The 55,579-nt window shown below is 41.7% G+C and overlaps 2 protein-coding genes across 4 annotated transcripts; both read right to left on the minus strand.

Annotated features, from left to right (window-relative positions):
* Positions 1 to 15,585: 15,585 nt before the first annotated feature.
* Positions 15,586 to 18,299, minus strand: LOC146525366 (SUN domain-containing protein 2-like). 3 transcript variants are annotated; one of them, XM_085162350.1, is made up of 9 exons: positions 18,198 to 18,299; positions 17,693 to 17,783; positions 17,411 to 17,565; positions 17,253 to 17,308; positions 17,003 to 17,138; positions 16,790 to 16,917; positions 16,515 to 16,688; positions 16,330 to 16,419; positions 15,586 to 16,137 (listed from the first exon to the last, which is right to left on the minus strand). In XM_085162350.1, exons 2-9 carry the CDS (start codon positions 17,779 to 17,781, stop codon positions 16,015 to 16,017), a joined length of 951 nt encoding a protein of 316 aa, XP_085018476.1. In that variant the 5' UTR covers positions 17,782 to 17,783; positions 18,198 to 18,299; the 3' UTR covers positions 15,586 to 16,014. The 3 variants fall into 3 exon arrangements, with proteins under 3 accessions (XP_085018476.1, XP_085018468.1, XP_085018459.1); XM_085162342.1 differs by lacking the exon at positions 18,198 to 18,299 and adding an exon at positions 17,910 to 18,037; XM_085162333.1 differs by lacking the exon at positions 18,198 to 18,299 and adding an exon at positions 17,910 to 17,943 and having other exon boundaries at positions 17,411 to 17,783.
* Positions 18,300 to 33,179: 14,880 nt separating this feature from the next.
* Positions 33,180 to 52,557, minus strand: LOC146525367 (SMAD family member 6-like). Its single transcript, XM_085160005.1, has 4 exons — positions 49,218 to 52,557; positions 47,524 to 47,577; positions 47,038 to 47,115; positions 33,180 to 34,141 (listed from the first exon to the last, which is right to left on the minus strand). The coding sequence occupies exons 1-4, from the start codon at positions 49,957 to 49,959 to the stop codon at positions 33,510 to 33,512; spliced, it is 1,506 nt and encodes a 501-aa protein (XP_085016131.1). The 5' UTR covers positions 49,960 to 52,557; the 3' UTR covers positions 33,180 to 33,509.
* Positions 52,558 to 55,579: the final 3,022 nt, after the last annotated feature.

Below are 55,579 nucleotides of genomic sequence, written 5' to 3' on the forward strand. Positions count from 1 at the left end.
CTAAAGCAGCAAGGGTGGAGTGTTAGGTGCTACAAGCAGTGTTTAAGGTCGGCTGTACCTAACATTGTAGCCACTAACCCAGCAGAGGTTATCACTGTGCCTGACCTCTCTGCGGTTCACACTGAATACCATGTTCTCGCCCAAGTGTTTAGTAAGGATCAGGCCTTGCCGCTCCTGCCTCACCGTCCCTATGACTTTCGTATAGGTCTTCTCCCTAGCGCTTCCTTTCCAAACAGTTGCTTGTACAGTTTCTCAAAGCCTGAGCACGGGGCTATGGAGCACTATATAACGGACTCACTTGCAGCAGGTATTATTCGGCAATCCACATCTCCCCTGGGGGCGGGATTCTTCTTTGTTGATAAGAAGGATAAGACAGTGCACTCCTGCATTGATTTTCGGGGGTTAAATTAAAAACTGTTAAGAATAAGTGCTAGCTGATAGCATACGCCTTTGAGCTACAGCAGGTGCCACAATCTTTTCTAAACTTGACCTCCACAATGCCTATCATCTGGTCTGCATTCGAGAAGGGGATGAGTTGGAAAACTGCTTTCAACACTCACCTGAGGTACTTTAAGTACCTCGTTATGACTTTTGGCCTCACCAACACCCCCAGCTGTGTTTCAGGCCATTGTAGATGACGCTCCTTGGGATTTCATTGCCTACTTAGATGACATCCTCATCTTCTCTAAGACCCGAGCTAAACATGTGAAATAAGTGCGTTTGATTATGCAGCGGCTACTGGAGAATCGACTGTAAAGGGAGAGAAGTGTGAGTTTCATGTTCAAATAGTCTAATTTTTGGGCTTTATTGTGGAGCAGGGACAACTGAGGGCCGTCACTGCTAAAATTAATGCAATCGTAGAGTGGCTGTTACCCAAGACCTGGAAAGAGGTCCAGAGGTTCCTGGAATATCCCAACTTTTACCAACGGTTTATCCGCAACTTCAGTAAAGTTGTGTCACCTCTAACTCAACCTAGTTCTCCCAAAGAGCAGTTCCTTTGGTCGTCTGCAGCGCAGCAAGCCATTCTCACCAGTGGAGGATGCAGAGGAAAAGGACAAAACCATCCTTCCCGCCTCTGGTGTAGTAGGTGCAGTGACCTGGATGACTGAGAAATTAATCAGAGAAGCCCAGCAGCAGGAACCTTACCCTGGTTTGGGCCCAGGGGGCTGGCAATATGTACCTACTGCGGTACATGGTAAGGGTAAGGTCATCCACTGGGCACACACTGCACAGTTTTCCTGCCATCTGGGTAAGAATCGCACTATAAAATTCCTACAACATCTGTTTTGGTGGCCTCCCTTGCCAAGGATGTCCAGGAGTATGTGGCTGACTGCCCTGTTTGTGCTCGAAACAAGGGTCTGAGCTCTCCACCTTCATGCCGTGGATTTCGTTAATGAACCTCCGTCATCCTCAGGTAATACCACCATCCTCACCATCATTGACCGCTTCTCCAAGGCAGCTCATTTTGTGGCGTTGGCTAAACTCCCATCTGCCTTCGAGACTGCTCAACTCCTCACACATCATGTCTCCCACTTGCATGACATACCGCAAAATATTGGCTTGGATCAGGGCCCCCAGTTCACCTCCCAGTTATGGAGGGAGTTTTGTTCTGAGCTGGGGGTCTGAGTCAGTTTGTCGTCTGGTTTTCACCCTCAGACTAATGGCCAAGCAGAGAGAGCTAACCATGACCTGGAAAGCCATGCTGCGATGCGTTGCCTCCTCCAACCAGTCCTCTTGGAGTGAGCAGTTAGCCTGGGTGGAGGATGCCCACAACGCTAGCACATAAACAGCAGGAGTGACCCCCTTTGAGGCATTGGTGGGAAACCAATCCCTGCTTCTTTCCATCATAGAGTGTGAGTTGGTGGTCACGTAAGTGCAACATCACATTCGTCACTGCCGGCGAGCATGGCAGGCTACTAGGGCAGCCTTGCCCAGGATGCAAAATAAAAGACTGGCTGACTGTCATCGTGCTCCGGGCCCCTGTCTACCAAGTCGGCCAACAGGTATGGCTCTCGTCTAAACACATTTCACTGAGGACAGAATCTAAAAAGCTCGCTCCAAGTTCATCTGTCGTTTTCCCATTCAAGCTGTTCTCAACCCTGTCACTGTTTGTTTGACCCTCTCTTGCAATATTCAAATTCTCAATGTTTTTTATGTCTCTCAGGCGAAAAAGTTTTGGAGCAGCCTGTTGTACGTGCATCATTTTTCAATTCAATTTATTTATACAGCGCCTAATCACAACAACAGTCATCTCAAGGCACTTTATATTGTAAGGTAGACCCTACAATAATACATACAGAAAAAAAACAATAATCATATGACCCCCTAGAGCAAACACTTTGGCGACAGTGAGAAGGAAAAACTCCCTTTTAACAGGAAGAAAGCTCTGGCAGAACCAGGCTCAGAGATTGGTAGCCATCTGCAGCAACCAGTTAGGCTGAGAGAATCATCGTACATCGTAGGAAATCAAAATTACCAAATAACTCAAAATGCTGTGTCACAGACAAAAAAAGTGATCTGGTCTTATTAATTCTTAAAAAACTGTAATATATTTAATGTTGACCCTATTTACATGGTAGAACATGAAATCACCCACTTCTAACTGATACCCTTTAGAGGCAGTTCTATCCCATGTTTCACAGTAATTACATTTTTTTGTAGCCGTTTAGGCTCGGAGCCTCTTTTGGATCCTGTATCATTGTTCTATCGAGATCTGGTTTTCTTGCTCAGGTCCATCAACAGGCACTGATGTAGGATCTCACATCCCAGCTGGGGGTTAATGTCTATCTGGGAAATTCAACTCTTAAAATATGTTTAATAATTGTTTGTTTATACCACACAGGTCTGCTGTTGAAGCTGAAACATTACATGCCTTATTTCACTTCAGCCACATGATGACAGCAAAAAAGCCCATACATAAATGTAAAGAGCTCAGCCAAAGCTGTTCTGATCAGTTTTTAGTTTAATGTTAGTATCTTGGTCACATTTTTAATTTGTTTCTCATAAAATAAAATTATACTGGCACAAATTACGTTTTTCTATGTCTTGTCTGTTATGGTAACTCTGTCCATCACAAGCTGTTTAATCTTGTCATGTGACCTGGCGTAAATGGTAAATGGCCTGTATTTGTATAGCGCTGTACTTAGTCCCTATGGACCCCAAAGCGCTTTACACTACATTTAGTCATCCACCTATTCACACATACACTGGTGATGGCAAGCTACATTGTAGCCACAGCTGCCCTGGGGCGCACTGACAGAGGCATAGAAAGAGATTGAAGTCCCCGCCCATCCACATCGCAGCTAAGAGACAGTAAAAGGTCTCAATATTCAGTCTTATTTGAGTAAAAATGATCAGAGTGCTAAAACAGAGCTTTTCTCTATTTCCAAATAGTGAAAAATTTTTATTCATAAGGATATAAATCAAAATATGTTTGATCAGTATATAAATGAGAAATGCAGTTTGAATAGTAGACATAACTGTTGTAATGTCTGAGTGTTTGAGAGTGTGTGTGTGTGTATGAGTACATGTGCCAGCTTCAACCTTGGCAGTTTTGTGTGTTTCTGGAGAAATGCAGGAAGATAAGAACTGTGTCGCCAACTCATCATACAAATAATCCTAAATCAGAAGAATAGCATAAGCCTTGCAATTCTTAAACACAGAGCGGTTTATATGTGGTTTTGTTGATGGTTAATGTTGCAGCTTTAAGGCAGGGATGACTCCGGGAGTTGCTTTCTCACTGCATATGCTTTATTTCACAATCAGATCGATGACAAAAACATACAGCAGCTCCTCTTCAACTCCTAGCCCTTGGCTGCGGTGGAAAAAGAGAACGACTCCAATCCCCCTTGAAGGAACATACGTACAAAAGAGTTTTCCTGACACACCAATGGGGCGTTCAATGCTGTCTTGTAAATATGAGTACTATGGCAAAATAACAGTTCAAATGAAAAATACACCAGAACAAACAAGCAAGAAAAAAAAGAAGTGTGGGGTACTTTTCAACCAATGAACAAAGTATAACAATTTATACTTTTAACATAACCCGACCCCGTCAACATGTGTATCTCTCACATTAACACCATTGCACAATCAGGGGGAACCGCAGCCCAAATTGTGAACCTGTGAATACATTTGGGAATTTCTGGCATTTCATCTGCTCATTTTTGCCGTGTTAGATGGTTAATTCAGAAGGATTTGATTAAAATCATATTTCTGAATGCCCAGTTGCTTTCCTGTTGGGTGATTTTCATCAACTTGGAACACTGGGATAAGTGCTTTTTTAGATCCAGTTGTGCTTAAATGCTTATATTGTCATTATTTTTATGAACATATATATATTTTATTAGAAGGTGGGTCTGTTTGCCATACCTTTGTTATAGTGGTGGTGGAGATGCACACACACATGCACAGTGACATTTTATGTATTCTCCAGAACATAGTCAATACTATGACTACAAGTTTGCATCATGGTGCTGATCCAGAATACTTATCTTATTGTTTATTCCCTGTGCTATAATAATAAAGTAATAAAAACAAAAAAATAAAGTAATAAATTGTTAAGAAGCACTAACGCAGCAAAGCGTTCGCAGGTTGCCTCTGTGATGGCCATCTTCTTTTTCCTGCCTCGGTTGCAGCTCTTTTATAGGCCAGTCTGAATTGAGAAGGCGTGGCCTCAGATTATTTAAAGCTGGCAGCTTTGTAACATAAATATTAGTGATGGGTCGTTCGCGAACGAAATGGCTCTTAGAGCCGACTCTTTGACGTGAACGACGCGAGCCGGCTCCTCATCGCGAGCCATCACGTGGGTTTTTTTCTTTTTCTTTCTCTCAGCCTCTCTCTCGCACTTTTTTTCTGCTTCACTCTGCACGCGAGCCTTGTTCTTTACGCTGGGCAGAGGGGGGAGGGGCGGTAGTTACACTCAGTAGCACAGGAACAGAGCCAGAGGGAGAGAAAGAAAGCCAGGGACAACAACGTCACATTAGAAAGGTATAGTAATCATCCACAACTATTTTCAGTTGCAGATGATAATAAAGAATTCAGAAAGTTTATTCATGCGGGCCCATATGACAGAGAATATGCATGTTATTTTTGTTTTCATATTTTAATTTATATTTAATTGTGTTGTGGTTTGCAGTGTTTTGTGTTGTTTCATTTTAAATTTGTAAAAGGAAAAAGCTGAAAATTTAAATAGTTAAAAGTTGAAATGTGAATAGTTGATTTTTGTATTATATGATTTATTTATTACATTTTATGTGGAGTGAATAAATAAAAGTATATTTACGGTGGCCCCTACAGACAAAGCACATACAAACTTCAAATCACGTATGTTGTAAAGACCCACCTTTTAGCACATCCCAGCACACCCACTCACTTCACCAGATGCACCTTGTTTAGTTCTCTCACCTTTGATTGGGTGTGGTGCTTGTCCTTAATTGCACTCACCTGTCACACATTATATAAGGACTGCATTTACTTTTGGCTCACTCTTTCTTCACTCCCACACGGGGCGGCAGCAGAGGTGAGGTTCTGTTTAGGTTTTGTATTTTATGTATTGTTTAAGGTAATGAGTAACTTAAATCTCTGTTTTCTTTCAGCATTGACAGTCCATGTGTGTCTTTCCTTCCTTCCTTCTTTGCTTCATTGATTTGAGAATTATTGATTGGAGAATAAAATGAGAACCCCGTGAATGATTAGATGACTGCTTATTCTTATTCTGATCGGATGAGCCCATGATGCCGATTACTCAACCCTGAGCCTTCCGTCCTTCATAATATGGTCCTCCGAGCCGGAGTAGTGTTAGTGTCATGGATTCAAAGCAGCCATTGACTGAAGGTTTGAGACGTTCCAGTCGTGATAGTCGACCTCCTGCCCACCTGCAGCAGTATGACGTTCAGTATCCTGGAAGTAGAAGAGCTACATGTGATACAGAGAGTCAAACCGAATGCCAGCACAGTGACAAAGACACACATGGGCTGCAGGATCCTCTCAGAGAGTCAGAAAGTCAACCAGAGACATCCCCTGCTCCTTTACCCACCAAACAAGATGAGGTCATGAGGGAACTCCTGACGACGATGAAGGAGATTAAGCAATTTATGATTCAATCATCTCCTTCCCATTCTCGTAGCTCCAGATGTTCGATTCGCAGTGTCTCATCTGATGGAATCAAATCTTCTGTATGCAGTTTACGAGCCAGTCTTCAAACATATTCAATTCAATTCAATTCAATTCAATTTTATTTATATAGCGCCAAATCACAACAAATGTCGCCTCAAGGCGCTTCATAGATACAGAGAAAAGCCCAACAATCATATGACCCCCTATGAGCAAGCACTTTGGCGACAGTGGGAAGGAAGAAACCTCCGGCAGAACCAGGCTCAGGGAGGGGCGGCCATCTGCTGCGACCGGTTGGGGTGAGAGAAGGAAGACAGGATAAAGACATGCTGTGGAAGAGAGACAGAGATTAATAACAGATACGATTCAATACAGAGAGGTCTGTTAATACATAGTGAGTGAGAAAGGTGACTGGAAAGGAAAAACTCAATGCATCATGGGAATCCCCCGGCAGCCTACATCTATTGCAGCATAACTAAGGGAGGATTCAGGGTCACCTGGTCCAGCCCTAACTATATGCTTTAGCAAAAAGGAAGGTTTTAAGCCTAATCTTAAAAGTAGAGATAGTGTCTGTCTCCTGAATCCAAACTGGAAGCTGGTTCCACAGAAGAGGGGCCTGAAAACTGAAGGCTCTCCCTCCCATTCTACTTTTAAATACTCTAGGAACAACAAGTAGGCCTGCAGAGCGAGAGCGAAGAGCTCTAATAGGGTGATATGGTACTACAAGGTCATTAAGATAAGATGGGGCCTGATTATTTAAGACCTTGTATGTGAGGAGCAGGATTTTGAATTCAATTCTGGATTTAACAGGAAGCCAATGAAGGGAAGCCAAAACAGGAGAAATATGCTCTCTCTTTCTAGTCCCTGTCAGTACTCTTGCTGCAGCATTTTGGATTAACTGAAGGCTTTTCAGTGAGTTTTTTGGACATCCTGATAATAATGAATTGCAGTAGTCTAGCCTGGAAGTAATAAATGCATGAACTAGTTTTTCAGCGTCACTCTGAGACAGGATATTTCTAATTTTAGAGATGTTGCGCAAATGGAAGAACGCAGTCTTACATATTTGTTTAATATGTGCGTTGAAGGACATATCCTGGTCAAAAATGACTCCAAGGTTCCTCACAGTGTTACTGGAGGCCAAGGTAATGCCATCCAGAGTAAGAATCTGGTTAGATACCATATTTCTAAGCTTTTCAGCGCCGAGTACAATGACCTCAGTTTTATCTGAGTTAAGAAGCAGAAAGTTAGTGGCCATCCAAGTCTTTATGTCTTTAAGACATTCCTGCAGTTTAACTAATTGGTGTGTGTTATCTGGCTTCATGGACAGATAGAGCTGGGTGTCATCTGCATAGCAGTGAAAATGTATGCTATGTCTTCTAATGATGCTGCCTAGGGGAAGCATGTATAATGTAAACAGAATTGGTCCTAGCACTGAACCCTGTGGAACTCCATAATTAACCTCAGTGTGTGAAGAGGACTCTCCATTTACATGCACAAATTGGAGTCTATTAGATAGATATGATACAAACCACTGCAGTGCAATACCTGTAATACCTACAGCATGTTCTAATCGCTCTAATAGAATATTATGGTCAACAGTATCGAATGCTGCACTAAGGTCAAGAAGGACAAGCACAGAGATGAGTCCACTGTCAGAGGCCATAAGAAGATCATTTGTAACCTTCAATAAAGCTGTTTCTGTGCTGTGATGAACTCTGAAACCTGACTGAAACTCTTCAAATAAACCATTCCTCTGCAGATGATCTGTTAGCTGTTTGACAACTACTCTTTCAAGGATTTTTGATATGAAAGGAAGGTTGGAGATTGGCCTATAATTAGCTAAGACTGCTGGGTCTAGAGATGGCTTTTTGAGTAAAGGTTTAACTGCAGCCACCTTGAAGGCCTGTGGTACATAGCCGATTATTAGAGATAGGTTGATCATATATAAGATCGAAGAATTAATCAATGGCAGGACTTCTTTGAGCAGTTTTGTAGGAATGGGGTCTAAAAGACACGTTGATGGTTTGGAGGAAGTAATTATTGAAGTTAACTCAGAAAGATCGATTGGAAAAAAAGAGTCTAACTTAACATCAATGGAACTAAGAGTAGCTGTAGATAATATTAGATCTGTGGGATGATTATTGGTAATTTTTTCTCTAATGATAAAAATTTTATTTGTGAAGAGGTTCATGAAGTCATCACTAGTTAACGTTAAAGGGATGGTTGGCTCAACAGAGCTCTGACTTAGAGCTCTGTTGTTGACATATCAACAACATGAGCAGCTCCCAGTGATTGATACAGCAACCTGTCAATCACCCTTCCAGCCCCCACAGATTAGCCATCAGTCTGTCTTAGTTCCGGCTGCCAGCCCTCCTTTACCTAATTCAACCATATTAGATGCTGCAGTCCCTTCAACTGGTTTGCCTAGACCAGTCCTTGCTACAGAAGGTGAGACTCCCTTTGATTTTCTGGCCTTATCACGGCAGGATCCCCACCAGATCTCATGTGTTCAACCTGCTGTTCCTTTAGCTGAAGACTCTGTCCAACCTCTCATTTGCATATCTGACCACAAGCATTGCCCTCATCTAGAGCAGCAACCAGCTATATCCAATGCCTCACATGAACAGAAACCTTTGATATCTGTTACTGCTAGCTCGGGTAACTCCTCTAGCACGAGAACACATGTATATAAGCTTGAAGGTCCTTCATTTCCAGACCTTAGTAGAGAAGATGAAATGCAATACAGGATGTTACGAATGGCCCTTACAAACCTTCTTGATCCTCATGAGACAGAGCACTTCAAATATCATGTCCTTCTTGATCACCTCAAAGTAGACCAAGCTAAACGATTAGCTCTTGCCTTTTCCTACGCTCCTGACCCATACACTCAAGCCATCAAAGCCCTTGATGAGCGTTATGGGCAACCAAGACAGTTGGCATTGAAAGAGCTAAAGAATATACTGGAACTGCCTCCTATCAGAGCAGGTGATGGTCAGAGTCTTGATAATTTTGCTCTTCGTGTACAGGCTTTAGTTGGGTTTCTTAGCACTATGGGAGAACAAGGACGTGCAGAACTAGACTGTGGCTCCCATGTTGATCGCTTGTTAGCGAAGTTGCCTGCAGAGCATTTCAGTCGCTTCAAACGGCACGTTTACAGGGAACAGGGAGAAATGACATATACCTTGCCTTTATTCTCATCCTGGTTGCAAATGGAATGCAAGTGTCAACCCAGAAAGGCCAGTCCTGTTTCATCCTTCAACCAGCAACGACCTGCCCGTAAGTACACCTCTCCACTTACAACAATATTACATGGGGCAAATACATCTGATGATCTTCTACAGGCAGCACAACCGATCATAACAACTAAGGCAACATGTGCATATTGCTGCTCACCTGAACACTACATTAGTAAGTGTCCCGAGTTCATTCAGAAGACAAAGGGTGAGAAAATAAACTGGATAAAAGCAAACAAACGGTGTTGGCGTTGTGCTAGGACTCATCAGGCCGCAAAGTGTGACCTGAGGAAAGCATGTGCCACCTGCATGGGACGACATCTACAGATCCTATGTGATGTAAATAAGAGATCGACAACTGAAACTAATCCTGTAGTGAGGACACTGTACTTTGATAGACCTAGTGATTGTCCTAGTGTCCTTTTAAAGGTTGTGAAAGTGCTCCTGCGAAATGGAAAAAGAACTCTTGAAACATATGCAGTACTTGACGATGGCTCCCAGCGTACCATTCTTCTAACATCAGCTGCGCAGCATTTCAACCTGACTGGGGAAGCAGAGAGATTATCACTTAGAACTGTCCGTCAAGAAGTTGAAACTATTCAAGGTTCTTCCGTAAGTTTCAAAATCTCACCCATCGCACACCCAGAGAAAACCTACACAATTAATAATGCCTTCACTGCAAGTCACCTAGCACTTTCAGAACACACCTACCCTGTATCATCTCTCCAACGGAGATACAAGCATCTTCAAGGTATCCCATTACCCATTATTAATAAAGCAGCGCCACTCCTGCTCATAGGCTCAGATCATACTCACCTCATCACGCCTACTGCTCCATTGAGACAGGGACCATATGGGTCTCCTGCAGGAGTTAAAACCCAATTAGGATGGACACTTCAAGGTCCGATCACAGATTTCCAGCCCCAGAGCAGAACAGAGCATGTGCAGTGTTTGTTCACATCTCTCAGTTCATCTGCAGACGTACTGCGTTATCATGTTGAGAAGCTATGGCAACTAGACACTTTACCTGAATACAGTGAGAAATCTGTGATCCGATCAAAGCAAGATCAACTGGCACTGGAACTCCTTGAACAGGCCACAAAAAGGGTTGAGATCAATGGTGTTAATTGCTACGCCACTCCTCTTCTTTGGATGGCAAACTTCCCTCCTCTGAATGTCCCTCCAACTGTAGTCATGTCTAGACTCCGCAACACTGAGGCTCGGTTAGCTAAAGATCCTGACAAAGCCATGTCTTACAAGGATCAGATTTTGAAATTGGAGCAAGCAGGCTATGTAGTTAAACTTAGCCCAGAGGAGATGCACAATAGCAAAGAAGCCTGGTATATTCCTCATCATATGACAAGTCACAACAATAAAGATCGCATAGTCTTTGACTGCTCTTTCACATTTCAAGGTCAGTGTCTCAATAAGTACCTATTGCCAGGACCAATCCTTGGGCCAACACTTCTCGGTGTTTTGTTGCGTTTTAGGCAACATTCAGTGGCAATAAGTGGCGACATCAAAGGCATGTTTCACCAAGTCCGTCTTCTGCCTCCTGATAAACCACTCCTCCGATTCTTGCGGCGTGACATGAACAAAGCAGCTCCCCCTTCAGTGTATGAGTGGCAGGTACTCCCCTTCGGTACGACCTGCAGCCCTTGTTGTGCAATCTATGCACTGCAGAAACATGTGAAGGAATATCAATCTGACAAAGATGTGCAGTCTTCAGTAATGCAGTGTTTCTATGTTGATAACTGTTTGCAGAGTTTTCCATCAGCCGAGTTGGCTCGAACACTCCTAGACAAATTAAGAAACCATCTATCAGAAGGAGGCTTCGACCTTCGCCAGTGGGCCAGCAATAATCCTGTTGTGATTAGCCATCTACCATCTGAGGTAAAAACGGCAAGTAATGAACTTTGCCTGACTGGAGACAAGCCATCCGGCTCACATGAACGCACATTAGGATTATTGTGGAATTGTGAGACTGACTTGTTTGCCTATAAATACAGAACTCTAGCCTCACACCCCACCACAATGCGTCATATCTATGCAGTACTTGCTCGTCTGTATGACCCATTAGGCTACTTACTCCCATTCACAACACGCGCCAAAACCTTGGTGCAAGAGCTATGGAGAAAAGAGAGAGATTGGGACGACCCTTCCCTTCCACACAACCTCTTAGAGGCATGGAAGTCCTGGGAAGAAGAACTTTGTTATCTTCCTCAAATTGCCATCCCACGTTGCTATACTTCTAAGGAAATGGATGTTTCTACCACAGTTCGAGACATTCATATCTTCTGTGACGCTTCAGAGCGAGCATATGGTGCTGTCGCATATTTGAGATCAGAGGATCTTGAAGGTCATGTGGAACTGAGTTTCTTGTTAGCTCGCTCACGTGTTGCTCCTAAACGGAATTTAACAATACCCAGACTGGAGCTATGCGCAGCCCTACTAGGCTCACGCCTCTGTGAGCTCATACAAACAGAACTCACCTTACCAGTCAGGACTACCACCCTTTGGACTGACTCGACAACTGTACTTCACTGGCTTCAGTCAGATTCCTGCCGTTTCAAGGTATTCGTAGGAGCCAGAGTCTCAGAAATTCAAAACCTCACAAACAGTGAAGACTGGAGATACATCAATTCAGCCACAAATCCTGCTGATGATGTTACGAGAGGTAAATCTCTGAAAGAGTTCCTTAGCCCAAACAGGTGGACCGAGGGTCCCTCGTTTCTGCATGAACCTCCGAATAACTGGCCCACAGTTACAGATCTCCATCCTGATGATGATCAGACTGAGTTAAAGAAATCCTACTTTTTTGGTATTGTCAGTACCCCCTCCCATACATACACACCCAGCTTCAGAACCTATCAAGAGCTATTGGATTTCACGGCTCGTTCACTCTCCAACCTAAAGGGTAACATTCCTTCTGCAGCTGATTATCTAACAGCAGAACAAGAAATTCTTCGTCAGGCACAACTGGACAGTTTCGGTGAAGATTTAGCCCGTTTACAGTCAGACAAACCCCTCTCATCCGACAGCCGTCTATTGTGTTTGTCACCAGTGTTGTGCAGGAATTCTGGACTTATCCATGTAGGAGGCCGACTACGGCAAAGCCCAGACTTGGAATTGAATGTCATTCACCCAATAGTACTTGATCCTGCTCATCCAGTGACCAAACGGATCATACAAAATTATGATGACAAACTGCATCATGCTGGTTCAGAAAGACTTTTTGCTGAAATACGTCGGAAATTTTGGATTCTCAGAGGAAGGGAAGCAGTACGCAGGCATCAGTATAGCTGCGCTGCATGTCAGAAATGGAGAGCACAGCCCATCATTCCAAAAATGTCAGACTTGCCTGCTGCTCGTCTTAGGTTATTCAAACCACCTTTCTACTCCACAGGAATAGACTGCTTTGGACCATACATGGTCAAGATCGGCCGCAGATCGGAGAAAAGGTGGGGAATAATATTCAAGTGTCTCACGACTCGGTGTATACATCTTGACCTCCTAAACAGCATGGATACAGACTCCTTCCTCATGGCCCTCCAACGATTCATTTCTCGACGAGGAACACCCCTGGAAATTATATGTGATCAAGGAACTAACTTCAAAGGAGGAGATAAGGAACTACGGGCAGCTTTTAACAACCTTGCTCCGACTCTACAGCCGGTCCTGATGACTAAAAGAATCCATTTCAAATTCAATCCCCCGCATGCACCCCATTTCGGTGGAGCCTGGGAGAGGGAGATACGTTCTGTGAAGAATGCTCTGAAGAGAACCATTGGTGCACAAATGGTCACTGAAGAGGTCTTAAGAACAGTCCTAATTGAGATTGAAGGCATTCTTAACTCAAAACCCCTAGGCTATGTATCCTCAGACATTGCGGATATTGATCCCATAACCCCAAACCTTCTCATCATGGGCCGACATGATTCGTCACTTCCCTTGGTATCCTATTCTGATTCTGACCTCCTAGGTCGACGACAATGGCGACATGCACAAATATTGGCAGATCACTTCTGGCGGCACTTCATAAAAGACTATCTACCATCCCTCCATAGAAGACACAAATGGCAGAAGGAAAACCCAGATCTCACATTGCACTCTGTCGTAATGATCATGGATTCACACCTTCCACGTGCCCTTTGGCCCGTAGGAAGAGTGACACGCCTCCTGAAAAGCCCAGATGACCGCATCAGAACCGTGGAAGTCTTAGCACAGGATAAAACCTATATCCGCCCTGTCTCCTGTCTGATCCCACTGCCCCCGCTTCCAGACAAAGACTGATTCTGATCATATCAACATATTTCTCACTAGAAATATGGGGGCGGCTGTTGTAAAGACCCACCTTTTAGCATATCCCAGCACACCCACTCACTTCACCAGATGCACCTTGTTTAGTTCTCTCACCTTTGATTGGGTGTGGTGCTTGTCCTTAATTGCACTCACCTGTCACACATTATATAAGGACTGCATTTACTTTTGGCTCACTCTTTCTCCACTCCCACACGGGGCGGCAGCAGAGGTGAGGTTCTGTTTAGGTTTTGTATTTTATGTATTGTTTAAGGTAATGAGTAACTTAAATCTCTGTTTTCTTTCAGCATTGACAGTCCATGTGTGTCTTTCCTTCCTTCCTTCTTTGCTTCATTGATTTGAGAATTATTGATTGGAGAATAAAATGAGAACCCCGTGAATGATTAGATGACTGCTTATTCTTATTCTGATCGGATGAGCCCATGATGCCGATTACTCAACCCTGAGCCTTCCGTCCTTCATAATAACGTACGAACTCTGAAGCACGTACAAACCCTGAAGCACGTACAAACTCCAAAACACGTAAAAACACGTACAAACTCCAAAACACGTTAAAAACTCCAAAACATGTAAAAACATGTACAAACTCCGAAGCACGTAAAAACTCCAAAACATGTAAAAACACGTACAAACTCCGAAGCATGTAAAAACACGTACAAACTCCGAAGCACGTAAAAACTCAGAAGCACATAAAAACTCAACACACGTACAAAAGTCAACAGAAGTGCTCCAGAATGCAGGCGCAGTGTTGAGCTTTTGTTACCTAGTGGCTACACAAGCCAGCAAGTACCAACGACCGGATTTGGTGTGTGGTAGTAACAGGTAAATGAACATTGTTTTTAAATTATTTGAATATATATGAGTGCCTGTGTATAAATACACAAACATGCTTTCAATTGTGTAATTTAAGTGATCTAGTAGCTCTGCTTTGGAAGTTCAGTTCATGCTAGAAATGTGTTTTGGAGTTTGTACGTGTTTTTTCTCTAGGGGCCACCGCGTATATTTATATATAAACATATATAAATAAAACCACTTTTTTTTACGTTAGTAATTCCTTTAGTGCATAATTTAATATTATTGTTAATAATAAATTAATTAAAGCAACAAAACAACCTGAAGAGCCGGTTCGGAGCCGAAAGAGCCGGCTCTTTTTAGTGAGCCGAACCGAAAGAGCTGGATCTCTAAAAAGAGCCGGAAATCCCATCACTAATAAATATAACTTTGTATAAAATGTATTTATGAGTAGTCAGTTTGTTTGACTATCCACTCTGTGCAAGGAAGAAAGGCTATTAAATGTTTAAAGTGCAGAGATAGAATCATTTTACTGCTGTAAAATCAGCATTTTGTCATATTTGAAATAAAAATCTAATATAATGTGTTTCTTCACGTATTTTCTTTTAAAATACAGTCTGTGTCTTTTTGCATAATGTTATATATATGATAATAATCCATAATTATGTGGACATAAATATCAGTTTTTAGGGAAATATACATCTACAAAATCTTATTGTTTAGAATAAATCTGCAGCAAAAGTTACCATGATGGTAACAGTGGTACCCAGGGTAAGTAGGAAGCCACCTTTGTACACCTGAAAACCCATTCAAACCTCAAGTCTCCTCATTAATTCTTAAATCCTATTTCACAGTCTAAGTCTGTCATATCAGAGCACATTCAACATAGACTTGAATTTTATTAAGGGGAAAATCGTGTGGCTCTAGTGCTTTTCTTCTGTCTTACTGTTCAGTACGTGAAATCTAAACAGATTGTTCGAGGTGTTTTATCATTAATAATTTTGTATCATAATATACACAGTCATTTAAGAACTTTCAAAGGACACACATAATTTTTTAAAGCAATGTTTTATTAAATTAAATTAAATTAAATTAAATTAAATTAAATTAAATTAAATTAAATTAAATTAAATTAAATTAAATTAAATTAAAAATCTTTTATTAAAAAAGAAAAAGGAAAGAGAGAAAACCCCAACAATATGACCCCCAATGAGCAAGCACTTGGCGACAATGGGAAGGAAAAACTCCCTTTTAACAGGAAGAAACCTCCAGCAGAACCAGGCTCAAAGGGGGGGAAGGTCATCTGCCGCGACCGGCTGGGTGTGAGGCGCATCAGACTACAAACTGTTAACTAGAGTTACGTGGAGGATGGATGTTCACTGGATGTGAGACTATGGTTCCTTAGACTCCACCCAGCTATTATCCTCCTCTATAAAAACGCTATAAAAATATTATAACTTTTTAAAAATGTTTGCAGCCTGATTTGTCTTCACATGTTTTCTCTCTTTTTCCATTTATACTTACCTCCACCACAGTCCTACATGTCTCCACAGTTTTAGTGTTCATGCCATGGTAGTTTGCCATGAACTCTAAAACTGTAGATACACGAGTACTGGGAGTTGCCCCAGTTGTCATGAATCCGTAGTGTCACGTACTTCACCACACTGATGTTAGATTCCTGTGAGACAAGAAAGATAAATAACAGTTAGTTGAATAAAACCTCTGTGACTGTTAAAAAGGTGACAAGATGGTAAATCAGAGATATTATCACTGATACAAGAGGATGTAGGGGATAATCTACAGTTATTATTTTCTAAAAAGTTGGTGAAAAAAGTGGATGTGCATATGAACAATGGCACAGTGGACTCACGGCTATCTTAAATGTTTGAAGCGGCCCTCCCTTTGGGTCATATTGAAAGGTACCCAGATAAACGACTGGATCCTCAGCATGTTGGTTTCCCTGAGACACAAAGAGATGCATATCAAGTTTTTCTATAGCATACTGTAATGTATGCAAAAGTTCAATTGTGTGGTACTGAGGAATCTGTGACTTACAAATACTGAAAACTTCCTGGGCGCACTTGACACGGTCAGATATGGAGATAGCATCTGTGGTATGTGCCCCAGTGACACGTGGCTGATGGTGATGTATTGGGCCAGTTCAATTGAAACCTGTCCCTGGCTACCACCAAACGCCCAGCACTGACCCGGAAGCATTGGTGCCCGGCCCTAAAGAGGGGAACCAAAAGGAAAATAGAGTTGAGTAAAGAGCAAAGCAATCGGACTATTATGTCATGACATATTTGCTCTGTGGAATACATTTTTTTTACCTCAAGAAGAATTCTTGGGCTCATGCATGGTTGCTGGTTGGGACCAATCAACGTGAAACCAAAGATTCGTAGCACCGGTTTATCAGGGGGATAGCTTTCTGACGTCTTATCGTAAATTATTCTAGCTCCTATAGATAAAAAACAGTGAGAAAGAAATTCCAAAACAACAACATTTTTTTGGGACCTAACTGACAGTTTGAGTTTCTGACTTACCGAGTGACTCCAAGGCAAAATTTGGCATCCTGTCTGCCACCGGAACTAGAAAGTCGATCTTCTCTTTCAGACTGGCCAGTTCACTTTGAAGCTCCTCGAGTTGTTTCCAAACCTGTTTGGAGCTTGTAGTGAATATCTATAATTGCAAAAAGAATTTGTTTATGTTTAATGTAAACACCTTTACAATATTACTTTCTGTTCAGGATTGTTTTCCTTTTTTTGTTCTTCTAAACTGCATAAGTACGCATACCTTTGTCATGATGACAGAGGGGATGCCAGTGAAAACTGACAGACTGAAGAGTAGACCTGGTGGATGAAGAGAAATCATGTGATAAGACGTTAATTCAAAAGAAAATCACATATTGCTACTGGAGAGGATGCAATGGTTTGTGGAAAGGGATCATTTACCAAAAAAGAAGAGCAGAAAGATGAGGAGAAATGTTTTTCTTTTTGTTGAGCCACATCCAGGCTCCGCGTCACTTGTGCAAATGTTATGCTCCAAGTCATGTTCAAAGTGACATTCTTCGCCGTTTCGGAAATGAAATCGATGCCTTTTGAAAATTCTGAATGAAATAAAACCAAATGAGAACAAAAGTCTGCTTGAGAACTGCTGACTGTTTAGTGAAAGCATACATGACATGGGTGTATACACACGTTTGACAGCAAAAAAATATGCATACAAACACTTACCCATACAGTCTCTCCTTATAGGAGATGACTGGTTCGCCGGTGCTATTATAATAGCCATTAGACTGTAACCGACTGCTTCTTCTCAGCATAGCTGTGAAAGACAAATATGGGAAGATTTTTTTTTTAAATACAAATATAAAACATATATTGTGCAACAAAATTTTACAGACCTTGTTGCCTTCTTTGGGAAATCATATTTTAAAGATTTGGTACTTACTTTCACCAAATAATCAGTAAATAAACTCAGATAAACGGGATTTGTTGCAGTTAATGCTGTCCTATCGAGACTTCTTGCTGCTAAATTAATCTTGCAGATTCGAATTTTTGACGTCATACGAAATGCTTTGCTCTTTCCATCTTATGACGTACACGTATTCCAAGCGCATGCGCACAGAAGGTAAACAACTCCGCTAACTGTAGGTACAGTATCTGGGTTGGGTTGAAATGCTCTTCAAATGTTCCAGCTTTAATCTCTCTTATGTTGACGTGATTCGACACTACTTACCATTAAGCTGCGTACACTCTGGAAGCTATTTGGTCCTCGCGCATCGCTATGCAGCTGCCAGCCGGTCCCATGCGGATGTCCGAGGCTCCGGTTGCCTAGGTGACCATTTGTTTACGAGCAGGACAGAAGAAAAAAGTTGGAATAAATTGCGATGAGCTGTGAAATCAATTTAGTTTCCTCTTTTTTCCATGTTTGTCGGTAATGCAGAACCCTTGTGAGGCAGATCTCTTTTGTTTGTGTTATACGTTACACATTTTTAAAGGCTCGTGGAGTCTGATAACACTCCAAAAACCAGAGTGCTCATACCTCTCGCATTACTCAACTGCAGCAATTCAGTGGTTTGCATATTGTCATGGGGTGTGTGAATGGGGCTTAGGCGAATGAGAATTCATATCAGCCACTAAGAAATGTTTGCTCTTTTATGCATATGTTCTCTGAGGGTTTTAGTTGCCATGTAAATGCAAATAGCAGGCTGGTATATTTGACATAATGTGCAATTATGAGCCACATTGGGATTTTACTCTCAGTCTCATCCACTTTTCTGTTTGCAGCGTATAATGTGCAGCAGACATGCTCATAAAATCCCACAGAGTTGGAGGACTTTAGACATAAAGTATGTTGTTCGTCTTTAGGAGAAGAAAAAAGATTAAGATTTTTCGGGATTAATGAGCTTTAATTACTTTATGAGATATATAATATTTTATATGGTTGAGTAAGCAACCTACATTGTCGGAAAGATAAATTGTTAGGTCTATATGATTGTAGTAAAGGAAAATAGCCGCTGGTAGTGCAATTGTACCCTTTTCTCTTTATTCACAAAGGCTGTCGATTTGGTTGGAATACTCAGATCTGTGGCTGCTGACATGCCTCAGTGTGAGTGCACTCTTAGCACTCCGTGTTTGTCAAGCACCAATTAATCATTTATATTTATTTTTTGCAACTTCCTTTTATTAAATCATACATTTCATAAGTCAGACATTCTCTGAGATTAGGGGCTCCAGTATGTTGCTCTGACCAACCAAACACAGCAAGGTCAGACTATGAACAAGCTCTGAGTGAGGCCTGTTATCAGAATCACCGTTCCGTTTCTGATTCATTATACTGGTTAACTAAAACATATTTATTTTTCTTTATTTTTTTATTCAACATGCCAGTATTGAGCAATTGAGCATACCTAACTCTCATTAAAACCAAATATAAGTTATGCAAACTGGTACATATTCATGTTTAATATGTTTTGTTATATTTTGATTTGTTTTTAAAAAAAAATATGATTCATGAAATGCTGAGCAGGTCACTTCAAGTATGTGTCATATTTGTGTGACACTGTTGAGCGAATGTGATTAAATAATAATGATATCTTGATTAAAGTATGATGTAAGCCCAGCCCAGTGTGCAGGGCTGTTATATGCCTAATGGGGAAGGTGGTGACATATTATTAATTGTTATGTTCCTATCAAGGTTTTAGCTGTTAATTTAATTATAATCTCAGCTGTGGGTTAATGTTTCTCTGGGAAAATGTGTAAGAGGTTGAAAATGGATATACACTTAAACAATGTTTTGTTTTGTTTTTGTGTACCACACAGGTCAGCTGTTGAGACGGAAACATTACATGCCTTATTACACTCGTGCCACATGATGGCAGCAAAAACTCACCAGTTGCACAGTGAGCAGCAAGTGCCTGCTGAACAAAGATAAAAACTCACTAACAGTGTCTATTTACATGAATCAACATTTCTTAGACAGGATTTTGATATGAAACAGTAGAGTTAAACATAAGTATTACTAACAACACTATTGAAGGTTGGCTTGTGTTTAGTTTATACAACAAGTGAAACTATTTCTAAATAGAGACATAAAGTTTAACAAGAATTCAATTTTTGAAAAATACATTTCTTTTGCTCCTTTTAGAAAAATCTATTTCCAGTGGATACACCAGGTGTTTGTGTGTATAAATGCCTTCTGTGGGCTGTATCAGCGTTGTTTGCATGTTTCTTTTGTTATTTTCTCACTATATGCTGCAACTTCTCAGTGGTTACCCAGCATGGCCCCTGCAGCGTTGCTGGCTGCGCCATATACTGCCTCCTCCTGGTCCCGGCGCAGTACTGCAAGAGAAGGAGAATTATAAAATACTCCCCAGCTTTACCAGCCCAGCTTCTTCTGGTATTGCCCTCCACCTGAACCCTCCAGCTTCAACTCTCACCATGCTGTTGAGCCACAGCCACATCCCACAGCCGCGGGCGATTTTCACATTTTACTTTTAATTAAAATCACAGATGTTTTAAAATTACTTTTCAAACTCTTGTCAAATGTCCTTGCTCTACTGGATGTCATGAGTACGATGGATTTCCTTACTGCTCTGAAGATCTGCCTCAGAGACTGGAAACCAAATGACTAAACTGAGTACAGTGTGCCTGTGTCAGGGTGTTTTAAAGGGTGAAATGGGTCATGCTTGAATTTTCGGCGTGATTTTAAAGGACAGGATGCCTCTGAAAAATAATTCTTCTAGTAAAGTCGGAATTGCACTGTAGATGTAAGGATAAGTGGCATGTAATATCTGCAATATGCACAGTATTCCATTGTCTTTTAGGTGCAATGCAATGCAAACCCTGGTGCCAACATTTCTGTGGTTTGAGTTTTAGTTAAAAAGAAAAAAAAAGTTCTCCTTAGGTTTTGAAGATGTCTTGATTTTCAGGACTTTCCAGCACATCATAGGTGAAAATGTAATAGCACAAAGAAACACAGACAGAGAGGGAGAAATCAGATTTGAACGCAGCACTGCAGGGCATGTGTTGACAACTCCTTCAGTTATCTCAAGAACATCAGTAGTGATGGTTGTGTTGCCTTTAAGGCTCAGGCTAGTACTTGTAACACTAGCACCCTGACAGGCCAACATAGTTTTCTCACCTCCGCCTCGGTTTGATCGACAGTAGAGTCCTGTCAGTTCGATGGGTTGAAAATGATTTCTTCAGTTTCCAACATGTTACCCTTAGAGCTGCAGGGGCTCTCTCAGTTCCACCTTTTTATTTTTGTTTTTAACACCTTCCTTGAGACAAAGGGTGAGAGAAGAAAAATGGATGTTATACCTCTGACTGGCTCAAATGGGGTCGGACAATGAGGCTTTGTGGCTTTAGATGGCTGCTGCAGTTCAGTAACATGCTTTGATATGAGGGATAATGTCTTTGAAAGAAAAGAAGAAAGGAAAAGAGATGAAAGAGTCACGTTTAATGTCTCCAGCAGTTTGGGGCTGTCTGATGCAGCCCTGCACTTTCTTGTGTTCAGGTTCAGTTTAGTCTTGCTCACAAATGAAGCCGTTACCACAGATTGCAGATGTCACGAATGCAGCAAGTTAGAGCATTAAACATAATAATTATACTGAGAATGATGAAAGGCCTAGGGGCAGGTCCATTATATTATTATTTTCAGTGTATAATTAATGAGTTCTATAAATGCTTTTATTTAAAAGGTGAATGGGAAGACAAAAGGAAGAAAATGTAAAAAGAAAATCTATATTGGGATTTACTTCCATTTTTAAACTGCACAATGTATTGAAATCTGAAAAGCTCTGGACAGGACTTTAAAGGGGACGTCATTAAATGTGTATAATAACTAAGTCCACTCTTACTGCTTCCAAAGGAATAAAGAGGGTCAGTAAGCAGCTAGATCCTGCTAATCGAATGCACTTGATTAACCGATCGTCATAATTTGTTTTCATTTTTATTTTTATATATGTATCATGTAACAATGCCAAAGCTGAGAGGCAGAGAAAAGAGAAGGAAAAAAGGAGAAAAAATTGGTGAATAGATAAGAATAAAAGGTCAAAGCACAAATAAAGTGGAACGGGTCATTATTAACTGCTGCATCTGCAACAAAACTCTAAAGACAAACAGCACCTGAAAGGGGAAAAAAATAGATACACAAACGTGTGTGTGTGTGTGTGTGTGTAGGTGTGCGTGAGACAAACAATGAGGGTGGGAAACTGCAATAACGGCCCCTGGGGCCCAAAGGCTGACAGAGCAAAGTCCAGGAGGCCCGGCCAGTTCACGGACCCCCAAAAGAGCTGAAGACCCGAGGACACATGTCCTGATCTACCACGGTCTACCATCACATGCCTAGAGCCCCAAAAGACCAGAAGCAACAGGCAGCCGACTCTGCCAGAGGCCGGGTGTCGGAGTACGAGCCGAGGGCAGGGCGCCAACGTTCTTTTTCACATCTGGGGTGTAGCTGTAGGATGGGAATAACAGTGCGCTGGTTGGTTCAGCACTATGGGCGAGACTTTAATGTATTGCATTAGATGAAGGGCTAAAATAATGTTCAACAATTAATGGTCGCAAGTAGAAGTCTGTGATTCAATTCAGACTACTTTTAAATGTCCTGATAAAGATAAACTGTATTTCCTTAACCTTTAATCTGTTTTCTCATCTTCCCTCATTTACCTTCCTGATTATCCACTGCCTTGGTATCATAATATCCTCGACATGATAAATATTGATAAAGTAGCATGCATGATCGTTTAGCTTTTAAATCTAACAACAACAACGAGAACAGCAGAGTTGCTAGCATGGCTGCAGAGCCATTGAATAGGAACAGCTCAATTTCTCAATGTGTATTTGAAGAATTTTATATGTAATAAATTTTATTCACATTTTGTGACATTTATTAGTTTTTCAGAAATGCACAAACTTCTGAGGAGTAGATAAACTGCGGCCTTATGAACGTTCACTTACAAGTGTGTAGCGACAGGCTCATTCTTCAAGCTAATTGCTGTCAGATTTAAATGCTGTTTATGCAAATTTTAAAAAAAACCCCAACAACTCCTGACAAGACTAGGTCAGCATTAAACATGCTGCTATGCATACTGAAATCTATCTGCATCTACATTTTCACTCGCTTCTCACTATGTCACAGCATTTATATGTGCTTTTCGTTGTGCTTGCACAGCACATCAGGGCATCTGCTATGATCTAGACTCTTTATGGTACAGGAGGAGAACAAACGGGCACGGTCAGCTGTGCTTAAATGATGCCTTTTGGGTCTGTTTAGAAATGCCGAAACTGCACCGAAGTCACGCAAACACATTTGTACAGGATTTAAAATCAGCTCAATCGCTAACAAAGGCAAAAGACAGTGTGCACAACAGAGAAATGAGACTTCCCCCAGCGAAACGAAACCTGAGCAGGGTCGGTCGGTTCTGAAATCTACCACACTGGCATCTACCAGAGCCAAAACCTCACTGTGGAAGTTTGGAAAGCAGCGTGGAGTGACAGCATTTCCTGCATCCATTTAGAATACCGCAATATGGAAAACATTTAAACCTCTTAAAGAAGAAAAGTCAAGTCGTACAGTGGCTGCGCAGTGATTGGTTTTTTTTATTTATTTGTGTGTGTGTGTGTGTGTGTGTGTGTGTGTGTGTGTGTGTGTGTGTGTGTGTGTGTGTGTGTGTGTGTGTGTGTGTATGTGGGGGGCACTGGTATTTTGGATAAATGCAAGTTTTGTAAGTGGAATCTTTTATCTGTGAACAATAAGAAATTGAAAACAGGACTGGTTTTGATATTTGATGGTGTGGTCTCGTGCTGTAGCTATCGTCCGGGTGGTGTGGCTCTACTCCAGCATAACCAGGCATGATATTTTCACTAACCACTATTGAACCACTATTTAACAACCATATGTTGTGTGCTTTTTCATTGTTTTCAGATACACGCCTTTCAAAAAGATGGAGGAAAGAAGCAAGCTAGCCCTGATCTATTTGTTATTTAATGTCATGCCATGTAAGAATAAGATATCATATGCATTCAGCTTTTATCAACACTAATAGTGCCATGGATTTGGGTTTTTTTCCCCAATCTCTAGTCTAGGCTGGGTTAAGCACATCTTGCTTCCTAGTGTTCCCCATGTGGCTGAAGAGTGTCCCCACCGAGCTGCTCACCCTGCTACAATTGTACAACCACCATAAAACAGACCAGTGCCCCCCAAGTATCCTTCCCAGACCGAGCAAGTGAGCAGTCACATATATTTTGTGCAACTCTCGTGAATTAACCAGGGGTGACCAACCTCTCCTCTCCACTAGTGGCTCCAGTCCCTGTGATCCAAATTGTCCCCAATAGTTTCCGTGGTAGTGTCTGTTTGCCTCAACTCAATAAACCTTTTGAATTTTGAACTTGTCTTTATTGGCTCCTGCTTTAGAAGCCACTTAGCTTTATTGCCACTTTGGCATTTGACAAATAGGTCTATAATTGGGTTGTGCATAGCTTGTAAAGTGGAAAAATCCAATATTGGTTGTTTGCATTTATGTCCACAGTACGTTTTGTTAAGAAACAGCTGAAGAGAAAAACTTAAACATGAAGAAAGTGGGGGATGACATACAGTTGGCTAACAGGCCTCTAGTCAGGTGAACAGGTGAGAATGATGGTGTTTTTTCCCTATATGCATTTTTTTTATGTCGTTCCATATATTGAGTGTGAATGGCTTTTTTTTATTAACATTTGCTTCTACTTGTACAGCCAGGAGGAGTTCCAGGGGGATGCAGCTGTAACATCTGGCCAAGACTAACCTCCCTGCTATCAGCGCATTTTGTGGCACTTAGAGTAACATAACGACTTGCTGATGCCGGTAGGGCAAACACCATAATACTAAATAGGCAGCAAAGGTTAAAGTCAGCAATTGAGATCACTGAGAAGTCTAGATTTTTTTAAAAGTTTGATGCATAAATTTTCATATCACACTCAGTGGCTGTGTTGGTGCAGAAAATCCTTAACTTCTTTACGTCTACACCTACAGGTGCTGCCTCAGTCTGGATTAGATTTAATGAATGATAAATGAGTCTTGTAAAAATAAACGAGAATCTCCCCTCTCTGTGTTTTTCAGTACCTGGCAGTGGTTAATAAACCAACCTGTGGATCACAACCGTTTTGAAGGGTAAAAAACGTCACTTTCTACGTTTTCCGATTGGTCAGAACTATTTTCTGAGACACAGGTGAACTGATAAAAACCAAAAACCTGTTTGGGTGATCTAAGGGGTTAAACCCGAGTTGGAGTATCTCTTGGCTGTTGTTCAAAAGGCGAGCAGCTTCAGGCCGAACTGGTCGCGGCTCACAGCAGCTGAAAGAGAAGGCTGTCTCCACTCCCCCCGTCTCCATATAATTACACTATAGCTGACAGACACGGTGCTTAAGGTAACAAAACAAAGACGAACTGGAAAATAAACAGCACCTCAGTCATTCATTGAAAGGGTGAGCCAGAGATGGGTGCGCTGCGGAGTTTTGTATAGACAACAGTTTTACTGCAAGCTGGATGTGGTTTACAGTGAAAACAAAGACGTTTCCTTATAACCCCTAAAAGTGACAGTTATTACTCATTTTCATTTATTACTGATGTAAAACAAAGCTCCAACACAACTGTTGTTTTATTTCTAATAGCAAAAATGAGTCATGTTCCCTTCAGTTTGTAATTTGCTGACAGAGACGTCACACACTAAATATAAGTGACATAAGTGTATGTGTGTGTTTGACTTTGAGACTGGGTTTGTTCATTTGTCACGAATACAAGGAGTGTATGATACAAAGTATCAGGAAAAAACTAAGAAATGTGTCTTTAGTGTAAATTGTACTTAAGAGCAAAAAAAGGAAACAATAATTCCCTAATAAATTTAATTAAACTCTGCGACAGTTTATTTAAAGGTGTAAAAAGCAACCCAACAGTCCATCAGGGAAGTGCAATATGGGTAGCATGGTTGGAGAGTAAATTTGACCCGTATATTATTCACTCTCTAATATAAACCTCCAGCATTTTGGCTGGTGATCATAAACAATTAAAAAAGAAAGCAGTGGTGCATATGGATGGACTATGGCTGCAGGTCTAATAAAACTAATGGAGCTTGAATTCCAGTAACACCTGTGCTCTAACTAAACTGATCTTTTTCATTAGCCTTTGTTCAGTCATCCATCCATGTTCCTAACCAGCAAGCTAATTTAAGATTGCGGGGGTGGGGCGGTGGGTGGAGTCTATTCAGCTGCAGTAGGTTGAGAGGGAGGCTGTCTGAGCTGTCTGCGGTTTCACACACAAGACAGCTGAGGTATTGACCCACAGGCCCACTCAATAACAAAGTGACAAAACACTGTCAAGGTGATGATGATGACGCGATGGAGAGTGAAGATTATGGATTCTGAGGTTTGAGCTTTTGGCTCCGGATATTTTTTTAGATTTTTGTACTCGGATCATTTGGAGCCTTTGCTTTTAAAAGTATACTGACATACTTATGTAGATTTAACAATACTGATATTTTCAGTGGTGCTAGTACCAAATTTTATTTTTTTTAACTATCATACCTATCATGATTACTAAAAAAAAAGAATTTAAATTATGACTGATCACACCACAGGACAGTTTTCCACAGAGTGGTTCAAACCTCAACAGTGAAACTCAGCCTTACTGTGATGCTCTTTTTATGCCCATCATTGTTGCATTAGCTGAATTTGTTGAAAATGTCAAAACTAGTGTGGTTTTTTTACTTGTCTAATATTTGTCTAGTCTAAGAACTAAACTTTATATATCTGGTATCAAATTCTAACAGAGCATGAAAAACAGTGATATTTCTCAATTTTAGTACATATATATATATATATTATTTATTATATATATATATATATATATAATTTTTAAATATGTATGCATGTAGTCAAATATGTAATTAGATACATTTCTAGTACACATATGATTTGAAAATCCAAATTTCTTTGGGTAAAGTGTTGAATTAGACTGGGCCCTGTGACTGACTTATCTTCTACCAGTAGATGAAATCAGCTTTAATTCCATTGCATTACTGAATAACATTTTCCTGCTGCACTGGTCAAGGCGATATTGTAGCTTCCTGTGTAAGCTGGTAGTTCCCAGCCTCAGGACTCCTTTCAAAGCATCACATGATAAATCTGTGGGTGAGATTTGATAACAAAGATAGAACCCCCCCCACCCCACCCCACAAACAACACACAATTGTGTTAATGTCTGCTATTTTTTTCTGGAATATGTGTTTCATTTTCAGTGAAATGCTGGATTCTTTTGCGTCATTGGATTTCAAACAGTGACCTGCATAAAACCTGAAAAGCTGGGAGGTGTAGCAAACCACAGACATCTGATATGTTGCTTTTCTTTAAGGATCAGAAGGTGAAAAGATTCGATTTTACAGTGTTGTCTGCAATCATTGGAGCCTAATAGGACCCGAAGCGCTTTAAAAACAACACTACACACTGACATTGTTTAGCCCTTTCAACACTTTTTGTGCACATTTCTTCAGATTTTTGTGTGTGAAATTTTAATCAACACAATACTGCATTTAAAGCAGCATATGTATGTATTTTCCATACAATATACAACATGGATGTTGTATATTGTACAACTCCATCTTTTAACTGATATTAGCAACAGTATTTGAGAGGGATTCAGCAGTGTGAAGGTAACAAAAATGCCTTGTAAAATGGTAAATGGCCTGTATTTGTATAGCGCTTTACTAGTCCCTAAGAACCCCAAAGCGCTTTACACATCCAGTCACCCACCCATCCACACACTGGTGATGGCAGCTATATTGTAACCACAGCCAACCTGGGGCGCACTGACAGAGGCGAGGCTGCCGGACACTGGCGCCACCAGGCCCTCTGATCACCACCAGTAGGCAACGGGTGAAGTGTCTTGCCCAAGGACACAACGACCGAGACTGTCCAAGCCGGGGCTCGAACCGGCAACCTTCCGATTACAAGGCAAACTCCCAACTCTTGAGCCATGATCAAAAATGTATCTCAATTCCTAAACGAGATACATGGATACAGACAGAACAAAGTTTTCCACCAACCCCCGTAGCCATTATTTACTATTCCGATGTCCTGGCTAAACTGGAAGCCCTGATGCGAGTACAATCCATGTGAAATTAGAAAATGTGAAGTAGGACATACATTTTGGACTTATAAGTCTTACAGCTTGTCCTACTGATAAAAACCTCCCCCATGGCCATCCGCAATACACCAAAGTAATTAAATTACACATTTCTGTAATTTTATACATTTACTTCATACAGTTTAAAAAAGAAATTTACTACAGCAGCATTCCTTTATCATGTAGAGAAACTAAGACAAACTGTGGATGTTGCTCTTCTTTGTCTTTGTCCAGCTGACATAAGATCAAAGTGTGCAGCGATAGATTATCAGATCGTGTTGTTAACCTTTTTGATTAAACTGCTGTTAAAATAGTTACCATTCAATATTACACCAACAAAACTGATACTGACTCACAGTTCAGAGCAACGGACCGCTGAGCTCTAACAAGCTGCAAGTATTGAATAACTCACAGCGATATCAGAGATATTAGAAGAAAGAAACATGACACTTGAGCAAGATAGCAAGATCGCGGCAGTCCCAACCCTGGTGCCAAAAGAAAAAAATAACACCTTTACAGTAATCGAGCCAGGAAGCCTGTGAGCCCAGTCATGCTGCTGCTCTGGCACTGCACAGGTTAGTAGTTTTGATGATGAGCATTACTGCACTGGAGAGGTAGGTGAGAGTAGGTATCATTTTTCTTGGATTAATTGCATCCACTGTGCCATTAAGTGAATTTAGCACGGCATTTGTTTGGTGCTCTGGTGAAGTAAGCAAGAGCACTGATCATGTTGGCAACATGAATGGAGTAGCACTCTGCACACGAGCAAACTATAATAGACTGGAAAAAACAAATGCTTTTAGAGGTCCAGCACGAGGGCAGCATGGTGGCATGGGCGTTAGCACTGTTGCCCCACAGCAGGAAAGCCCTGGGTTTAAATCTGCCTATCTGTCTGGAGTTTATATGTTCTACCCATGATTGTGTGGGTTTTTTCTATAGGTAATCTGGCTTCCTCCCACTTAGGGACTTAGGTCAATTGGTGAGAGTTTGAGCCTGAGTAGCTGTCTATTGTTCTGTGATAGGCTGGTACTGCGTGTCCTGCCTCTTGCCCAATGGATAAGCAGAAGAGGATAACTGGCTGGGTTTTGGAACAAAGTCAACAAATGTTTGAGCATCTTTTTAATCAGATTTCTCAGATGATTCTGCACCTGCATATTTTATGTCCTGATGACCGTGGATCTCGCTTTAGGGCTTTAAAATAAATGCCCAAATAAGTGACTGGAGATGTTACCAACATAGCTGAAGAGTGGTGAGGCGAGCTTCTACTTCTGTTTAAAACATGTTTTTTTGTGACCCTTAAAAAATGAAGCATTACCTACATGAGACTCAAAGCTAAAAGGTAGACGGTGTTTGCAGTTAAGGAGCTCAAACTTATATGCATCCATTTGTCACTTATCTTGTTTGTAGCAAAAACAGAGAACGCCTTCCATTAATTACACATCCCTGATGTATTCATTAACATAATTATAACATGACAGTTCGTACAGGGATAATTATACAGTGAAGGGGTGGAGCTCAAGAGCCAGGGGCAGAATTAGCTCGTTTTCCTTCAGTTCACAGTGAGGTCAGCAGCCACCGCAGCCCCGAAGTCAAGGGCCAAAAGAAAAAAGAAAATACCGTCCTCCACTGCTCACTGTGCATAGGATCCTTTCATTGTCTTCATGACTCTGAATCGGGCCAAAGGAAAACAATTAGAACAGGAGGCTGTGCCTGGCTGTTTTCAGATGGGAAAACCAAAAAAGAGGTGGGAGAGAAACATGGTAGGTTTCTGGACTAGTCCTGCCAGCAGCAACTCTCCCACCCCAACCCCTGCACTGAATCCTTCCATTGTATCCAAACCACAAATCCCACACTTTGCCTGGAAAAGCAGAGAGGAGCCTTGACTGAAATATACATTGGAATTTTTTTAGGAGGGGGTGTATGGGAATGCCCAAAACTTTTACAAAGCCTTTATTCAGTTAAACAAATAAAAGTTTAAAACTAAGATACTGTTACTGTGTTTTTGTGCTAAGATATCTATTTCAAACTTCCAACACTGGAGAAGTTTTTAAGTGGTGCGGTGCTTCTTCTTTTTTTTCCCCTCAGGAGTGTTGCAACTTTGTAATCAACCCCTCTTTACTTTTCAGGCTAAAGTTAATTACAGGTTTCAGCAAGCAGCCTGAAGAGGTTCAGGGTCAAAACAAAAATGCCTGACTGCCTGAGCCGAGCGATGTCCCGCTGCTGCTTCTGCTTCTTCGACCGAAACTCGGGAAAGGTTATCGTTTTTTAACACCCTTCTGACGTATACGTTACTTTTTCATCTCACTTCTCCAGCTCTTTGACCTTTTCTCAGATATGAGTTTCCATAAATGATTGTGTTGTTGGAAGTCTCAAACAGGATGCCGTTACGCTATAAACACAAAACTTTCGCCTACCAGAGTCGGTTGGGGCCTGAGTGCCCTGCTGTGGTTTGTTGTGTAATCTCTCAGTTATGCACTTTATTTTCTTACCACTGGCACTGTGACGCCTTTCACTGTTTTCCATTGCTGCTGGTGCTTTCAAAGCGAGAAGATAGCTGAAACTTGGATATGATTTACACAGTCTGAACGCATTTTTAAAGAACATGTTGCGTATGTGTAATGGGACTGTATGTACGCGTGGAGACATAACAAAACAAGCATTTCAGTATGGTTACAATGAGCCGAGGTACAGTGATCCACCAGCTTTTTACATCATTTACCATCTCTTTAGCAAATGGAGTCGGTTCAGATCTACAGCAACTAGAGGCTAGAGTTACTTGAATAAAGGTTTGGTGGATTTTCCATACTACCACAAAGCAACTGTATTTACATTGCTCTGCCAAAGTCTTGAGCCACTGCTCATTTCTTTACATTTTTAAAGGAAAATGGGCAATTTATTGAAACATTTGCCAACATAACTGGAAATACAGTGTATAAGTAACATTTATTCAGGAACAGTTCTCCGTGTTTTTGAAGGACATTCAAAGCTCGCCTTTGATCTGTTATTGTATATTTTACACATGTTGGTATGGGATATTGTATTTGTTTTAAATGTTATATACCTATGTGGTATGTGACTTTTGATGCCATGATGCCAGGTCTCTCTTGGAAATGAGATTTTTAATCTCAATGAGATTTTTTACCTGGATAAATAAAGGACTAATAAAATTTGGATGTTTCTGCCTTTTGTTCTGTTCTCTGTCAAGATGATCCCACACTGCTTCAATAATCTTGAGGTCCAGGCTCTGGGGAGGCCAGTCCATGACTGATAGTGTTCCTCTGTGTGTTTTTCTATCCAGGTTTGCTTTTACTGCATTGGCGGTGCGTTTGGGGTCCCTTCATGATTTCATCAACTTTCAAAGGATCCCCAATACCACTGGCTGAAATGACAGAGCCTCCACAGTGTTTTTCAGATGGCTGTAGACGCTCACTGTTGTACCTCTCTCCTGACCTCCTTTGTACATATTGGTGATGAAATGAACCAGTCATTTTAGATTTGTATTCATTTGTATCTATGAGGTCCTGTGTCAAGTTTTTGCTGGATTTTTCCCTGGTTGGACACAACAGTTACTGTTCATCTGCTGTTTTTTAGGCCACTTGTTCTTTTGTCCTCCACTTGTCCAGTTTCTGTAAGTTTTTAAGGACACACTGCACACCATGCTAAGATAAGTCAAGTTTTCAAGACATTTATAATCTGGACAAAATATGACATCTGCTGACAAATGAATGGAGTTTTAAACCACTGCAGCTAAAAGATCAGACATACAGTACAAATCACCAATCATTGGAGTGGGCATGTATCTGTCTTGATGCATGCTCAATCATCCAGGTAAGGAAATCCCAAAAGTTGATCTGGATGTAGCGCTTTCAGTGGGAGAAATGTTTCGTCACTCATCCAAGTGACTTCTTCAGTCTCAGCTCACTGCAGGTTTCCCCAATCCTATAAACAGTACATTTACAGAATGACTGAAACTAGCCCACTGGCAAACAACGTGCTGTGAGATCAGTTTCTTGATCATTAATATGATAATTTTCATGACCATTGATCAGCAATACTGATCAAAGATCACTGAATTAATCAGTGGTCCAGAATCAACCTTTTGGGAGTGTGAACTATCTGTTCTGCTCTGGTTAAAAACAAACAAAAAAACAGATGAAATATCTGCCACTGTAAAATCTAATTAGTTCCCAGAACTTAAAAAAAATATATGCAAAATCGTTGCCTCCAAAAAACTAAAACTTATATAAGGTTTATCTGGTATGCTTATGAATTTATTAATAGTCCCCTTTTTCTTCACAGCGGACTTCTCTATTGTGTTTGTGCATACTTACATTATTAGTATGATTACATTGTATGTTATAGTTCAGCTTCCTCCATGAAAACAAGAAACTACAAACCTGGAATGTTTCTCCATTGTTAGCTTGCTGAGTTTTTAGCATCACTTGAAATGTATGCGGAAAGCAGACCTGTGGTTTTGAGGGCAAGACCTTTTGATGAGTTACTTACCATAGCGTGAAGACAGAAGCTGATGTGGAAGTCTCTTAAATGCCAATTGTTTCTAATATTCAACAGGGGGTGGAGGACTACCATGGCTCCACAGAGAAGTCTGATGGTATTGAAGTCTATGGAATAATGACCTCATGCCAAAGCAGGGTGTGCATTAGGTTGGGCTACCTTGTAGTCAACAGTTCACACCGTATGAGTGTGGCGTGTCCTCAGTATGAAGGTCAGGTCCACAGCTCCTTCATCAGACCTCAATTCAAAACACCACGATGGAAATGACAATGACTAACAAGCTCAGAGGCTTCAAGACAGAATTTTACTTACCACTCGATGGTGTTTCAGTGGCTCTGTGCATCTTTTATGTAAAGTCTATTGCACCGAAGGAAGAGGCGTGCTTGTTTGGTTGTTGAGTTCAAACATTAACAACCTTCCTCAGGAATGAGTTACTCACCTTTAATGGATCCTATTAATGACAATGTTATAAACCGGCATGTGCATACAAGTCAAGCAAGCCAAAGCTCAGGTACAAGCACTCAAGAACATGACGGAAACATTCACTTCATACAAAGACTTTATTGACAATGTGTGTGTGGCATACTTTTCAATGGAATTGCTAAATCATGAGAGCTTCATATTTATGTTTGCGAAACGACGCTGAGAATCTGTAATGCATATATAGAGGCAAAAGTGCATATTCTTGTTCCTTTTTATTTTGTTCATGTACACATTACACTATACATAAATAATTGCATTGTAAAAATGACTCAAGTATTTACAAGTATAATATATTTTATATAATATATAAATTTTATATTAAATCTAGGTAGATTACAATTAGGATACTGGATCAGGACGCTTCCTGTGAGTCTATGAGCGTGTGTGCGCGTGCTATCTGTGGTTATTGAGCAGCACCTCCAGCCAGCAGGGGCAGGAAGTGATGAACTGTCTGGAGTAGCAGGGCCCCCATCCTTTTGCAAAACTGATGCGAACACTGTGGGGGTCCCAGGGCCCCTCCTGGCTCTCGGGCTTTACGCTGTGCTCTGCCATCCAGCTGGAGCACTCATAATCGAACACCTTGAGAGAAAAGCCCGGCATCACCCTCTTCACGTTTAGTCCTCGAGCACTGGGCGGGTCCAGAGTGGGCGAGTGAACAAACACCGGGTGCTGGCTGCGATTGTACACCCAAACTCCGTCCGGCTCGCGACTCAGAACGATGCCGAAACCAATTTTACTGCGTATCTGCTGCACACTGCTGCTGCTGCTCCCTCCGTGCCTGTGATGTCCGTGAAGACCTAACAAGCTGTGGCTGCCTGGGTCATCACGCCGGCTATGGTAGGCGTTGGCTTGGAGTTGGCTAAGACAGAGGCCAGTGCCCTGAGGTAGGTCATAGAAGATGCTGAGTGAGGGCTCGTAGGCTGGATAAAGGCGACCCACGCGTGTGCGCTGCTCCCAGTAAGCAACACTACACCAGTGAGAGCGATGTCCGCCAGAGGTCACCGAGCCGATGGAGGTACCAGTGTCTGAAGAGAAAAGGAAAGGAAGTGGATGAGGTAATGGTCGTAGCAGTAAAGTGTATTTCATTTTTACACCAGTGTGACATGATATAAAAGACATTTTAGCTGCTGAGCACAAGTAAACAACATCAGAACATCATAAATGGATCTTTATATTGCTATCCCTGAAATCTGTTCTGACTCATCAATAAAAGGAATAAAGTGAAGTAGCTATCAGTCGATCTACTTCACTTTTTAAGTTGATGGTCGTCAATTTGTGTGAACCTTGTGTGTTAAAATCTTGTTTAAGTACAACCTTTTCACTCAAAATATATCAGACTAGCACAACTACAGCAGGTTTCACATGGCCACAGAAAACACGCCTGTTTTGAAAGCAGGAAATCGATTTCTAGGAAGTGGAGAAAGGCTTTATTTTAACACAGTTTGATGTGTTAAAATGCACCCACAGTTCATTAGATTGGACTTCTTCTGGAAATCTACATCGTAACTTATGATGCAACTTCCCGAGAAATGTTACCACACTTCGGGTCAATGCAGCCCACAATGGCTGAATGGCGTGAATGGTTACAGCATACGGTTAAAAGGGGCTTACCTAAGTTACCACATCTCAGTACTATAGAACATTTATTTGCTTTGACTGAGCTCTAGAGGAAGGACCGTGATGATAGAGGGGACCATCTCAAATTCCTGGTGCTTCAAGGTTTTTTATACAATTGAAAGATCAAAGACAGATGAATGCTGTTATTTTGTTTCTAGTTTGTCTTTCATGTAAAATTAGCATTCTCTAGATGTCCTAAATGCATCTCTTGGATTGTTTCCTCTTTTGTAACAATATCTAAAAACAATTAAAAAAAAGAACACATGGACATGAGTGTTGACCACGGTCTCCCTCCCCTGATAAATGATAAACAAAATGTCCCAATACTCGATGCTGTAAATAATTCACATCATTTTTATACCCATTCAGCTGCATGGACGCATGCTCTTCCCTTTAGTTAGTCACCGGCTGCGGTATTTTGAAAAGGGGGTTAAAACTGTTAACTCCACTGACATCTCCTCACCGTCACCCTCTGCAAGCCTCCTTCAGGCCTGGAGTTAAAGAGGAGGTTTTAGAGGGGGGTGTCTGGGGTGGAAAGCATTCAGCTCTCTGTCAACCTAGCGCAAGCCCATGAACCCTTGACCCTCCAGCCCTCATGCTATCAGCTCACATTAACTCCCACACAGAGTGATGCCATTATTTTGCTCCAGAGACTCTATTGACACAGAAGATTTAAAGACCCATGTGCCTGTGGCCCCATTCCTTTCATATTCCAGCGAAAAAAACCCTCGACTTCATTTACCAGGGGCCAAAATGGCGGCAGCCTTTCTCCCAATAGCGGGTTGCTTTAAAAGAAGAAAGTGAAACGAGGGCCGAGATCTGACAAAGTTTTTTGTGTTTATGCCCCGGCCATTTTCATTTCAGGGGTTTCAGAGAAGAAGGGTTGGTAAATGTAGAAGAGATGTGAGTGGTTGCACACGAGCACAAACACACACAGAAAATGATGAGACAGGGCCTCACACATGCCCACGTACGCACACAAATTGAGCCCTCTGATCCAAACAGTATGACTGTAACACACACACACACACACACACAAAATTGCACTTCTCATCTGAGGCCCACGTGTGTCATTAGTGAATTCCAGGCTGGCAACTCCTGCGGACTGCAGTTTTTACAGCTCTCCAATAAGAGAGCGGGCTGCACGGCTAGCTAGGATCGCTCTCTTTCTCCCACTCTATCTCTTCGTGGCTCGCTCACGCACACACAAACACACACTTTTACAAGCCATGCTCTTCCCTGTAATAAGGCAACGCAAACATGTCTGGGGAAACACAGGGAGACTTTATGAGCTCACGATCAACTTAATTCCCAAAGAAGACTTAAAACAAACTGGAACTTTTAAGGTTTTCTTTCAAAAGGCACGGCACACTCTAATTTCAATCATATGATGAATGATGGGGCGAATAATATGGTTTTAAAGGCTGCCTTTTTACGTTTCAGACACCCTCAGTATTCATAGTTGGATAGTATATTGGAAATAGAAACGTAAGAGGCAGCAGCTAGAAGACATGAGCACTCATAAGAATGTAGATCTCCTCCCGCTCTCTTTATTTATGGTCTCATGCACGCCTGAAGTGTGCTTGTGCAGACTTTATTAAATTTAAGAATGACTGACCTGCTGTAAAGTTCAAAACAGTAGATCAAAATTTCCACCAGCATTTTGACAGCGAGGCATGTTTAATGTTTCTGGCAGAGTCCTCGGTGTCATCACGCTCGGCCTGGCTATCATCCAAGTAAAGGTGTAACCAGCTTGTGTGAGAACGATGAAGGAGGGAGGGAGGAGGAGGAGGGCAACCGACTTCTTCAATGGAATTTTTAAAGAGGGGTTGAAGCTGGAGGTTATCAGCATGTTTATATTCAACTGGAGGAAGTCAAAAAGCTGTGTGTGTGTGTGTGTGTGTGTGTGTGTGTGTGTGTGTGTGTGTGTGTGTGTGTGTGTGTGTCTGTGGGACTTTGTTGGTGTGCATGCATGCCCGCATCTGTACGTGGGCTGGCAGCAATTACAAAGTCCTGCAAGCATTTAAGCCAACCTCTATTTAACAGCCCTGTTTACCAATTAGATAAGTAGCCTTTGTTATTTCATTTCAAAATCGCTGTCTCTTAGTGCCAATCTCACCGAGACGCCCACTGAACTTTAGGGGTTGAACAAAGGTGGGAATATACACGACAACAAGCTGCAACTTTACTGCACAAACAAAGTAAAAGGCAGTGGCAATCAAAGTTCAGAGGTCAGACAGTCAGTTTCCTGCCGGATGCTCACAGATTGTTAAACCTGGACTTCAAACGAGGACGCCAGCACTCATCTTTTATCTCACATTTCCGCATCTCTCGGTTTTCCCTCCTGTAACAATGTTGGAAATATGATGTGACGCTCCCTCAGCAGACAAAATGATGCATAAAATCTTAACTGGTTATGAACATATTTTGGGTCTTGCATATGTGAAGCAAACACGCTAATAAGCTGGCTGTTTACATGTCTATAACTGTAAAGCTACTTTAACTTCCTCCAAACTTCCTGCTTTGTTTTCTCTTACTCCAGTCTGAACAGTGGAGGCTTCCTCCTCCAAACTGTAACCTGGAGAGAAGAGAGGAATAAAGCTGTGCAGGAAAAGACGGGAAGCAGAGGAGTAAAAAAGAGAGAGACAGAGGAAAAGAGAGACTGGGTAGACTGAAAGAGGGAGCGGGGGAACGAGAGGGAGCGAGAACCTGCCAAGCATAACCAGCATCCAAGGAAAAAATGAAGAGAGAGAAAGAGACTGTGAGAAAGAGAGGGAGGGAGGGAGACCCTCGTCTTTCATCCAGTGCCAAGGATTAGATTCCCCTCCAGTTATTAGACTCTTCCACTGTGCTGAAAGAAGTGGGTGGGTTGGGAAGGGGGCGGACGGGGATGAGGAGGGAGTGTGAGGGGGACAGAGGGACGAGAAGGGAGGATAGAATTTAGCTACTGACCATCGTCGGTCGCCTTTAAAATGCTTTGTTTTGATTCAACTTCCTGCCAAAGATCCTAAAAGAGTAGAAATTAAATCAAATAAGGTGGGGAAAAAACAGAGAAAAAGTGAGAGAGAGAAAGAGAGCGAGACACCCCTCCCTGCCTACAAATGGTAGATTCTATGTTGTTTGAGACAACTATCATTACAGGGAAAAAACTTCAATCCAGCAAGCCACATTTAAGCTGGCGTCTCGACTATCTCTACCATCAGCGGGCTGCCTTATCGCCAGACGTGGCCTTTACAGTCGAACACAGTGGGGCTCTTGCTCACACACACGCACAAACACGCATTCCTGCACACACACACTCATTCCTTCTCCCTCTTTTTTTTTTCCATTGTGAAGTGGATCTGTGTGATGGAGCGGTGTGTGACTGGAGATGTCTCGTGTTTAACGCCACAAGAGACACAAACCTGGCCTTGCCAGCTGGAGACGTCCTTTGGACCGACCCGACTGAGCTGAAGTAAAGTTACAGTGTGTCCCTGTAAAATTCCTAGGGAGAAGTGCTCGGAGGCGGTTTAGAAAGGAAGAGCGAAAGTAACGAGCTTCCTGCATTTCTGCTGCTACTTCAAAGTGCCAAACAACGCGAGCCAAGGAATGTCTCAGGTTTTGCATACAACTCGCATCCTGGACAACTCCACTGTCGTGTTTATGCCATCACCTTGGCCATAAAAAATAAACAAAAAATGGAAACCCAGATTCTGGTGATATTTATTTAACACAATCCTCCAAATTCTCAGGCTGTAAATCCCACAATAAATGGCTCTTGTTTGTGATTCTTGAAGGGACTGAAAGGCTTTATGTCAGCAAAAACTGTCGATAGATTGATATAATTTGTGAAAGTAAATGCTTGCACTGCAGTTGGCTTTGCAAGATGATCTCATCTGTGGTCAGTTTTTACCTTTTTATTCCCATTGTTCTTCTCCTATACATGCAACTGTGCGTGCACCTACAGAGCCACCAGAGATGCATACGCAGGTATCATCACCACTAAAGACTTACAGTCTTAAATCCGGCTTGCTTAAGACAATGCATAGTTTAAAGTGCACAAATGACTCAAAGAAAGATGATTAACGTCTGAACGGAGGCACGAAAAGCAGACGCAGGGCTGCTTCAGAGCTCGGTAGTTGACAACTCTCCCCTCCCAACACATTCCTGGACAGGCCCTCTTCCTCAACACTTCCTCCCCCCCACCCACCCTCCCCTCAGCCAGTCACAGGGGTCAAGTTGACAAGTCTCTCATTGAGCCTCACGTGGTCCGACTATATGGCCTTCACTCCTCACAACATAATTACACGCGTTTATTGGTGGAATAGATCCATTTGTTCCACTATGAAGAAGGAGTTATGGAATTCCACTAAAATGTAATTTGGGAGAATTATCAGAATGTGAAACTCCAGCTCAGACGTGCACGCAGGAGTGTGGACCGAAAGTGAGGTGACACGAGGGCCTGCAGTCGTTTAGCGGAGGGCGACGCGTGCAAGAGCGCATTTACTGTTTCTCGTCATTCGGTCATCAAAATCAAATGATGACAAATGCTGTCAAAAGTGATTTCCAAAGCGGGTGAACAGGCGGCTACAAGTCCTGAAAATACCTACAAATATTAATTAACGTGCGTCTTAGCTCAGGGTTGCCTTTGGAGCTCACGGTGCTGCCGACAGTTTCTTACATTTCATAGAGTCAGAGTCTGTCGACATCTGCAAAGAATCTTTAGGTTCAGCAGCATGGCAGGATTCCATTAAAAGCCAAATTGCGAGTTGGCAAAAACTCTGAGGGAACAACGGAAAGCCACAGCCAGTCCTGTAATTTAAACCTTATTTTAAATTGTGATTGCCTGACAACATGGGCCGAAAGAGAGGAGAGCAAGACTACGAGAGCAAAAAGCAAGCAGAAGAACTGTGGAGAAGCAACAGCAGAGGTGGATCTTCAGTAAGGGCAGGAAGGGAGCAAGAGCAGAAGAGATAATGAATGAGAGGAGAAAAGGTTTTTGTGAACAATGAGACAACAACCTTTGCTTAATCACCAGGATGGCTACAAATATGTAACGTCTTCTTAGTGTATGAACTTGGAAGCCTGCTGATTCACTTTGCTTCATTTAGAAATGTCTGCGAGATGCATCTGCACGCGGCGTTTAAACATATGCACACTACTGCGGCATCTATCATAATGAAAAAGAAAATCAAGAAAACACAACCCGCTCAAGCAATCTATTCTAGGCGCAGGGACCTCAGATACTCACATACACTATAATTCATGTTGGCTGCTTTTGGGGGCATCTTCGCCCCAACAGGCGATGTGACGCACGTGACGTGTCAAAACTAGAGCGTCGGACACTCAGTGAGTACAGATTTTACAGCTTTTTGAGCTGTAAAATCTGTACATTTGAGACAGAGCCAGAAGAAATGAAATCTTTTTTAAAAGTTGGAAAGTATTAAACCCCTCTATTTTTTTCTATAGGGAAATAAAATAAGGGAACCTGGAGGGTTTGGTAAGTGTGGCTGACATGTTCTGGGTCTGCTATCAGAAAGTCCATCTATACAAACCATTAACCCTTTTTATCTGACAGAAACAAACATACAATTACTCTCTGTCTCCCTGTCTCCACACACACACACACACACACACACACACACACACACACACACACACACACACACATATATATATATATGTGTGTGTGTGTGTGTGTGTTAAATTACTGGTTAATCAACATGAATATATATTTCATTTCACCTCTATGTTTTCAATTATCACTTATCCCTATTTCTTTCTTTTTTTTGTTGCTTTTTAACATTTGTTTGCTATCCTGGGAAATCTGAAATCTAACTTTATTCTTATTTGTTATTTTTCTTTCAGATGTTAACCTGGTCTGTGCTTTGGTTTAAGCCACAAAAGGTCAAAGTTATGGGAAGAGCACTGCAGAATTAAACTGCAAAATACAAAACCATGAAAAGTTTAATAATGGTGCTCTCCAACTGAGAGAAATGCCACATCCAGGACATGTCAGATCTTCCAGATATTCCCTTCACTGCTGTATTTTCTCTGGGAGCAGGGCTGTAATAACATGGCATTCAGTCCAAAATGTGTTTTAAAAAAAAGAAAAAAAAAAGGTCACAAACACAATAAACTGAGCGAGTTGTGTGCTGCGTCCTCACCCGGCACGGCTGCTTGTAGTGAAAAAGAGGCTCAGTGGAAAATATTTGAGGAAATGGCAAATGGTTAATGGGCCGGCACTTGATGTTGAATTCCATAGTCTAATGTGTCTCAGTCAGGCATAGGAGCAAGTGCTGTACGCGTGCCAGCAAACAGACTGGAGGTTCAGGTCACCGGGAGGACCCATTCAGGCGGCGGCAGAGGGATTCTCACCGGACACGGCCGAATGCGGGTGTTTATTTTGTGTCTTTGCACAATTTATCAAGCATCTGAAAGTGATGACATTTTTTGTTTTGTTTAATCTAGGAATCTAATTTAATATTCTGCTTCTGAGAGTAAAGCCTTTACTTGAGAGCAGCATCGCTTTGGTGGGCGAATTCCCGAAAACCTTCTGAGCTAAACGTAGCATGGGAGCACCGTCAAAACTCTTAAAACTGCTTCCACACTTCCAAGAATGTCAGTTCCACTCCACGTTTCTTAAGTATTAACGGCGATATGTTCAAACATGTATCACATGTCACTCCCAAGAGTCAGACCCCCTCCTCCCCTTATCCCCCACCTACTCCTTTTACTCGGAGACCCCGCTCCCCCTCACCTTCCCAATTTCCCAACATTCCTAGGCCGTGCCACATCAGTCAAAGGGCCAATTCATGGGGTTAATGCTGCTGTGAGTGCAGACAGGGCTTTGAGACAGGATGTTTGGCTGATACCTTGCTCTGCTTAACCAAACAAGCCCCCAAAATATGATTACTGAGGGCAAAAAGGGACCAGTCCTCTTGTCTTACCTCATTTCATCCAGGCCATACTAATGTCTTCTAAGTATCATTGCCTTACTTGTTTCCACATGTTCAAAAGCCAGGGGCTAATGACAAGAAGACGAGCAAATGTTTGACATGCACAAGAATGTCATATGGTGAAAGATGACAAAGAAATCACAAACTCTTGGCACTGTTTAGCTACACTCTCAGTTCCGTCAAATGTACATGAATCTGCATATGGCACACTTGACAATGTGGTGAGTAACATACACAGTGCTCACTGAAATGCTAGTAAAACGAGCTTGTTATACTCATTACACACCAGGAGGACAAGAAAGCAGCTGAAACACAACATCTATGCCAAAAATATAACATTTATGAATGTAAGTATTTACATTTTATGATACATTTTATGTTACGTGCTGCAAATGTGAGCAAGATGCATCTGCACGCAGTGTTTAGACATGCGTGTGAAGCAGCACGAAATCAACTAAAAAAAAGAGTCGACAACAGTCAGTCTAAATAAAATTATGAGAATTGAGATAATCGCAAATTCAGTTAATTCAATTGTATCTATATAGCACAGTCTCCTTAAGGTACGTCATATTGTAGGGTAAAGACTCTACAATAACACAGAGAAAAACCCAACAATCAAACAGTCTCCTCTGACCAAGCACTTGGCGACAGTGGGGAGGAAAAATCCATTCGTTTGTATTTTAACTTACTAATAAAGGTTTTACTAAATGAGCTACACCTATAAAATCCTTATTTTTTGGCTATGTGATGGTGTGATGACAGGGGACCACTTATGAATAATATGAAACCGCATTCTGCAATTCTGCATGACTTTAATGCATCAGAATTAGTTGCCAACACCAAATGCTAGAGTTTATGTGCGAAAACAGCTCTGGAGTCAACATGGTAACAGTTAGCATGTTGTTACGCTGCGTGTTTTAACATGATGGCCAGAAACTGTCTTGATGTCATCTGATTCGTGTTTGGATGGGAATGTCACTTAGCTCTGTTTTTATCCAGTAAATGGCACATCCTGACTGCTGATCGAAGCTACAATCAGCTCTCTATTTATTGCCTTTCTCAGTATTTAAAAAGCAGGTTTGCAAGTTGTTATTTGATGTATGGAAATCTGCAACTAGTGTTGGGATTATCATAGTTATACAATTATATTACACCATGAATTAAATTTAATCAGGTGCCTTTACCTTTGGCGAGAAAAATTAAACTCTTTGTACAGCGTTACTACATTAGAGTTTACAAAAGACTTACATACAGTGCAGGAGCACATTTTATTTTTATTTTTAAACTAAAGCCAGACAACAAATGTGTTCCAACTAATTTGCAACACCATCAAGAGTAGGTCTTTGTTTCTAGATGTACTACATTAGTTTGGGAGTATACGTTTAACTGCTTCCCCCCTCAGATAGATTTATTGTTTTCCAGTTTTACAAGAAAAGGATGGATGCATTGTGAAATCAGCACTTTTAAATAAACCACAAACAGAACTCATTGCCCAGTGTTCTCAGAAAAGATTACAACAATAATGTACAATCAGCCCTCCGTTATCGAGACCTTTCAAAAAAATGTTTTTTTTAACTGCTACAGTAATTCAAATAAATTATGCGTTTAAATTTTGATAGCTGTTTTTGATTGGCCGCTCATCTTGCCTATGAAACCAATGAGCACTGCTCTAGGAAGCCATGAATCTGTCCAGCCAACTATACCAAAGCAGGTAACCATCAGGTACCAAATCTATTATTGTTAGAAATCAAACAATATTTTTTTTTCCTGAAATTAGAAAAGGCTCTAACATTTCTGTGCAGATGCTGTCAATACTAAATTCCTCCATATCAAACTTTAGAACACAGCTACAGCTTGTAGAAGCTAACCTGTACAGCTGACACAAATGTGCTAATGTAACCGGGTCATAAATTACATATTGTTATAATTACATAAAATGTGTTCAAAACCCCAAACTATTCCTGGTATATCTGACTTTTAGGACCTCCAAGCCTGTAGTTATCTTCATTATCCTTATCCTTTTCTTCTTCTTTGGTGCAACCCTATAAATTTGGGGTACCCCTTTGCAGTGTTGCCAACTTAGCGACTTTGTCGCTATATTTAGCGAGTTCTCAGACCCCCTAGCGACTTTTTTTCTAAAAAAAAGTCGCTAAAAAAAGATGTGAAAGACATTACAAAAAACAATAATTGCTAAAAGAAATTTAATTTGTAGTTCTAAATAAATTCTAAATGCATTTAGGACGCTTTTTGCTCACTTTATGTCTCGTCCACGATGTTATTTCTCTCTCCAGCAGCGTAGGTTACAATTACATTAGCATGACCAATTATGCAAATTAGGTGATGACGTCATTTAGCAACTTCTAGCGACTTCTAGGACAACCAGTAGCGATTTTCCTTACTGAGGAGTTGGCAACACTGCCCCTTTGGGCTTTTCCCCTTTTCTTCAATTCCCCTGTGGGAGAGGTCAGTTTCATTTCTTTTCCAACACTAATTATATTTTTATCCACCCTGATGTTTCTGATTGTGTGTTTTTAGTTCATTATTGTCATAATTACGCCTGTCTTTACTAGATGCTGTGAATATGTGGTACGTGTGTGCGGCGTATGTGTATAGGCAATGCTAATGCTAGCATAAACAGATAAGCCTTGCTAGCTTGTTAGTTGGCGTGGGTTGAGCTAACTATGGTCCTATTTATATTTGGTTATAGGAGCTGAAGTGGGCACGTTTTTTACTTGGAGGTCTTTCAGTGTCAGACACAATGCAGGAACAGACCGGTTACACTAACATCTTAACTTTTAATGTCAGCTCAGGCTAATAAGACCTCTTTGTTTTTTAGTTTGACCCATTGGCTATGCTAAGTGGAAGCCATTTATTAGTCTCATCCACATTAGGACCAAATTTCATTACGTTTCCAAACTGACAGCCACAACACTGTCCGTGCGTGAAAAAGCAAATTTCATTCCAAGCTACGAGAGAGAAACTTACAGTCAGAAGAATCAGAGAAAAGCCAGCACACACCTTCAAGTACAGTACTCAGCAGGCCCGTTCAGTTATACATCGATTTTAAAGGTACGAAGAGGAAAAATCCCCTCCAACAAATCGCGTGATTGGTGAAAGCGTGTGTGTGTGTTTGCCCTGATAGAACCCCTATGCGAGTATTTTGAGACGATCTTATCACCGAGTCAGACAGAAATTCCTCCCTGTCTCTCTCCCTATCATACACACACAACACACACAAGCAGCTGAACGGCACATTTCGTTGGAGTCACAGGGGGACGATCCCAGCAGATATAAGTCTACTAAACCTCCAGCAGAAACACTCTTTTTCAAGGCAGAGCTGTTTGTTGTGGTTTAAAGGGAACGTTAACTGATTGTATGATAAAAGAGGCCAGGGCAAAGGTATGTATGGACCACACCCTGCTGTTGCGCTTTTTTTTAAAGCTGTGAGTACACAGCTGGTTTTTAAAGGAATGAAAAAAGATGCTAAAGTGCCAAAGCACATGTCCAACGCTTGTTTTTGTCCTAAAGAAAACACTGCAAGCTTTAGATGATATGCCAAAGGATTACCTGCACAATAAAAGAGATTCATTTGCACTCTTGAAAGTTCTTACCAACATCAAGGGGTTTTTTCGGGGGGGAGGTTGTGACAGCTACGCTCATTCTGATACATGTTTAAGTAGGCTTCGCGTTCAGCTCACTTCCTGTTATTCACCCAGCTTGTAGCTCAAAACAGGAGTCCTCTAACCTGTCAGAGCTAACAACAAAAGCTACATGCAGATTTCTTGGCTGCCTCTGTTTACCCAAGTCTCACTCCTACTCATGCCTCTTGGCCTCCGCTCTGGTTCTCGGCTCCAGAGTGCTGGGGTGGGGGGCAGGGGATCAGAGACCACACACACACACACACACAAGCTGACTTGTCTATACACTCGACACACCACATGTTGTAAGGAAGCTGATACACTTCCATTCATATAGACAGGCAAACAATAGATGGTTCCCCCTCAGTCATTACTCAGAAAGTCAAAAACTTGACATTTGATGGACTTCTGACCAAGTGTGGATGATTTGGGACACAGTCTGCTAAAATAAGAACACTTTCACAAATCAGATAAATTGTTTGACCTCAGAAAGTGTGCAGTGACTGTTAGTCATTCATAAACAACTGTGGACGACTTCTCCAAAACTATCCAAAAAGCAACCTTACACATTCATGATGATGTTCAACAGAAAACTGATTTGTAGGGTGAATGCAGGTAGACAGTTTATATTATTTGCAATTAAAGCGTCTTCTTGCTCGCATTTCAGCTCAAACTCTACTGAGAGGGGTGACGTGTGCTTTGGGAGGACTGCCGACCTCAGTATTGCTAAAAAAGCTGGCTAAGGCTCTGCCCCTGGAAAACGCGCATAACAACTCAATAAACTGCTTCTGCTTCCAACATCAACTTTAACTAAAGGTCTCCAGTTAACTTCTGGGCACAACAACCCCCTCCTCCAAAAAGAAAATCCTCAGTGACTCCTCATAAAGGTCAACGATACCATGGCTACACTACGCAGACTTCATAGGTTGCCCATTCACCTTTCAACACCGTCCACAAGCGAGCTCGGGGAGGCTTGATCGAGTAGGTTTGTGGGTTTCTTCTAACACTGTGAGGACCTCTCCACCCGACCCTAGCACGTAAACAAATAAAGCTCCAGTTTCATCATCTAGAGGGGGCTGTTTCCTGTCCAAAGCAGCCCTGAGCCCCTTCTCCCCCTTTACTGCACACACACGCGCGTCCGCGCACACACACAGAGCTCTACATCGCCGCCTCATCAGAGCCGCTCGGCTCCCCCGCCCCCAAAGTGCCAGCCTCTTTCCACTGCTCAATTGCAGAGAGGAATGAAGGGATTTGAGGGAAGAAAGAGGGAAAGAGGGGGATGGGTGGTTAGAGAGGCAAAAGGGGATTGAGAGTATGCACAGGGATCTTATTGCAGCTTCGTCGCAGTGAAATATTTTGCTGTGCAGAAAGCATAGACGGGGGAAAGAGAGACAGAAAGCCTACACTGCTGTGGCATCTAGATAGCGAGACCCCAGACCCCCACCGAGCCCTCCGTGCCTCTCTGACAATAGAAGCTTTATGCAGCGGAGTTTTCTGTTGCCTTTGCGGCCTTTGAAAACAGGGGAAAAGCACAACATAACACCACCAGCAAATATAATTTGGCTTTTATGTAAACATTCAGACGGGATGCCTGTCTCAAAAACTTTTTCCCCCATTTGTGCTTCCAAACTTCATTGTGAGAACTTTTCCTTTCTTCAGAATCAGCTTTCTTCACCACGCACTGCAGGAAAAGCAAAAAAGCCAGCAGTTATTATGCAAGTTACTCACCTGTGTAGTCTCTTGGCATATTGAGAGGCGGATTGGAGAAGAGGGGTGGCGCAGTTTCAGTGTAAGACAGAGATGAGTCTGGGAAATGTAAGAAAAAGCAGAGGCATACAGTAGAAGTGTGAGATCCAGGTTAATTTTTTTCCCCCAACTATGATTTTGATAATCAAGCACTCCTTGAATCCTTTATCAAACAATAAAAATCTTCTCGTTATTAAAGCTCAAGCTTCGCTGATTTTTAGACTGTCGATAGGACACCTTGGACTTTCTTTGACAGTGCACAAAAGGATTAATCAATCCGTTAATCTGAAAGCATAATTGTCAGATCAACGAAACAGGGGACTGTTTTATCATAACACACCGCCATCATGTGTCTCTTTCAGCACAAGTGTCTTATATCAAATAAAGTCTGTATTTTCAGATGAAAGATATAATGAACTCCTTTCCTACTTTGTTTTGTGGTGGCCATTTTTTTTTCTCCAAACTCACCCAGTGGCTTGTGTTCATCTGAACGGGACAGAGAGTATGGAGGTGGAGGCGATTCTGTAAGAACAGCCAAAAAACATGAGGTTAAAATAAAGGTTCAATGAAGACTGCCACGCACAGTATGCACAGTTAGTTCATTACTGTTTTATTAATCATATCGTAAAGATGCATGAAGTCCCCGAGGTTTTATGAGACGCACAATTATGCAAGGAGGCACACAAGAATGTAACATGTCGAACTCTGTCTGTCAGTTCAAAATTGAAGACATTTGCTTAACCCCCCCCCCCCCCCCCCAAAAAAAAGAAAGAAAATCTAGAGCCTACACTCACATAACAAGTATTTTCTCCTCAGGGAAGTCTTTAAACATACCTGTTGTTATAGCAAATGGTAACACATGCAAGACCTGAATGCAGCACTGCAGATCAACTTTACACTGTATTATTTTTCATGGGAAAATATGTTCATAAGGCTGTGTGTGTCTGTAATTTCACTTTGTATCGACATACCTTCTACCCTAGATCAAGGAAAAAACTTAAAGCGTGGGGAATATTTGCACAGCTCATATCTGGCATTCCTTTGGAGCTTTTTAAATAAATATGCTTAATCAACACAAGTCACATTGCATCAGGCCCCCAGTTAAGTATTTCACCCTAGACAATGTATTTGCTTCTTTATCTGATGCACTCTTAAAAGCTTTTGCTTCGTTTTTACCCCCTGTTACTTCTTCATTATCTTTCCGTTCTTTCACACAAGCTCTCATTATGACTTTTGTGTTAAAGCGGCTCTGAAAGCTCCATAATTCTGCCGCTGCTGGAATAAATCCTTCACTCCAAAGTGGACACAAGTTTGTGGCTGCGGCCCCTTTAAGAGCAGAGCCAGTAATTGCCGGAGTCCTCAGTCAGTCAGATACCCAGCGAGTCAGTCTGGCGCCAGCACTATGCAAACTGTATATTATCGGCACTCCTTAACCTAAATAACAAGAGGAGGACCTCCTTGTCAGAGGAAAAAGAGCCTAAGTGCAACTTGAGTGCGACCTCCATTTGGATGATGTGGAAAGCGCCAGTTTTTGCGAAAATTGAAATAAGCGTGTAACGTAATTGGAATGTGCAGAAGGACCAAAGTAATGGTTGCCCAAAGTTTAAAAAAAAGAGTTATGAATAGATCATAAACCTGTAAGACAGACGATAAAACACAAGAAGAAAAAACAGACTCGCACTGTCAGCTGGAAGTGCAGCCAGTTAGACGCCTGCAAATGCACGATGAGTTCATCTGTAATAACTGCAGGAAAAGAAATGCTTGACACTTTAACAATACTGACTTTCTTCTTCAGCTGCAGGCCTCAGGCGAGCGATACATATTTGTTGGAATTTCCCATTATATTATGCTATTCGTTATACTGTAGTTATACAGGTCATCAATCTTTATGTAGCATAAAATACACTTTTTTTATTTGTATGAGACTAACTTTCTGCAAGGCCTATCAGCTTGGAGGGGATTCTGGGGGGGAGACCAGGGGCCCTCGTGAAGGTGTGTGTGATGGTTTCAGATAACTGAATCTCGAGGTTGGATATATTGGCGGATATTTCGGTGTTTACGGTATTTATAATGGTCTTTTCTAAGGGATGATGTCTGATTAATGAGTTTGATCGATGTTCTCTGATTCCACAACCCCAATCTTCCGGTGTCAGTGTCCTTACCTGGCCCACATAAGCGGCTGTAGTGATGAGGATTGCAGCACACCTTTGCGCTGTCCACAGCACCGAAACTCTGGCAGTGGCACAGCGGTTTGAGTCGCGCTGAGAGCGGCAGGTCGCCCCAGCGGAACAGCTTACAAAGGAGATAGTATGGAGAGATGTGATGAGCACCGAGCCGCAGCTCAGTATTCGGCACCATAACGCACTCGCCGGGTATCCCTCCTTTGGTCTCCACAGCCTTCACCAAGGCGTCCAGAGATCTCTCCTTGAGTCTCTTCAAAAAAGCGTGAGCGGTGCTCGCAAGGTCCTCCTCCAGCACCCCACGCCTCGGTGCGCACTGACAGGGGCCAGCTCCGTCTTTTCTCGCGGCCCAGTAAGAGCTCCGAGGTCTGAAATCCCATTCCCCAAACAAACAACACGTCACCGTCCTGCTGTCGCTCTCCTGTCCTCGCCGAGAGCCCCTGTGCTCCGGGACGCACATGGCACCCCGGTCATCGTCGGGCTGTTCCTCGTCCTCTCTCTCCGCGCCCTCTGTCAGGTCTCCAGCCTCCCCGGTGAGTCCCGGAGCCGTGTCGGTGTGTGTCATCGACCGCTGCTCGTGTCTGTGGAGCTTTCCCGAGTGTCTGCCCCACTCACCGTTCCGCTCTCCTTCACCTCGTCTGCTTCCATCCCGCCCGTCGCTCTCGGTGACCACACGGCTTCTCCAGAGTCGCCGTACAAGACCTGGGCGTCTCGACTTGAACATACGATAACCTAAACAGTTTCGGATGAGTCCCGTCGGTCCCGTCCGCTTCTCGGGAGATGCCACATCGATTTACACTCGACGCACAAGACCGTGAGTTTGTGCACGGTGCGCACAGCGTGCGCAGCCGGTGGTCGCCGTTTCCAGGCTTCCTCGCAGCATTAGAAGGTAATGATCAATCACGCATCGCGTTAAACATCACCGAACATCTGATGAGGGAGAAGGCTACATGCAGTCACTGCTCAGTGACCTGCTGTCGCCAACTCAATTAAGCCACTTCTTTCGCCTGCCCTCTCACAAAGTCGTTAACTCCCCGACACTCTGAAGGTCCCACACACAATTCACAGAACATAGTCAGACCGCCCAAAGGGCCAGGATCAGCTTACATGAACAGAAAGACCATCACAATCAGAAACTCAGAACTTTTCCAGACTTTCCAGACTAGAGCCTCTTCGATCCCTTCGTGGTTCCTTGGCTTCGAAAAATAAATCCCTGCAACACTATATCTCGGTTTTTGTCGCTGTGTGGGATGCAGAAACTCCGCGTCAGTGTCCCGGGACAAAGCAAAGATGATCGGACACTCCGGTGCCAAACTCCAGGACGGAATCCGTGCTGAGAAGTTGTTTTAAAGAGAGCTGGAATTACTCCACTCTCCACTCCCCTGCAGGAACTTTTCGGACGCACACACACAAACACACGCGTTCAAACGTGCACACACGCTCCCGCAAACACACACGGACACAAGCTTCAGTCAAGTCAAACGGAATAAAACCTGGATTATCCAATGGTAACTTTTCAAAATAAAACCTACAGCAGTTAAAACGAGAAAGTTTGGGAGGGGGGGATCCAAAAGCGTTTATCCACACTGTAGAGTGAGAAAGGCCAAATCCACTGCCACGAATAAGGCTTAAAAAGCGTGTCGTACGTAGACAGAATTTTCTGTAAAACCTCCTGAAAGTAACTTGGGAGTTTTTCTTTCTTTCTTGTTTTCATTAAAGAATGCCATTTTACATTTAATAGTATTATTTTTGATTGTTTGCTCTTGTGCGGACACATTTGAGACATATATGTGCACAAATATTTGTGTCCTTTTATATTTATATGTATATTTACATTTATATTTATATCTACACCTATATCTCTATACTTATCTTAATATTTATCTGTTAAAATCTCTGTTACTTCCTTTTATATGAGTGCTTGACGTTTGTTGTATATATGCTCAACTCAATTTCCTACTGGGATTAAAAGTCTCTTTGATTTTAAAAGATACAATTTTCCGGAACTTTTACGCTTTTATTTTGAAACCAAAGTCACAGCGCCTTAGTTTTCGTTTGGTGTTGACTCTCTCTCTTTCTCTCTCTCTCTCTCTCTCGGGGCCCCAGAGGAAAGCTCTGGAGCCATTGGTTGATTCCCGCCATCATGTGCCAGTCTAGACACTTTGGCGGCTGGGAGCCGCAATGATTGTTGCGCAAACACGGTTTCAAGTTTCTTAACTCTTAAAGACGCAACATCCTGCTCTCCTCTGCACAGTCCTGAGCAGAGACCAAGCAAGAGAAATAGGGTTAACAAGAGTAAGTATTAGCTAATATTGATACATTATTAGTAACATATAGATGACTGTGTGTTTGTATTTATTTATTCATTTATTGTTTAGGTGTGGTACAACATAATTACTGAGTTAATGCGACGCTGAATGTACTCTTTAATTGTTTTACAGGGGATACTGATACAGCAGGTTCTCCATTAATCACACAGTTCAGTTCCTAGCTCCTCTCCTTCACATGTTGAAGTGTCCTTTAAGAAGACACTGAAGCCCACATTCCTTTTGATGGTCAGGATAAACACCTGGAGTGTAAGCAAGGGGCTAGGGCATCCCCCAGTGGCATAGCACTAGTCCAGTGCTGGTCTCTGTGCCTCCTAACTGGTATTTTAACAACTCCTTACAATGTGGTGGGGGGAAGTCCACACCTCATAACAGAAGCATTAACCCTGTCTATTCATGGCTTGTCCAGTTATGTGTGCTAGTCCAAGATCAGTGCCTACTGTCTATATGAGAGGAAGTGAGAGTCAAGTTGCAATGGCAGCAGGCGAGAGTTGACAAAGAAGAGGATGCAGTGTCTGTGAGTGGTTACAGCGAGGTTTATTGGGCATCTGTTCAAAATGTGTCCCCCTGTGTAAGTCAATCACAAGCAAATATGCAAAAAGGGAAGAAGGAAGTGATTTGGAAGAGCTTTGTCGTGAGTTTAATGTTTTACAGGTCACTGGAGTCACAGCAGCCATGGAAAACAACAGCCATAAATTATTATTATTATTATCTAAATTTATCATAGACTCCAACAAACCAACAGAAAAAATAGAAAAAAATTCAGACGAGCGTTGCTACAGCCGCTGAGTTAAACACATGAATAAATGTAAAATGTATTCCTGCAAATGCTCAGAAGGGTTTAATAAAACTTCACAGGAAGCAGAAAAACTTTGGGGTCAGGTTTTTGGTATTTTGCATATTAGAAGACAAAAAGCTGTAATGAAAATCCCAAATGAACTCAAACAGTGCGGAACGATCCAAAATATCGATAGCATCGATATTTGGATATATAATATATTTCTGATATTGATTTCAGACTGACACTAGTGGAGCAAGATTTTGTTTCTATCTTCTATGTTCACTGTGTAGCTTACTGAATTCTTTAATAAATTATATATAGTATATATATAGTACATATATATAGTACATATATAGTATATATATAGTACATATATATATATATATATATGTGTGTGTGTGTGTGTGTGTGTGTGTATATATATATATATATATGTATGTATGTGTGTGTGTGTATATATATATATATATATATATATATATATATATATATATATATATGTATGTATGTATGTGTGTGTGTATATATATATATATATATATATATATATATATATATATATATATATATATATGTATATATATATATATATATATATGTATATATATATATATATATATATATATATATATATATATATATATACATACACACATATATACACACACATATATATATGTGTGTGTATATTTTATTTATAGCCTACAGCACATTTAAACAACAGAAGCTGACCCCAAAGCAGTGCTTTTTTTGGAGTTATATTAATTTTGTCATGTTATCGCAACGAAGCTCGATTAAAATACCCGACTCAGTAGATGTGTCACTGTTGAACCTGCAAGGAAAAACAAATTAGAAGACAAAAGCTCACTGGAAGATGGCTTTTATATGATTTATCTATTTTATTCAGTTAATGAAGAGTATTAATTACATACAACTCTCTTTTTTCTTTTATTATTATGCATTTTATCTTTTTTATCAAACACTTTTCTTGTTTTATTATTATTGTTATTCTTACTGCTTTGTGCAAACTGATCCTCCAAAAGAATATGTGTCAGTAGCACCGTCATCATTTTTGGCAAAAGTGCGGTGTGTGTGTGTTGGCGGTGATTTGTGTTGAAAGCGTGGGAAGAGGAGGGTGGTGGTGTGTTAAGGTTGGTGGGAGAGCAGACAGGGTGTCCGGCACCAAACCACCTCCCAAAATAAACGCCGTCCCTGCGTCTCTGTGTCTGTCCAGCGGCAGACCCGCGGGCTCCCTCAGCTCCAGCGGCAGCAGAGTGGAGTCTGGGGCCAGGCGGCCTGTCACAGGAACAACATGTCATCAGCTTCATCGCTCCCCTAATGGCTCTACTCTAGACCAGAGATATGGCAGACAGTATGTTGCCCCACCAAGGCGGCAGTTTACTCTGCAAACACACACACACACACACTGTGGCTGTCCACTCCCAGCCATTTACAGGCTAGCAGTGGAGAGACTAGGAGGCCCCCTTATAAAAACAGTCAGGGGTGCTGGAGATAATGTCGAGCCAGACCTCTGGACTCAGGCCAGGCTGCCCTCTTAATCAGATGCCCATAGGAAACTCTGCATATGTAAACACTGCCAAGGGTTAGCAACACGGCCAGCGTTTACAGGGTTTACCTGCCAGGATCAGCGATCCTGAGTTCAAGGAATATTTCAGCATTTAAAAGATGATTTGCTTTTGTGCAAAGATTTATATGAATACCACTCTGCTGCACGCGCTGTTGGACATGATTTCACGCCTATGTTATGTGGGAGGAAAAGCAGTGATGGGAATGAGGCCCACTTCATGTCATTTGATGACTCGAGTTGTCTGCCGTCGCTCTGCTGGCGCCGCTGTTTCTTACTCAATACCGGAGGCTAAAGTAGTCTTAGCAAATTCACACTTACAAAAATGACTTGGAGGATAGTTTCAACTTTTAAGGGCCAAGAGAGTCTGCGGCAAAGTGGAGGTATCACTAACTCTGGATTTCAAGTCTCATGTGCATCACCATTACTGCATCATAGCAGCAGTGTCCACTGACAGTGGTTCCCAGTCGCTGTTTGTGATGTTGTCCTATTAAAGCAATTAAGATTATTTTACAGAATCAGTACGTCCAATGATTCCAGAGATTTTAGCTAGCTAAAGCTCCAGTCACAAAGGCGACTCAGCGACGTAAAGGTGGCATACAATCCGTGTGACCTCCAGGAACCATTAAAAGCGTATTTCCTTATTGACCTGTGGTTGCCAGGGTTCACCAACCAGTCTCTAGGCCTGTGTGACTGGGGTTTAATGTTGGGATTATAGTTCCTGACATGTGATAACTGGCACCACCATGGATATGCAGTCAGCGCTGTTGTGTTTTTATTCCAGTCTGCTTGGAATACTGTTGTGATTTACAGTTGATTCGATGGGAAGACATAGACATCCATAAAAGCCTTGCATTTCCCCGTGTTAAATCTATGAAATTGATTGTGGTGCTATTGGGAACACAATTCCTTCTTTTGATCTTCTGCCTTCAAACATCTTGATTTTTGGCACCAGCAGTAAACCTATGCAGACTCAGAGTGGGGCCCTCTCAGTGGAGGATTAAGGTTCACTGTCCTGAGAACTGGCTGCCCTTATTTCCTAGACATTGTTGTCAAAAGTAGCATTACATCAAGTAGTAGGAACCTGCACACTTTAGGCTGATTTCATTGAAATGCATACCTGTTATTTTAGTTTTGCATTTTGTAATTAGGTTTTGTTTTGTTTGTTTCGTTTTGACCTTTTGTTTTTACTTCAGTTTAGTTTCAGGTATTTTCCAGAGTGGGCGTGCGTGTGGACTCACAGTCTACAGTCGCCCTGTAGAGTCTCAATAAAAATACCCATCAAAGCTTCATCGAGAAAGCTGTAATAGCATTTAAAAAACAAAACTAACTATCTAACAAATACTGAAATTGAAATTTACTTTATTATTATCTTTTTAAATTTTATGCAGTTTTCCAAGTTCATCAAATCAGCAAGTTTAACTTCTTTTTTTCAAAAGTCAAAAAAGTTAACTAAAACATTTAAAAAATTTTTTTTGAAGTTTTACTTTTTATTTTAGTTTTAACTATAACAACCTTGGTGTTCGCTGTGTTGTAGGAAGACGTCACTTAACTGCTAGTACTTACTAGACTTATCTACACTGTACGTCCTAATAACAGCTTGCACAAAAAACTACTGATTTGACCTGTTAACTAACTTGAACAGAGGATT

The sequence above is a fragment of the Neolamprologus multifasciatus genome, chromosome 1 (genome assembly GCF_963576455.1).
Source record: "Neolamprologus multifasciatus chromosome 1, fNeoMul1.2, whole genome shotgun sequence".
Lineage (NCBI taxonomy): Eukaryota > Metazoa > Chordata > Actinopteri > Cichliformes > Cichlidae > Neolamprologus > Neolamprologus multifasciatus.

Excerpts from the sequence above, each read along its gene's own strand:
- LOC146525367 (XM_085160005.1), bottom strand. The coding sequence starts at position 49,959 with ATGTTCAAGTCGAGACGCCCAGGTCTTGTACGGCGACTCTGGAGAAGC. Across the intron at positions 47,578-49,217 it reads CAGCCGCTTATGTGGGCCAG|AATCGCCTCCACCTCCATAC; the intron begins GTAAGGACACTG and ends CTGTTCTTACAG. Across the intron at positions 47,116-47,523 it reads AGATGAACACAAGCCACTGG|ACTCATCTCTGTCTTACACT; the intron begins GTGAGTTTGGAG and ends TACATTTCCCAG.
- LOC146525366 (XM_085162333.1), bottom strand. The coding sequence starts at position 17,750 with ATGGCTATTATAATAGCACCGGCGAACCAGTCATCTCCTATAAGGAGA. Across the intron at positions 16,420-16,514 it reads CCAGGAAGTTTTCAGTATTT|GGAAACCAACATGCTGAGGA; the intron begins GTAAGTCACAGA and ends TTTGTGTCTCAG. Across the intron at positions 16,138-16,329 it reads TTCAAACATTTAAGATAGCC|GAATCTAACATCAGTGTGGT; the intron begins GTGAGTCCACTG and ends CTTGTCTCACAG.